This window comes from Aphelocoma coerulescens, chromosome 1 (assembly GCF_041296385.1).
Source record: "Aphelocoma coerulescens isolate FSJ_1873_10779 chromosome 1, UR_Acoe_1.0, whole genome shotgun sequence".
In the NCBI taxonomy this organism is placed as follows: Eukaryota; Metazoa; Chordata; class Aves; order Passeriformes; family Corvidae; genus Aphelocoma; species Aphelocoma coerulescens.
This window is the reverse complement of record NC_091013.1, coordinates 51,233,856-51,305,944: the sequence shown is the minus strand read 5'-3', so window position 1 is coordinate 51,305,944 and position 72,089 is coordinate 51,233,856. Positions and strand designations below refer to the sequence as shown.

Sequence of the window (72,089 nt, the reverse complement as noted above, 5' to 3'; positions counted from 1 at the left end):
ACATATCACACTCTGTATACTTCTGCTTGTTATCCATTTAAGATGTACAAAAGCCTATTGAAAGGATGTTTTCATTAAGTGTAGAAAATATCGTCCTTCTGCAACATCACTGTAGGTTGCAATACAATCAGGATTTGGATTTGTTTTTGTTATCGCTTTGCACCGCCACTGGTTGGAGGGAAGATTTTATGAAACTGTCAGCATCCAAAACTGTCAGGGGAGCCAGACTGAGGATCTAACAATGCAGATATATTCAAACAGGATGCTTCAGAGGCAGAATAGCTGGCTTGTGCAACATATTGACAAGACACAGCTGCTAGGCCAGTCTTGATGGCCCAGGAAAAACTGTGGGTTTGTGGGGGAAATGTGAAAGTGGCAAGTGGTTAGCACTGAAGCCCATGTAGCACTTGTTCAGACTAGGGGCAGACCCAAGCTAAGAAGCCCTGATGAAAAGTAGACCTGTTTATTTGGGATAACTGTATTAATGCAGTTACACTCTTTCACTAAACCAGTACCACTACATCAGAGATCATTGGGACATTAATTTACCAGCAAGTGCATAAAGCTATCCTGGGTCCATTTAGGTGGTATACACCTACCAGAGTGGCTTTTTAATAACTCCTTAAGGCATAGTCCACTGATTATTTCTGCATGTGTGAGATGATAAGCCTATTCATAGCACATTGGTTTGTCTGGGATAGATCTCCTGTAGATCTCCTTGTCTTTAATACTTGTCTGTTACAACAGCAACATAAAGTCACACAGCAGTGTGCTTGTTTTGCAGATGGGATTTTGAACTAGCTTACAGCACATGCATTTGAGCTGCTTGTTTGTCAAGTTGTGTCTCGCCATGAGGTTTATCAAATATCCTTCCTTTACTGCCTGACCTTAGGCAAATCACCAGATCCTCCATTGATGAGTTTACCTCACTGTTCTTGACACCTGAGATTTGGTGAAGAGCTCTTCAGAACAGAAAGCACTTACTGGTATTAACTGGCATGTATACACCAACGAGAAATGTGTATAATGACCTAGCTATGCCTAGATTCCATAATCTTTATGCATCCTAATTAGCTTCTAAACTGTAATGGTCCATTGTTTGCAGTACTTCAAAAGACTGATAGAATATCTTAATTGATGTTGGAAATAGGCATTTTAAGAAAGCTAAATATTTTTGTGAAAGGCAATGAAGTTCATATCCCAGGCCACTCGCTACAAGCCTGCAAATGCAGTAATGTTTACACAGTAATGTGTAGGTGCAACAGAGGTGTTACTCAGGGTTTAAAATACCATATGTCTCTAAAGCATAGGCACAGTGTGGGTTTTGTATCCCTTTGCACATGAGATTTGGAGGTCATGTGCTATATTTTATTCTATAGAGTGACTTTCCTTACTTTTTCCCTTCTCACACATAATATTCTATGCATTTTTTTTCTAAACATAGGGTGTTGGACTACAGACATAACTGTAAAAATCTGTCAGTTCAGTTCAAGTCAGATAATGCCCTTAGCTACTTTTATTTTCCAGTATGTCACAAATGACCATTCATTTCTTGACAGAGGTGTCTGAATCGGAATACGCCCAGCTTCCTGCTGGTAGCAATTAAAATTATCCACCACCCATGGGTAGATTTGAATTAAAGTATCAGCAGAAAAATAAATCTTGTAGCCAGCCAGGTCATGCATCAATAGCAAGGTATAAGCAAAGGTGGCACTAGAAGGTGAACTGCATGCTACAAAAGAGTGAATGAGGAAAAAGGAAAAGAATTCTAACCTCACTGCCATGTGAATAATGGAGAAATATTGCCACTGACATAAGAACAAGCTAGTGCAGCGCAGGGAGAAAAGTGGCACAGATGGTAACGATGGCTGTAACATCTGGGAAAAGAGATGGAAGGGCCAAATAAAGCACTGGGGATGCCAGCAAGGTAATTCCTAATTCTGAGAACAGCAAGGATCCTCCAAGTAGTGGTGAAGACATCAATTTGCAGCTGACACATATTTCAAGACAGGACGTATCTAGAGGTCCTGTGCTGCCCTTAGCTGATTAATGAGTGAACATAATGGCAAATGGTTATAAATGGTCACGAAAATATCTTTTTTAATATTCTCTTACAAATCAGTGTTTAGACATGATAGAAACAGAAGATGAGCAATTCATATCAGTCCAGCTCTTGAAGTTTCCAAATGGTTTTTGGTCCCTCAACTGGTCATGTAGCACTTTCTCTCTGCCTGCAGAGAATGGGGCTGGCGAGGCTTCACCTCATACTGGATTACACTAAAGACAGATCATGGAGTTATATCATAGAATCATAAAATGGTTTGGGTTGGAAGGGACCTTAAAGACCACTTAGTTCCAACCCCTCTGTTGTGGACTGGGACACGTTTTACTGGAGCAGGTTGCTCAGAACTCCATCCAACAAGTAATTTTACTTGCCTATTGCTGAAATCCCTAAACAAGCACAGGTATTACAGCATGATCTTATCCTATGGAAGAGCAGGAGGACTGTGCTCTGCCAATGAAAGTTGCTCCTATTTCTTCCCCTCCAAAGCTGAGCGTATTTTTCTTCGTCTATTTAGATGGTTCAGGGTCAAATTAAAAAAGGAAAATATCTGTTCAAATTATTTTTATCAAAGTAATCCTGCTGGAAACTATAGGACTTTCATAGCTATTTACGGAAAAAAAAAAAAAGGTGAAGGAAATGTTATTAAAAGTTGGCATGAACTTCTAATCATGCACATTATTTTATTGCCTTGTATATTCTTCCCCAGTAAAATTTATGCCTCTAAGTAAACATGTATGTCCCGCAGAGACCATAACAAAACAATTCTCTTTCAAGACTAGTGGTTCTTCTAATTTTAAGGGGAACAAAACAAATGCAAAAAAAAGTCTAAGCAATACCTGGGCCCTGGGCCGAACTTAAGATATCTGAATGCATATTAAATGCATATTAAAAAATCCTCAGACATATCTCTACGTGTCCTAGCTCCTCATGCCTACTTTACTATGCCCACTGGCATCTGCATTTGGATGATGTAATCCAAATGCCCATAGTCCTTCAACAGTCAGGGGGAAGGGAGAGATGGCACTAGAATGTCATTGATTTATCTCCTTCTTACATTTGCTGTAAGGTGAACAGCAGACAGCATGCCTTGGCTGGGTACCTGGGATTTCTATGGGTAAAATTAAGTTCAGTAAATCTTGATTTTGATGTCTGATAGTACTGATGCGAAGTTTTCTACTACATTCACAGAAGCACAGTAAATGAAGAAAAGTATAGTTTTTAATGATTATTAGTACTTTTAAAATAAGAAATTCTTAATGATATTATTATTCTTTATTATATTATATTATTATATATGTTTTTCTGCTTGCTGATATACTCTTCCAGAAAGCTTCTGAAGTGCTTGAAGTTCAACATCATGGTTTTTTGACCCCTTTTACATATTTGGAAAACTCATCTATAATGGTAGAACAACATGGAAACTATAGGAGTAAAAATATTTATGCACTCATCTCTAAAAGATTTGGTTGGTTTCAATTTTAGCTGGTCTCATATTTCATCATCCAGTTTCCTTACCTGGACTTTCACATGGCTGGAAAAGAAATGACATAATGGTTTCAAAAGGAACTACCATGAAAAATTATAGATGCAATATTACTATTTTATGGTTATTTATTAGTGCCACTTTGAGTTGTAAGCATAAAAAATGCTTAGTCTCTCTGTAATCTATCTTCCAAGTTATGCTCAAGAACACAGTGATCAAAAAGATGTGCACAGCATGGCAATTACAGTTGCGATTTTCCAAGAAAAACTTCAAGGCAGTTTGGATAACCACTATGACTGAACTAAAATCTGGAAAAATGAGGAAAACCCCTGCCCCCCAATGCTAGAGGAAATATGGCATTCCTACAACTCACTCCCTTGCTGCCAGTTTGTACTTGTGCCAGAGAACCACAGGTAATGGGACAAAGACTAAAGAGATAGCTCTGGAAAAGTTTGATTATCCAGTCCATGGGGTGTGCACCCAATCCCGCATAGGTTAGTGACTGACAGACCAATGAGATCTGGTTTGCCATGACTCTGTGCCTCATGAGACCCAAATGAGGCTGAGAATTTGAGGCCTGGGCTCACTCCTGCCCAGCTCATCATAACCACCACACATAGACAGAGGTATCTCACAGGTCTGGGTGTCAGGAACCTGTGTTTCAGGACTATAGGAACCTATGGTCTCTCTCTCTGTACAGAATGCAGAGGCCCTATTTTACCAGAAAACCAGGCTACAAAGGTCTAAGCATCAGGCATGCCCCATTATTTAAATTTACTGAGCTAAGCAATCCTTGGCAACGCTAATATATGAAGGATAACAAAGCTAAAGGCAACCCAAAGCTGGGCATACTTTGAACCTCTCCACTAGCCTCTAGAGTCACCAATAGTTATGGTTTTTAAGACTCCAGTGGCACAACATGATGCTAATGCTGACATCCTATACCCAGGCTGGCATCAGAAGAACAAAAAATATCTCACTGTAATGCTTTGCTTTCCCCTTCATAGTTCCAGTCTTTAATGCAGCAACGAGAAAGAGAGAATTTAGCACTTTTCTTGTGGAGGAGACAATTGACTTTTTCTATCAGGATCTGAAACAAAGTTTTATCCAGATTGTGTACCAATTCAGGAAATACCTAGCCATGAGTGAATGCTAAAAGAAGTCTCATTATGTGTTCATGGATAAATCTATTGTACTAACAATATGACCCAAATATACCTTTGCAAAATTAACTCCAACAAGCAATAAGCTCTATAGTGAAACTGTAGTTAAAAGGTAATACAGATCTGATACAGAAAACACAGTGTAACAAAGCTAGCCCTTCAACACAGATTTATAGTATGTGTGTCCTGCTGTTTGCTGTGTGAAATAAAAATTGCAAATGAGGTCCAAAATTCATTTACTCATATCCATCAGTAGACAGTACTGCTAAGCAATTGCATTCACAAGGAGGAAGGAGATTTCTGCTAATTTTGGTGTCTTGAGATGTATGTTCCTTGTCAGGCAAAGCAGTCAACATCATGATCTGCAGAGAAGTAATGGGCATGTTACTGTTTCTATAAATGGAGCACTGCAGACAGCAGAGCTCATCTTGTTCCACCTGCGGGAAGTGGTGTTGTGAGTTAACAGGAGACAGATTATGAGCCAAACTGTAATCAGCTACATTAGCTCAACCCTACTGATTTCAAGGAGGCTTAGCAGCTGTAAATGAGGACAGACTTGCCCCTACCTAAGAGTTCCTCATGTCAGATAGGACAAGAATAAAAAGTCCTTGGAAGTTTCTATCTTTCCTCTTAGTAGATTTTTTAAAGTGTATGGGTACAAGACTGTTATTAAAAGCAGGAGAGTGGCTACTCTTCTGACATAATATTGTCACAATACTTACTAAACAAGGAAGTGGAGATGACTGCCTCTACTTTGGAGTTAAACGGCAAGGTCTTGAAAGTTTGGATTGAAAGTCTGAATTCTGGGGCAAGGAAAACTGGACAAAATTCTGTCATTGGCCATTCAGTTCATGAGAACATTAAAAAAAAAATCCCATAAAAAACCCAAATATATTTCTTGCTTCTCCCAAGGAAACCACTTCAGTGCTTTGCAAAGATAAAACTTCTGCCTCCAAGTGGGATGTAGAAGTTGAATGTCAAAGGGTAAATTCCATGAGAGATGACAAGTGCTAATGGGCTTGAATTTGCACAATCAGCAGCATTCAGCCTCCCTAGGGGAGGTAACATGGGGAGTCAAGGAAGGAGGGAGAGAAAATGAGTTCAGACTGTCACTGCAGGAGGAAATATTGGTAAAAATATGCTCAGAATTTAGAGTTTGCCAATGAAATTAGCTGAAATGCCTTAAAATATTTATTTGGTAGGTTTGTTAATGAAGAATGGAACAGTCTCTTCAAGTCCTTGTTTTGCAAAAAGAGGAGCTGGGTGTGGCGGGTTATAACACAGGGAGGGTTACTGTCTACCCATTTTTTCTTTTGTAGTTTCACAAAAAAACAGGCCTTAAGGAATGTCAGAAAAAAAATTGAAAAAGTAGGAAAAAAGAGCAGGATGTGATTTTTTTATAGGGTTAAGCAACTACTTGAAAATGCAGCAGCGCACAGCTGGCTGTTATATCTCCTATGCTATATGAATTACACAAGAAGACAATCTGCTAACAGCTTGTCTCATGTGAATTGAGGTTTAAGAACTATCCCTGAATATCTTTTGAACTAGAGGTACCTCTACATGATAGAAATACCTTCAAGAAGAGGTGGTAATGAATTTCAAGTATGGTTATGAAGCACTGCACAGTATAGCACACTGAAAGAAGGAAACTGTTTCAGCTCCCTGAGGAGAGCATTTGTGGGTCTCCTTTAGAAACTTGTCCGGGTCTGTGGTAGCCTCTTAATCCCCTGATTCTGTGATGTTCCCCCTGTTCCCTCCCTAGCCTTGGCCCTCCCTCGGTTTCTCCCTATTGGTTCCTGTACCGCAACCCTGCCCAGGGACCACCCTGGAGTCCCTGACAAAACCCCTCCGCACCCAGACCACACTGTCTCTCTACCGCTGAACATCCCGGGGACAAGATGTGATTAAAACCATCTCAAACCCTCGTGAGAGACCCTTCTCTGCCTTCTTTACCACCCACTGCGTTGTAACGCTGCTGGCTGCCAGAGCCAGATCGAGGGGCTGTCCGAAATGGACTCCGGGATGTGACTGCTCGCATGGCCCTAGGAAACCCTCGCTGAGCTCTCAGGGAGCTGCAGCCTGCTAGGCAGAGTCTAGTGGTTACAACACAGGTCCCCTCAAATCAGTCTAAAATATCAGATTGGCACACACTTGTATGTATATGGCTGCATATACTTAAGCATGTGCACACACACCTCCCGATGCACAAAGGGTATCTACAACAAAAGCAGATGATAAAAATAAATAATCTTACCAGAACAACTAGTTCCTTAGGCTGCTTTTACCTCTGTTCTTCTGAAGTCTGGGACCACAACACAGGAAGTTGCTTTAAATATCAATATAATTTCCCTACCATGCTATTTTTCCCCCAGAAAAGTGCCTTCAGGTCAGGGGAAGAAAATGTGATACGGATCCCAGGTGTAGGATAAAAAGTAGTATCTATGTCAGCTGTATGGATACCCAACCAAAGTTCAGAGGGAGGAAAGACCAGTCTTATTAAAGGAGAAAGGACTGTGAATGTGTTACAAAAGAAATTCAGCCACACACAGTGCTGCAGTGTTCTGCAGAAACCTGGCTTTTAGAGGGACAGATACTATCTTCCAGCAGAGTTTTAGAGTGTTTTCCCTACTTCCAGAGGTTTTTAAAAAATGCAGCAGCTAACAATCTGGTTACCACCAGGCAAGACCCAGACACCTCTCACATGGCAGGTCTAGCTGAGGTCAGTGCTGTGAGCCTTCCCATAGCTCATTACACTGCAGTGGAAGCTGGAAGCCTCTGCTTCCCCTGAGATTTTTCAGTGAGGTAACCGGTGTACATTCATTACCTTTTTGTCAATATGCACCTTTGGACTGGTGTAGATGTAATCTTGCTCTCAGCTTGGTTCAGACAACTGGTGTCCTCTGTGCTTCAAAGGCAGCCTGGATCTGATTTTTCCCAGACCTATAACCAGAATTCCTTTCAGAAGGTATCCACCTGTCCCCCACTGGGACAACACTGTAGGATCAGACTCCGACACAAGTGACAACTGACAAGAAAGCACTGCCAATAGAGAAAGACAGGAATCATAAGCCCTGCACAATATTAATTTCCTGGCCTATTCTGTGAGGGGAAAATGGGCCAAAATGGAAAGATGAGAATTCTTTGTTCTCAAAAACACTAGGCACAAGGAATCAAGAGGAGGCTCTCATTTTTATTATTTGGAGGTAGGGAGAGACAAATATTCCATAGTGTGGAAATTACTGCCTGCTATAGAAAAATTTAAGGGTATATCTGTGTTATTAGCTTGCCACAAAATTGAGGGGATTGAGTTATGGTTACAAAAACATCAGCTTGACATTGTCTTGACAGAGGAATTTCTACCAGGGCTGTTGCCTGGTGCCTCTTTGAAACCCATTCTTTTATGACTGAGCAGAAGGATGCAGATAATATGGGCAGGAAACACTGAAAAAGAGATCATCTTCAATACAGAATGATTTTAAATTACCATTTTTATTATCCTCTAAATCTAGGAGAAAATATGCTTCAGTTGTAAAAGGATCAAGGGTAAACATAACTTCTAGACAAAATATTGTGTTGATGATATGCACATGGGGAGGGGGACCTTGGGTTTTGCAGAATATCTTTTAAAGATATCAAGAGAAATATTTAATAAAATAAATCTGGGTATTGCTAAAAAGAAATAAAGAAGGAAAACATACTGGTGTTCATTTTATTGTAATTACAAGAGGAGCAGCTGAAGAAAATAAGAGAAGAGAGCTGATATAGGGAATATATCTGTAAAGGATCTTACATTGGCCAGTCATGAAGACGTCTAACTACCTGTGTGGTGCCCTAGAAGCATTAAAAAAACATGAAAGTGTATTTTATAGTGGAAATTTTCACAGAATATATGTGTGAGTGTAGCAGTCTGACAGCTCTGCCAGGTACATTCCTCCTCCATTTATTCATGGAGGATAGGGAGCACAGGACTGTTGTGATTAACAGGTATAAATGTCCAGACAGATGGAAGGGCAGGTGAGAGCAGTGAATCTGTCCAGCTACAAGTCAGGCAGAGCAAGCAGGAACTAAACACTCAATGTGGCATAGTAAGCTCATAAAATCAACATCAGTATTGAAGAATTAATACCTCTGTAACACACAACAAGAATGACTAGAAACTATTTTTATGATGATAACACAATAAAATGTGCCTTTCCTGCATTTCAGAAGATATGGATTTTATTAAACAGCACTTTTCTTGAGACATATGGGTGCAGAGCCACCCTGAGAAGTCAAAAACACTTGCATATATGCCAGAATAAGAGATTCAGTAATTGAGTTTTCAGTTTAATCATTGAAATCATACCTAGAAAACTACTTAAGAAAGATGGCCTCAGTCTTTCTTGCTGGAGTATACCAACCATCATATATCAAGACTTGGAAAATGACATTTTTATATTAATAGGGAGAAATACTTCTCTCTTAAATCAATGACTAAACTCACATTATTTGTAAGTCCCACCCATAAGCAAATGAGGAATGGATTTTTTTTGGACTCTTTCTGCACAAAAAGCAACAGTTATTCTTGCATAGGCTTACATTTTAATTCACCACTGTTGGTCAGAATAATTTTCATCGACAGGAGTGAGGATTTCTATAATAATGCAAATGTCACATAAAGTCACACAGGCATTCAATATGATAGTACAGGGAGTTGTATCCTTTTTTCCTTAATTTTTTTGGGATACTCCTCTGGTTTCCTGGCATGGATGCTCATGTGTGAAGGCTCCAGCGCAGCTCTCGAGTTAAATGAAGTCATCTGGAATATAAAGCAAGTCCAAAAAGCTGCTGATGTTTCCCTCTGCAGTGGTAAACAAAACATGGCATGAGTTATTTGTAAGGAAAGGTAACACTGCTAATAATGCTTCAGAGACAGGATGGGTGAGGGCAGCACAGTCACTAAATCATGATAGGATTAGAACCCTCTGATCCACCTATACAGTAATTAAGAAGAATTCTTAGGAAGTTCTTATTGACAAAAATAAATGAAACACCCATCTACCTAAAAAAATGAACTTAAATGGCATTTGTTTGACTTGCCAGTACCTCTTCTTTCAGTTTTAAAGCAATGGATGGTTTGATGCTGTGCAGAGGCTACTAAGGGGCAGGAAAAATAGTCAGTCAGCACAAACTGTGGAAGATCCTTTAATCTAGTGGACAATGGGCCCTATAGGTCTATTTACTGCCAGGAGAAACCTGGACTGGCACCAGCTTTCCATTCTGTCAGGAAGGGAAAGTGCACTGCAGAAAATGAAAGAGTTTCATTAACTGTTCCCCTCCCTTTCCCCCTGAGGAAAAGCCCCCAAACTAGTCATTTTAAATGAGGAGGTTATTGGGAATTCAAATATTAACATGACATGTGCTGTGTTTATCCTTGCTGAATGTGACAATCCTTGAACAGAGACACGTGTCTGCAACAATGTGGTGAAGAAAGGTCTGAAAAATATTCATCTATTTCAAAGAGTTTGCTTCTGCACAGAAGACCATCACTCCACCATGTGCCTCTACTAATAGCAGAAGGCAACACTGCTGAAAAAAGCCCCACATCCACTCCCTGTCACCCCAGAACTGCTTGTGAAGAGGCATTTTCCAAAATCAGCACTATTGAGTTTTCTGTACATAAAATGTCTGCAAGATTTGTGTGTGTGTGTTAGATGTGGTACATACACTAGGTTTCCTCAGACCTTCTTAAGAAACAGAAATAAAGTCTGAGGAACTGAAAACATAGGCTCTGAAGCTGGATTTTGAAGCAGCAGGGAAGAACATCTGAGTTTAATGAGGGTTTGCTTGACATCAGCAGGAGTGTTGGAAAGCCAGAGTATACAGGATTAGACCTCAAAATTAATGATGCAATGAAAAGGAAAAATGCATAATTTTAGGGAGATCATTTTGGTGATTGATTTTATAATTATTCATGGCACCTAATGTGAATTATCTGGATATTTTTCTTGATGGCATTTATTAATGCATTAAATTTTAAACTGTGCTCTAGAAGACAGTACACTACAGGCAGGAAACAGAGAGGTCAAAATCTCTCAGAAGAAGATGAGAAATGAGGATGCTTCATGCAATTAAATGGTACATACAGAATACAGCTACTGCTATGTCACTGTTTTAAGCCTACTCCCTTATTACAGGGCTGCTGCAACAATTTAGGATTGAATTGTTATATCAGTTTTTTTTTTTTTGTGGTACAATCAATCAATCAATGAGTGAAACATTAAAAAAAATCCTTTCTAAGTGCAGGTTCCAAAAGAAAATTAGTTAAAGTCAGCTTAAAATCCCCTTGTGCTGTATTCATGGCTGCTTTGCTTATAGAGTGCTTCAGGGATCCCAAATTTGTGAAAGCACTCCTCCAGTGTGCCAGTAGTTCAGCTGGGCTTCCTTCCTATACTCAGTACAGATTCCATTGCTTCTGAACCTGTAGGACTTAAATTCTAATTTTATCATGGTCACAGCAGGTACTTGCACCCAAACCAAAACCATGGTAGTTTTCCCACATGAAGCTATGCTTACTACTCACTACACCCTAAGAGATCAAAAATATTCATGGAGTGAATGGACTTGCTGATTCTGAAGTCAGAGGGTTTTTCCTGAAAAGAATTTAATGAAGGCTGTCAATTTTTTATTGTAGAGACCTTATCCTGTCTTTGCTGTAAGGGAACTACAGCAACTTTAAGACCTAAAGCAATCAGAGTTTCCTTACATCACCAATAGCAGGAAACATGGTCTATCAGTTTAGTGGGGTAACAAAAAAAATCTTCTGCACTCTCGTGGATATCCAGCTCCCACTTTATCCCCCAGTAGCATTTTATCTTCAAGCAGTAGATTAGGAAACCCTGAATACAAAGGGCAGTACCTTTGATGTTAAGGGATTTTCATTTCCATATTGCTTTGTGGAACAATATGAAAACACCTACATCAGGTGAATGCACTCCATGATTTGTCTGCTGTCCCATAGAAAAAGGAGGCTAATAATACAAATCCCACTTAGAAGTCTAGGCATTTCCACAGACTAGAGCTTTGCGAAATGTAATGCAATCTCATTAATCTTTATGATTTTATGGAACTTCCAAAAATGCAATGTTTTCAGTAGTAAAATGCATGATTTTCTTCAACATATCCCTGATGTTAAACACAGCACTGTTTGTTTCATGACAGCAGCATTGGCAGGACAGCGTTTGCAGGAGCAGTCTGATTTGGCTCAGCCTGATGTTCAGAAAAGCCTATTCCTGCTGCAGCCAGGCACTTGATAACTTTCTTTTCAATATCTGACTGGCTGAGTTCAGAAGAATTAACTTGCTCTTGCTCTTCCCTTTGTGAAAGGGTATGAGGAGTAAAGCCCTGAAAACCTCTAAAAGATTTTAAGCTCCCTGGAAAAAAAACCCAGAGAAAAACTGGTATTTCTTCTTTACAGTAGCAGATAGCTAATCTCTTCTACTAAATAACAATAAATAGTGTGTAGTTTGGGTAGACATTTGGACTGTAATTTGGGAAGAGTCTGGGAGATCTACACAGCTTCAGAGTAATAAGCCAACAGTCCAAATTCAAGCTAAAGCACATTTTGCCACATGACCCAGCTGCTTTACATCCACCAATCTTCCTATAAAGATTGAGTAGCAGCATATAATTTTTCCATTGGCTCAGTGCTTCAGCTGTGTATGATACCAGCACTGCTGTGTGAGCTGGTACTAAACATGCTTCCCTTTGAAAGCCCCGTGGGTTTCAGTGCGAGGGAGGAGGGAACTATTGCTACTTACAAACCCACGGTTTACCCAGCTGCTCTTTCCTTATTCTCCAGTCTGATCCAGCACACAAGGCAGCCAATGCTATCCAGGGCCAGATCTTGCTGTTTTTTCTAGGGTTTACAGGCAAGTACATAGGGGAGCGCACTGCCTCTCCCTAGCAGCTGTCAAAGTGTTCCTGGTGCAGCTGCACACACCCAGCTCTTTGGGAGGCTGGAGGAGGCCTGACAATGTTCTCAGAGTGGTATGGTTGGAGAGCTGTGCACTCTGTCTGTGTGTATGCCAGCAGAGATGTGTCACAGCAAGGCAAAGATGGGAGCACCCTATTTGCTCTGGCTAGGGATTCACTGGCTGTGGCAAGGACACCTGAGCAGGGACTGAGGTAGCAAGTCTGTCTCAGGCTCAGGTGTCTGCTCTCACCTGACCATTCACACCTTTCCTGCTGCAGAGAAAGCTGCGCTCACACGCAGGGGACAGAGTAAATGCCTTCCAAAATACTCTTCCAGTCATCAGTGCCTAGGGAGAATATCCTACAAAGTCCTCAGGCTTTCGACTCTGTGTTTAGTTACAACCTGTCTGTCACTTCAAGAGGCCCTGGACTGGCAGCATCCAGCCAGGGTAATGGCTGCCCAGTGGTCCAAGCGAGATCATCAGCACTAAACGTACATGATTTCAAGTCTCCTGAGCTACATTTCTTCAAGTGTGTGTCATTACTCTTCCTTCTGCCCACACTAAAAAGGAAGAGTGGTTTAAAGACTCTCACTTCAGCTGTTTATTAGCTGAGTTAACACAAACATTTCATTTTGAGTGCTTGAGCAAAGTTTATGGTTTCTCTTCCAGGGTGGCTGACCTGAAACCTCTCTAACAATACTCTCGAGGAAGTGCATAGAAATGTTGTTAATAAAATCAATTTCAGATAGCTATTAACTATTACAATCTGTATGGCAATAGAAACCAAGATACAAACCTCATTATAACACTTTCTAGGCCACTGTGTGTGTAATGCAATACAGTACAGCTGGCTTAGAGTTGAAATCTCTTTTGACAGTGGTATTACAATAGCAAATAGTGCACAAGGAGGTATTAACCTTTTCACTGCTCACAGCCTCTGCTGACCTAAAAATCAGAGATCAAATTCAGATCTGTTTTACTGTATCACAAGGTAGAGCACTGTTACCTTGTTTGTAGCACAAATGATTGAGTTCACAGTTGTTCTGCATTCGATGGATGCTCTTGCTGGTAAGAGAGATGCTAAAATCATGATTCCTCAGAATATAAACTTATATTCCAGTTAATAAGACGACAAGAAAAACTTTAAAACTTTCCAGTCCCTCTTTTCTCACATTAGTTAATGGCAGACAAGTCTAAACCTGTGGCTAGGATGGTCTAATAAACGTTTAAAGTGTTGGTCATGTGCATTAAGCATAAATCCATCCAATGTTTCAAGTAGGTAATGACACTAAATTTTTCAATGCTAAGAAGCCATCAGGATGTTACAACTCCTTTTTTTTTTTTTTGTTAGGTTTTATAAGGCATTCTCTAAAGAAGTGCTTTCTTCCTACAAGAAAACTCTACAACTTGTCCTTAGCTTGTTTCTTTTTATATATTTCATGCATCCTGGATTAAGCAAAACAGCAGTCTGCATGCCAAATCTGAAGTCATCTGCAACCCCAATATGCTGTGATTAAAAATTATAGATCTGATATCCTAATCTAGATTTTAATAGATAGTGTGATGAGAGGTCTTACAGTGTTATCAGCTTTGAATTAATTTTCATTATCTTTCTCTCTTTTAATTAATTGTTTTTCTCTCCTTCCTTTCTTGCACTGAGAGCCCAGTAAGACCTCATGAGCACTAAGGAAGTAGGGAGAGGGGAGAATAAATGGAACATAGGGTTGTAGAAGCAACAATTTTCTCAAATAAAGGCTGTTAGGGAGGAAGGAATACGTCTTTTAAATTAATTAGACACATTAGGAGAAAGATTAAAAGGACTGGAGAGTGAGTGCCCTTTTGTGATCAGCCTAAACTTTATGAATCTTCCAATTTATACCTAGCATTTTTCAATCCCTTCAGAATGAAACACATTTTCACATTTTAAACAGACTTTCAGAATGTGGGGCAGAGATTATGTTTTCAAAATTTGGTGGTCATTGCTTCAGAAAAATTGGTGAAAGGAGTAAAAGGAAAACATAGCACTTGTCTCATATATGTCTTATAAACAGAAGTTAGTGGAGATTGATCTGTGGATCGTGACAATCTCTTTCTGACTGAAATATGTTGAGCACTCAAATTATGAGCCAAATTTCATAAAACAAACCCAGCTGAGCTTTAGCTGGTACAAGGTCCCCTACTTATCCAGAATCAGTGATGAGCCTTAGGCCACACTGACCAAGAAAGACACTTTCCAGATGTCTAGGAGCATTTTATCTCTGGTCCAATACTTTTGCCTTGATCCAGATTCAAGCCTTAGTGCTACAGAAGAGAGCAAAGCCCCCAGATTGAGTAGTGATGGTGATTGGAGCTACTTTTTTATCTCTCCTGACAAATGGTTAAGATTTGAAGTATGAGTTAATTATTTTCATTGTCTTCAGTTATCTACAGTATTAGAGTCTGTTTTGAATCTGAAAAAGAGGGGGTGGAGAGGGTACTCTGCAATCTCATGTTCTCGTCTCCCAGTCAGATGTCCCTTCATCACAACTGTATTAATAACTATTTAAAATTTCAGTTCACTCATTTCAGTTTTTCTATTCTTTTCATATTGAAAAACTTATTTGTGCAATTAGAAAGGCTCATGTTTTGTACAAAGAAACCAGAAATCTAATACTTCAAGTGCTACACAGATGTTGAGGAATTCTGATGAAATAAGAAGACATTCAGCTGGGTCACTGTAAAGACAAGTAAGAAGAACAACACTCAATGCATAACTCTTTGGTGAGAGTTGAAGCACTGGCCCAACTCCTCTTTGCTGCAGTGGAGCGGAGATTTCAGAGCCAGTATCAATCGGGATTCAAGCAGTAGCAAAAACGATTGAGTCACTGAGCTAGAGAAGAGCATAATAACATATGCCTAATAGGAAACCAGAAATAACAGTTTGACCCTGGCCTAATTGATATCAAGTGTACATTTCTCTCTGTCTTTTCCAAGTTTAAAGCAGTATAAGCCAAAATGGCACTTCTGACAAAAATTATTTGATCCAAACACAAATTCTATGAGCTCTGGATGATTCAAAGCCAGAACTGCATTCTGTGACTTTGAATGGGAGGTTTACACTTGGAATTGCTAGGTCATTTGGTAGGAGATCTGGCTACTTAGTCAGAAGAAGCCTAGGCTCTCACTGCCTTGTACTCAGGCTGCCACCTTTATACAGGTGTCTCGGAGATGGGAAACTATTTGTCAGGGTCTCTAAGGATATTTCAAATGCTTCAAGTTCATATATTCTATTGAATATATGAACTTGAATATATTGCCATATATATCTGAAAATAATAACTCCCTTCTCCCTTATAAAACCTGAGCAATTAGCTTACTCTGGCCTAGGATTTGGGGCAGCTATCTCTGAAATCCAGTAGCACCCAGTGTGTGTAAGCAGAAGGAGATGTAAAATCCATCCATGTGATTTTGTGGTAATTTGTTTTCATAGAATCATAGAATTGCTATGGTTGGAAAAGACCTTTAAAATCACCAAGTTCAACTGTGATACCTGCTCCACCACCAAGTTCAACATGAAAGCATGCCCTCAAGTACCACATCCACATGTTTTTTGATCACTTCCAAGGATGTGACTCCACTATTTCTCTGAGTAGTATCTGTTTCTATGTGTATTGCTGGCACAGAGCAGAAATGGCCTTTCTCAAGGCCTTTGCTACCCAGACAAATCTCTCCCAAACAGCAAAATTGATTAATTTAGCACTGTTCAGCTAAGTTACTGCAGTATGTAATGAAAAATTGTAGATGGAAATATTGGTCAAAAAAGGTTTATTTCAGTCTCCTTGATAGAAGAAAGGTGGCCTGATGCAGGCCTTGGTTAGTGCACTATCTTTTGGTGATAAACCTTCATAACAGTGTAAATAGATTTATGGTGATGACTGAAACAGAGAGGGATTTCTCTCTTCCTTAGCCAAGCCAGAAATAGGTCTAGTAAAAATTCCAAGAAAGCATTCAAAACTAGCAGAAAATAGAGAGCTGAATTAGAATGCAATGGAAAGGTCTTTTCCAGTCACATGAAAGGAACAAGCAGTCTCGGGACTGTGATGTTATTCACCTAAATAAAATATGATTTATTCTAATTTACAAAGTTGACTTTAAAGATAAAATGAAACATGGGATGGAAAATAACTGTGTATTTTCTTGTTCTACAGCAGCTGAAATACTGAGATGGATCTGTATTATAAGACCAAGATAAGGATGCCATGAATAACAGATTCAGTTTTCATTTGACTCATAACTAATTTTTTCTAGTTAAAAAGTTATCTGATTTTGTCAACTATTTCCCCAATAAGAAGAGAAATAAATAAACATTTATAAACCATGGCACTGCATTTCAGATGTTGAAATCCAGTGAACAGCCCTAGAGAGTTGGAGTTGTTCAGCGTGGGGAAGAGAAGGTTTTGTGGAAACCTTATTGCAGCCTTTCACCATAAAAGACAGAAAGAGACTTTTTACTAAAGCCAGTAGTTACAGTCTTAAACTGAAGGGGGTAGGTTTAGATTGGACATATGAATGTTTTTGTCATTGTAAGAGTGGTGAGAGAGAAGTTTTGGATGCCCCAACCCTGGAAGTGTTCAAGGCCAGGTTGGATGGAACACTGAGCAACCTGATCTAGTGGAAAGTGTCCCTGCCCATGGCAACAGGACTCGGCTAGGCAATATTTAAAGATCCCTTCCAACCAAAACCATATGATTCTATTTTTCCATGTTTTGAGATATCACCAAAGACGTTTCAGTGGCACTCAAAAGGCCATACTTACCAAAAGAAGGTTTGATGTATGGGTATTTATGTATATAATATGTATACGCTATATATAAAAACTAGCATGGATACGTAAAAGCATAAATACCAAACTGAATATGTTCTCAAAATAGTACAAAACACTTCAGTAAGCACTTGGGGACTCCAGAAATCCCTTTCCTAAGTGCAGCACAAAGACTGGCTGAACAGACCAATGCTGGATGAACCCCTACCCATTGCTCACATCCTGCCCAATGGATAAAATCCAGTATCATGAATGTTTTAACCGAGTTTAAGTAAGTCACATGTTGGCTGATTGGTCAAAGCTTATCTGACTACTTGAAATTGCTAAAACTGGGGAATGAAATCCCATGGCAGGTTTTCTTGTGAGATTTCCAGTACTTCCAAAAATTGAGGCTGAAAATAATGGGCAACTGATTTGCCAGTGGTCTTTATTCTTGTAATTTGCTGTTATGATTTAATGTCTCTACTTCCAGTGCCAAAAATTTTGCAATGTTCAGGAAACAGAAGATAAGACCAACTTTTGTGGGTTTGTGATGTGCATTTGTGCCTCAGCAGAAGCTCGATTTGCTGTTTCTACTTGGGGAGCTCGGTGGGAAGTTGTACAGGATGCAAGCACCAAGACACTGAAAACAGAGCTATGTCTTCTCATACCAAGCTGAGTAATGGAGATAGATGGTCACAGCAGAGGGAAAGAGCAGTGGGAATATCTCTGGATAGAATAATTTCATTAGTGTGTGAGTTGCTTGGGTCAGGCTTTGCAAAGCAGAGTCCATTGATATCTATCAAAACAAGTAAGTGAGTACACACTCCAATAAAGCTGAAAGGCTTTAGGCTTCAAGGGACACTGAATGCTGACTTCTGAGTAACAAAGAGAAATGTTTGTGAGAAAGCCCTACAGTAGAGTACAAGACAGAATAAATGGTCAAAATAAACTGGTTTCCCTCTGTGGGGGAGAGGATTTAACTTCAGATGCAGAGTGTTATCCCAGGACTAGCCCTGGCTGTGTGAAACCACAAGCACTTCTAAATTACAAGTTGTCCTAGTCATGGCTTGTCCCTGCCCTTGCATTTTCCTTGTCCACACCCAAGAGCCAGGGAGACAATAAGTGAAAACAGAATATCTCCACTGTCAGCCCGGCAGGACAACGGTAAGAAATAAGGGGATTCTTGCACTTTTTTTGTACAGGCACAAAAACAATAGAGTGTTTAATCTTTTAAATACTTTATTAGGTGAGCTGAGTTTCTTTTAACAAAGGAAGCCCCCTCCCCCCCTTCCTAAAAGTTCTGCAGTAAAAACAGAAGGAAAGCACCACTGTGCACTCTCTTATAGTGCATAGGCAGTATGAGGGACTGTCTACAGTGCTTTGATGTCTCCTTTATACAAACAATCATGTTAATAAAGAATGTGTCCCCTTTTAACTACCCTGAAGCTGATTTCTCATCTGGGAGGTTATAAATTATTTTTAGAGGTTAATTGTTATGCAAATCTGCTCATCATGGGGTTCTAGCACCCAGAGAAATGAGAAAACATTCCCTTCCTCAGTGACATAGGATCATAGAGGACACCTTTTCATTTCTAAAACCATTTGGAAAGGATTATGTGCCATATGTTTTCTCAAATGTATCACACACTAGATGCAAGAAATCTATATTAACATGGAGTTAAGGTTGCACAATTACAACGTAATTGTATATTAATGTGCCTGGGTTTTCTATCCACATATTTCATAGTATGCATTTCAAAAAATGGTGCCCAATCCTGTAAATTCTGCTCAGAAGAGCAGCTATATAATAGGCAAGTATTCCCCCTGACCTCTGCACTAACCCTTGCAGAACCAATTCACAAAAAATACATACATTTTAAGTGTATGTTTGAAAAGAACAATCGGCATAGCAAACTCTCTAGGTCCAATAATGAAGATTACTAAATTTTGCAGTGAGGTGGTTTTTTTTTTTAACCTAAGAAAAACCAGAAAAAAATACATGAATTTCGTATTAATTTCTCATTTTTTTATACTGTATGATTCAGCTTACATTGCTACCTTCACTTAGCAGGTGACCTAGTGGTAAAAAGCTCTTTGGTGTTAATTTGTGTGAATGGACTGTATACTACTGGTGTGGATGGAGAAAGAGTTCCCACAAAGCAGGCTAAAGGGTAGGCAGAAACTTCTAGAAGGGTAGGCTGAGAGGTAGAATGTGAAAGTCTCACAAAACTGGAGCTCCAGAGACTGATTGTCCTGTTGAATCCACAACTGATGAACTTAGGACACCAAGAGCCTCCACAGCTGCCCAGGGCCAGCAGCACCCACTGGCATCAGCAATGGGCTGTATAGCTCATTCCCATTTCTATTCACAATAACAAATTGTGCACTGGAACAGGCTGCCCAGAGAGGCTGTGATGTCCCACCCCTGGCAGTGTTCACGGCCATTGTGTGAGGGGTTTTGAGCAACCTGGTCTAGTGAAGGGTGTACTTGGCTATGTCAGAGGGTTGGAAATAGATTACATGGTCCCTTCCAACCCTAACCATTCTATGACTCTATGATTCTATGAATCTGAACAGTAAAAGATGCTATACTAAATAATTCCTGAAATCTGTAGTGCCCAACCTTGGTCTCCTATCAGGACATTCTGCTGCACTACCCTTTGAGAAAAAAAGTTGTCATGAGATAGATACATAAGCCTGACAGTTGTCTTGGCAGTTCTTCAGAGAGGTTTCCCGGGGTGCAGGATGCAGGTGCAGGTGCAGGATCCTGGGGATCCTGAGCAGCCAGGATCATGAGATCTTGGTACAGTACCATGAAACTGAAAATTACAGAATCCTTGCAATGGGGAAAACTAAGAGTGTATAAGGCCTGTAATTTTTGCTTGGACTTGTATGAGGAAAGTCTCTTTTAACATCAGATAGGGAACAAGATGAAGAGTAGGACAAGAATGAGGAAAACCACATTACAGCAATTATCAACACTGCTTTATGCTGCTTGTTCCTTCTAGCATTTATAATAGACCAATAGTTCCTTTTAAGAGTAGGAATTCTCTGGCAGTAGAATTTCTGAATTTTGATCAATAATTAGCTAAATTGGAAGTTAATACTCTGTCAAGTTTGAAGAGAGGCCTGAGAATGGTATTTCTTTAAATATAAGGAAGTGTAGCTAGGTACAGATCAAAATAATTTGGACATATATAGAAACAGGAGGTAATTTTGAGGTAGATGTGTGCTACTAATTTACATAGTCATGATTTATTGAAGTACCTCAGAAATGTCAAGAATAAATTTAACCAAATACACCACACCATTTAAAGTGGTGAAAGGTTACTTTTTTTTTTCAGCGTCAGATAATGATAGCTTTTTTCCCCAAAAATTTTCATCAGCAAAAAAGGTGAAATCACTAACCATAAGTTTTAAGTAACAATGACTATAACTTTTGGCAAAAATATACTGCATGCAAATATTAATAGTGGTGCTATATTTCTTTCCAAAAGTATCTGCAAGATGCTTTAAGTACTCAATTCATTCCCCCACCATCCTTTTCCAAAATCCAGTGTCTTGTAGGGAATAAATATCTTTGTAGTGCCAGTGCTCTGGGAAATCCCTGCAATTTAAAGACTTCTCTTAGCAGACCAAAAGTCCTGCTTCCTGGACACTTTGAAGCCTTCTTCTTTGAATACCACCCCTGCCAGTCAGAGCAAGTGTTGGAGCTGGGCAACAAATTCCTCTTAAAAGAATGGACACTATAATACTTGGTAGGGTCCAAACCAAGTTTGGTAGTTTCCCAAAAAAGATGGTACCTAAAAAACCCCAAGTAGCAGTTCTTCCAAATATGGTCCATAATAAACACCTTTTAAATCTATATTTTAAACCTGTAATATATGTAACAGTGGATTCTGACAGCTACCTCTTTTTGAACTTGAAAAAAATGAGTCCTTCAGTATTATGTATTAAGCTGAATGATTTTAATTTAAAAGAAATTTATGTATTATTTTATTAAGCACACAAATTGGTGTTTAAATAGTGTTTGGGAACAGTAGAAAGCAGAGAAAACAAATAGCCTCTGGTTTTCCAAATTCCTTTGAGAAGGATTAGGCATCTGCTGAATAATGTTACATTTTGAGCCACTGAAGTAAAGATAGTGTTTTAATATGATGGGCTCATCCTGAGAACAACGTGAATTTGAATGAGAACTATCACAGAATGGGTCATCTGGTCCAACATGCCTGCTCAAGCAGGGTTGTTCTAGAGCACAGGATTGCATCCAGACATTAATTAATTAATAAATTACAAGTGAGGCAGTACTCTGGAGGTTTTTACAGGTGAAGAGCCCTTAGAAACACAGTCTTAGCCTATAAAGATAAGTAAGTCCTTGACCTTAACATCTGGATCTTGTTTCACAAATTCCTCAGGAGGAAAGTATCAACAAAAGGAATAACAACTGTGTAGCAGAAGTGGTCGACAGGAGGAGTTTGAATGGGCTAGTTTCAGTGTATTTGTATAAAATCTCGTGAAACAAAATCATAAAATGGATGAATGCTCTCAAGAGATATAAATCTGAGAGGTAGGAGTTGGACAATGTCCTCTGTAAAAATGAATGCAGTACATTTACCTTTAAGAACAGAGTTCTTTGGTATCTTGAACCCAGGTGAAAATCTGGACTCCCTATGAGGTGGCCAGAGTTCCATTCAGCCATGGGATAAACCCCTACACATCCCTACACCCAGGGACTCCAGACCATGCAGAAAGCTGTTTCTGCTAAAGCTGCAGCTGGCTAAAGTTATCAGGGCAGGGAATTAATTCTTTTTTGTTCATTCTGCTAATAATTTGAACACTCCATACTTCTCCTGTCTATGAAACACTGACTTTGCACTACAGTGGATGAGGGTTTTTCAGTAAACAAGTCAGGAAATTCTCTCAAAATTCTCATATTAGTGATAACTTGGTTTCTCACATGCATAAGGATGTTATGCTGTGACACAGCTTGAGTCAGCAATTGTGTTGAAACTCTGTTGAAACTCTGAACTCTTACATGACAAAAAGAAAAATGGCTACTTGTGCAGTGTTTTCCACATCATCTCTTTAATTTTGAATTGCACACAGCCACCTCGATGTCCTTCCCTGTTTAAAATTGCCTGAGTTAATCTTTGGTCTTATTGTAAACCTCTTTCATTTCCACCAGAGTTTTTGCTATTTTATAAGAGATAGGAGCAATTTTAAACTCAGGAAGATTTTTGGGCGAGAGCATTCCAGTCATTGCCTGGGTCCTTTCCTATCTGGGCATTGCAGAGATATTGGAATTGCAATGGGAGCATTTTGACATCATTGGTATTTTTCATTAAGCCAAGAACGTCTTCAGCAACTGACTGATCTTTTAACTTTCAATAGATTGAGGTAAATAATTAAAAAATTGAGTTCAGAGTTTGGAGACATATCTCCAATAGGAGATTCAGTTGATGTAGGAACATTAAATATGGATTTCCTGAATTTGTGCATATTGAGCATCAATTTGAACACTGTGTGGTGCAATCTTAGATGAAATGCAATGTGTACAACTCTTAAATAAGAGGAAGAAACATTACTAAATATCTAGCAAAAAATTGCAAAAATATATTAAAAAATATTTGGATGGGTTGCATCCATCAGAAATCAGTTTTCCTAGAAACAAAACCTTTTTGTCAGGTGATTTCTTTGTTGGAACAACTTCTATGACTTCTTCCTCTAAATTCCATTATTCAATCAGTAAACTTGACAAGTAAAAATATTTTCCTTCGTTGCCAATTTAGCACTTTTCTCTAGCATTCTGCATGCCAAATAGATTGTAGATTTTCCTTGTAAAACTACTTTCAATTTTACAAGTTAAGGGGGAAAGAATGAAGGAAACACAGCTTGTTTTAATAAAAACATTGACTCATGGCTTTTCAGAACCAAGTTGAAAGGGAAATTTTCTCTGATTTTTCTTTTGCTCCTATTATTTTAAAAATACGTTTTCTCATTGAAACGCAAATGGTATCTTTGTGCATGTCACAGAAGACATGCTTTTCTTTTGTAGAACATCCCAACTGTGTAATTCATTCCTGTCAGAGCTCTACTGGCAAGAGAAAGGTGAATATTGGTTAAAAGAAGAGGGCTTAGATCCAGCAGAGCACTTAAGCAAGTGCTTAACTTGTCAGTACTGCTAATTGCATGTTTAAAGTTAAGTACATGTTTAAGTGCTACCTTGGTTTGGTGCCTACCTCCATAGCTTTTGATCAGGAATGATTATTGCTAACTGGTAGTGTCCTGATTTCACAAAATTCATAATTTTCATGTGGAGCCCATTTGCCAAACACCGCTGTTGCAAAGCCCATCCACATGCTCAGCAGAGAAACCAGAAGAGGAATGACCCTCACAGTCATTCTTCAGCTCCAATTGTAACAGCAAACAGAGGATATGGGGTAAGACTTTTCTCTGGATTTAAGCCTTTACATCTGCCTAGCTGTCCTGGACTCCCCTCATGGGCAATGGAGAGAATTAGGCACATACAGAAACCACCTCAGAGTACTGCAGAGAAGCATCAAATGGATGCCTGCTTCTCTTCATTGACTGTGGAGCGAGCTGAGAGGATTGAAAGTGAGCATCTTGGTTGCAGATGGAGTACGAGGGCAGCTGAGATGAATCCTTTACTACTCAGTGTCTGAACCAGTCTTCTGGGGCTTTACATATGCAATATACTAAAGAAGAAAAACTCACAAGGTTAAATTCATATTTTATCAAACATTTAAAAAAACTGTTAGGTGTGGTTCTAGCAACTCTAGAAATGGCATTTCCATTTGTTTTCCCTGGCAGTGGTAAAGAATCTTAATTCACACAAAATTCATGTTACCACTAATCTGCCGACTATCACAGTTATTCTCAGAGTGCATCTAAATACTTCTCTGTAAAAAGTAAGAGCCATGGTCCCATCTGGTACACATTAGCAATCCATGGTCAGCTTCCCCATGGCAAGTCCTCAGAACAATAATCACAATTTTCCCAACCATAGCTATGCACCTGAGGGTTGTTAGATCAGCACTTTCGACATGGAATAGCTGTGTGAGATTAGCAAGAGGCTGCTCTGGGTTCTGATCCTGATCCTCTGCCAAGGACTTGGAAAAAAATGAAAAAGGGCAGAAAACAGTGAAGAGGGGAAGCATTTTTAATTCTTAAGATTGTTTTCCTACCTCATCAACAGGTACACATTTGTTTTGCAACATTTCCAGTGGAAAAGAATGCAGGTCCTGTCTCTCCTTCCCCATTTTTATTGATTTACCAGTTTAAACATGTGTTGCATTGTAAACCACTTTGCATATTTAGTAAAACTTGCATTAACAACACAAATAAACTTCGGGGAAAGACGAACAGTTCTTTTGTTCATTCAAAAATTCTTATTTTCTCTGGGTTTTTTTATTGTGAGAGATTACAAAAGGCCATTGAGCATAAAGTTGACAAAGTGGTTACAATTGTAAGGCAGAGTGCCATTAAGAAAATGCAAGCAAGCTAAGAAAGAGTTTTTTGGAGACTGCAAAGGAATCTGGTGTGGAGGTTGCTTGAGCAATGGGACATGTAGGCCATAATGGGGGAAGTGTAGTGTGGCAATATGCACACAACAAAGGTTACCTACCTGGAACCTTGCTGTTTTGCACTGTTATTTGGAGAATTTAATTGTATTTCCCATCATCATTATGCTAGTTATAATCACCAAAAAGGCTGAAAAAGAACTTAAAAGCTCACCCTCAGACCCTGAAAGCCTCAGCCCTTGTCCAGCTGAGCTTCCACCAAATGCCCTGGCACTCACCCCTGCCCAGGCTGCGCTGCTGCATCCCTGACAGCCCTGCTGTGACCTGTCTCCTTCCTTCTACATGTCCTTCTTTTTCCATTCCCTTTCTTCTTTCTCTCTTTTCTCCTCCTTTCTCCCATTTCTTTCTAACCCCTATTTTGGGGCCTGATTGAGAGAGTTTCTTTGGAGGCACTTCTGAAAGGCAGAGGAATCCAGGAAAGCTGGGCATTCCTCTTGGAGGAAATTCAAAGGCACAGGAGCAGGCTGTCTCCATGTGCCTAAGGAGGAGCTGGCAGGGCAGAAGACCTTATAAAGTGTGTGCCAGAGAAGGCAGCTGAAGTAGGAAACTTCTACTGTGTAATATTATACAATCTTAATGGATAATTAAAGGGGTTTTTTTCTTCAGTGATATCCTTGCCTCAAATAAGATAGGAATGTGTAAAGTTGTGTCAACATTTATATTTAAGGATATTTTGTTCCACATAAGAGTAGAATCATTCAATGGTTTGTGTTGGAAACAACCTTAAGATCACCTAGTTCCACTGCTCTGCCTCACAATGGGCAGGGACACCCTTCACCAGACCAGGTTGCTCAAAGCTCCATTCAACCTGGCCTGGAATCCTTTCCAGGGATGGGGCAGGATATACTGGAACAGTCTCAATAAAGCTTTTTTAAATTATTATCTCAAACTCTGTTAGAATGAAGTTTCTGCTTTAAATGATGAGGGCCAAAGGTTATGGCCATGCTAGCACTGATGTGCAAAATCATCAGGATGAGAAACTTCCCCATAATGGTGGGGCAATTTTTTAAGCTGTGTCCAGTAGTAAGTACTGCAGATAAGTACAAGCCACCTTTAGCAGCAAAGCTGTTTGCTTTTGCAGCTGTGTGGTAAGAAAGCAAACTAAGGTGAAATTTGTCCAAGCTACTTGGTGTACTGGAGTAGAACGGAAGTGGAAATGCACAATGGTATGAGAAGCACAGTGGGTGATATTGTTAGAGGTTGTGGGGAGCTGTGAGATACTAATCTTGGCAAGAATATTGATGTTGAGAAACGCTCTTTTAATAGTTTGATGTTCAGTACTGCTGAATAGCAAAGTTGATCAGTCCTACTGTTCATAGCAGTGATAATTCTCTCTGTATGGAAACAGGATCATAGGGAAGTCCTGGATTAAGTTCTTTAAAACAATGTATAGGACAGAAGAACTGACTAAGACCTGTGCCACTTTGCAATTTAAATGCCATTATTAAAAATTAAAAAAAAAAAAAGAGAGAGAGAGAGGAGAGGAAACAGAAGCATTACCAGATTTCTGCTTAATTTTTACACTAAAATTGCTCAAGAGTATGAAAGGGATTGTTTGAAGAGATTTTCTCAAGAAATACAGAAAAACACCAAGAAAGCTGAAAGAAATCATAAGATGTCATGGTAGATTGACAGAGAAAATGTAGAGTGAAAAGCAAAAAACAATAGTTTGCAATTGTGTGTTTGGCCAAAACAGGCTCAGAATTGGGACTGAAGAATTAATTTCTTGTTTGATTCCTCTTGTAGCCAAGGAAACAGTGCTGTGTATATATCCGTTATAGATTTATAGTTTCATCAAGGAAATCTTAACCCCATAATCAATCTCTTTCTTTTGTGGAAACAAGTTTTACAAGACCTCAAGTTTTGGCCAGCAGCCCAGACCTTAAAGTTCTTATGCCATGAGGCTTGTAGTGTAAAGCCCCCTGCTTGTTTCCAGGCAAGCAATGACTTGTTTCCTATGACTCACAGCCCTGCTGGCTGAAGCAGAAGGTCTGAAGATCTGAAGCTGCAAGGGTTAAGATTTGCCCAGCTGTGCCTTCAGGGAGTCAGGCAGAACCTATTAGCAAAAACTAGGATTACATAGGCTTGTTCAGCAGTTAGCTGACTTCAAATGCTTCCTCTTCAGTTGGGCATTCCCATGACAGCTCAGGGATCCCAACACCTGTGACAAGCATGGGGTAACATGGGAATGCATCATCATGCAATTCTCCTTTCAGGCATTGTTACAGCATGATAATGAAATCCCCTGGTTATGTTGACAACTCCCAGTACATGGAGAAAACTAGGAAGAGCTGTTAGTTCTTTGTGATCTTGCCCTGAGTGGTATTCCCAAGGTAAAGGCTCCCTGCAATCTCCCTTTTATTTCCCAGCAGAAGGCATCTGACAGCAATCTTTCATTGTGTCAGCTCAAACAGAGCTTTTAATTTAAGGGACCCTTTTTGTTAACATGTAAATGTAAAAAGAACCAATGCAAGGGTTTATTTTCATATAAATATGGGATCTGTACATAGTGAGAGAGGGAGAAGTAGAAGAAAAGAATAAAGGAAAGAAAGCAGGTCCGAACCTGTCATTAGGGACCTGACTCCAGTCCCTACAAAACTTCAGGACAGGTATAATTGTCCTCACTTTATTCATATGAGAAAGTACCCTCAGTATCCTCACTTTCCTTTGCCTGCTCTCAGAGACTTCTACCTTCAGTCAGTCATCTTTTCTGTAAATTTCTTCAAACTGTAATTGGGTCACCTTTCAGATGCCGGGGAATCCCTTTGTCAGAGGAGCTGATGGGGACAGAGCCTCTATTATTACTAAATTAGCAAAAGACTTGATTGATTTGACTCTGTGGTAGAAATCCTGTTTTACTGGCAACTAGTTTTAAGAAAACTTCCATCAAAAATGCGTGCTTGTTCACTTGATGGTTGACTATTGTCTGTCAAATATAATACTTTAAATTTATCAACATCATGATCTCTCTGTGTGTGTTTCTTTGGGAATTTAGACCTTAGCCTGCACACTTGCTACTCTTCACCTTAGAGATCCCCAATGTGTGGGCACCGTCTGTACTAATTTCCCCAGGTCAGCTTCATTTCTTCTCTCTCTATTTGTGTACATGTTGCCCTTAGTCACATGCAGAAGCCCTACATGTAGCAGGGGGTGCACACTTCTGCTTAGAGAGGACCAGAAATCAGCCAAGACCAAGACTGGTGAGGTACTCCCTAGGGATGCCATGCTGGTCCTATTAAAGTTTGTGGGATTTTTTTCACATCTGTCCTTTGGAAGATCATTTGTACAGGTCTGTTTGGTCCTTAAGGTGAGGCACTAAAATGAAAAAACAGATGTCAAATAGCACAAAAATAGCATGTAAATATTCTGGGAAGTGTTTTATTAGTATGTAATTAATCACAGGTTGTGCTCCATGGGTAAGCTTTTGCCCTCAAGGCAATAAATCCACAAAGTGCAAACTCGGCTTCTGCTTGCCAGCTTTAAGAACTGATAAGCATATATATTTTCCTGCTCCCTAATCCTCCCTTGCAGTTTTAATTTAAGTGACCACCACAAAAACTTCTACAGTAGATTTAATGAAGAAATGTACAAAGCTTGTATGACAGAAAACTGCGAAGTTGATTAAGAAGATATGATCCTACCAGTTGCAGGTCCCATAATCTCCTAAATTAGTTTTGATGAATTGACTAGTGTGGAAATCAAATTTCTTGTCACTGCAACAACTTAGATACAGATTCTGTGCATCACCCTATTTTCCTTGTCTTAGCATACTAAAAACCAATGTTACTCGAATATTTTAGGTAGATATGCTATATCTTCATACTGACACAATTCTTGGAACAGCAAGAATAAAGCTTTGAGGTGACTCAGAATGGAAAACATCTCCTTTTTCTGATACAGACAATAAATGCTTCTCATTTTCAAGCAGAACAAATGACCTATGGTGTGAAAAAAACCTGCAGTTAATTTACTGTCATGCATTCTTTCTGCTCAGGTGTCAAACATTTTTATCATGTACGGATACAGTCCTGCTTTCTGCTCTAAGTGAAAAATTTTCTTTGCAAAACATTTTGTTTACATTGGTGGCCCACAGAATGGCTGATTGAGATAAAACTCAAAAGTCAGAGCTGGTGCTGGTTGGTTTTGGGAACCAATCATTTCCCTTTAGAAAGGTTATTTTTTTGAATATTCAAAACTATGTAGGAAATCTTAGGAATAGGTGGTTCTCTGAGCACTGGCTTATATCATCATCTAAGAAAACAGCATGGAAAGATGCTTGGGAATGTGAACCCTTTAGTAGAAGAGCTTTGCACAGGAAGATGCTGATAAGATAGCAAGGATGTAGACACCTGTAAGCGTTGGTAACCTGACCACACTGAGAAAAGAAGAGAGAATGGGTTTGGGATTAAGTGTCAGCTGAAGTGGGCTTGGAAGTGGGTGCAAAGAAATTACCTCCTGATGTGTGTGGATTGTTTTTGGAGACACTGCATTGAGCTTTTAAGAAAGTTGTGCATGCCAGATCTGGTTACATTGCCAACATTATGATTGAATGATGTTACACAGCACACCTGCTTGGGGCATGTCCATCTGAGGTAGAAGACAGAGCCAGAGCAAAGCTGGACATTGAACATGTTGTAGTTGCTGCATCTTCAAATTGTTCCTTTCTGACTAAGGAATGTGGTAGTTTTGGGTAGAAGGGCTCAATGAACCCAGGCTTTCAAATGAAAGTGTGTGCTCTGTGTACATTCCCCAGTCCAGCTGTTAACTGGATCATAATAACCTCCCCACCATTTTCTGTCTGGCACAAATGACATGGTCTTCAATGTCACAAAAGGATGCCTGAGTTATAGGAATGTTTTACAGGTCTGAAGAGTCTTTCTTTTAATATCTTGTCCAAGAGAAAGCATGTCTTTTTCAGGGATTAGTCTGTCCCTAATCTTGAGGGAGCACCACCTGGTGCAATTCTTGGGTTCTGTGGAGTCAGCTGGACATGAGGAATAACTATGAACTGGGCTCAAGGCTGGCAGATGCCTTCCTACTGACTGCTTTGTAAACTATTACTCACAACAAACATGTTTCAGCAAAGACAACCATGAAAAGTGTATCTACTATCAGTTCTCTCCCCATTCATCTTGCTGGCATGTAAAGATCAAGGGCTTATTCTTTAAATGAAGGTTCCCATTGCTGACACAATTATCTGTGTTTGTAACAACTGATAGGAAGACATTTGGCTAGTTGGAAGTGATGAGAGAATAATTTTTCCGTCAACCAATTTTATCCTTTCTGTCCCATGTTGAGCCTGCATTACAAATGAAAAAAAACTTGTGTTCTGATTCTTATTTTTTTCCCTTTTCTCCCTTTAAACTAACCTGTTCAGTACTTTTCCCTGGAAAACCAGTGTAATTTCCCAACAGTCTTCTGGCATGCTCCCTTTTTCTTCCTTTTGTGTCATGCTTAGAGTCTATTTAAAAAATGGAGGATCTTACAGAAACTGAACACTTCTGACATTTGTGACAAGATGAATTTACATTTCTGTGGCAGTGTTGGTACCCATCGCTCCAACATTCTGCTTATCTCACTCACACAATAGCAAGGGGATTTTTTAACTTATATATTAGAACCTGCTTCTGTTGGTAAATTGTATATGCACCAATGCTCACAATTCAAATAAGCAGGTGACAGAAACAACAGTAAACTCTCAGTCTTTGACAGCTTGTTTCTTCACCATCACCACTGGTTTCCCAAAGGAGCAAACACAAACCATTTTTGCTGCAGCTCTACTCAAGGGTTAAATTAACATGTGCTTCCAGATACAGAACTCTCCCTGAGGGGGAAGTATGTACAAAAATGAAACAACACAAATATCCACTATTGTAAAATTCTCAAAGGCAGATGTGTACAAAAACTCTCCTTGTTCTGTACTAACATTAGACAGCCCTGGAATCTCTCCAAGCACAACATTTAGATGAATAGAACAATTTAAAATAGGATTTTAAAACAATTAAATAAAAGACATACTTTGGAGATGTACCACTTGCTTTGCACTTCATACCCCCTTGCCTGCTTCTGTTAGAATAATAAATACACATCCCAGATGACAGGCTGCTGAAGATATTGTCCAGTAGGGACATCTAGCTTCTTCCCAGAGCCTGTAAAAAATTGTTTCAGTAACTTTGAAGTTACTGAAAGACATTTGAGGATGTCTTTTTGCCTGTATCATAAATAAGTGGTTGCAGGGGTCTAAGTAATAGTATGTCCTTTGTCGAACACTGGTTCTTTTAAACTAGCTGATATCATTATTTTTTATCTGAACCTCAGGTGAAAAGCAATCTTTCAGGGAGTGAATCTACAAAAACACACCAAAATCTCTCAAGTTTAGTTTAGAATTTTTCCTGCTCTGGAAATGACCACAGTAAAGAATCTGATAAAAAATGTAATACGTGTTCAAATAGAGACTTAGTAGTTTAAGTTTTGGGAGCTTGGTCATCTTAGCTGTCAGTTTGAACAAAGGTAGAAGTGCAACAAGGGGCAGACTGAGCTTTACCCACCTGCACCCGCATTTACAATCAGAGTCGCTTGAGAGGCAGAGGTCAGCCACAAATCCATTCAGGATATTCAAGCCTTACCTCTTCCTCAGACACAGGCAGCTTGCCCCGGCTTTTTAAAACAGCTACTCCAGCACCATCAAGTTCAGGACCATGCACACAGATTGGCTTGGTTTGCCTGACTGTGCCATGGAAAAATTCTGCAATCAGTACAACCTGCTATTTGTCACTGCTACACAGGGTGTTGGTACTAGGAACATGGTTTTCCTTCTGTAAGTCCTCCTAGGGTCAGGTATCTTCAGGGAGTCCAGGTAGCCAGGCCAATGGGGAAGTTCAGATATTTTCATGCCTGGATGAGGAAAACCAGAGCAAAAAATAATTAAATATCTCTATAACCAAGCATTTTCTTCTTTCTTTACTTCTGTGAACTCAAGATTCCTAGTTGATGATTCCTTTATTTTTTGTGCCCTCATCATGATCTCTTGCTGAATCCCCAAGCTCTTCTTTAGACAGTAAAGATAATCAATTCTCACACTCAGTACTTGAAACTTAAACAAGTATTCAGCAAACTGAAATTCAAATCCACAGCTTTCAATGAATTGTCTTGCAAACCCAACTTGTCTTTCCCATTTCTGATCCAAGGAAGGTCCCATACTTCTTGGAGGCCATCCCCAGGAGACAGCATAATCAGGTAACTCTTCAAAAGAGGGTTTGTTCCTGTACCCACTCAAGTCGGCTGAAAAATTTCTATCAACTCTAAAGATGCAAAACCTCCACTGCCTAGAGCTTGGTTGTGTTTTGTGTCACTTACGTAGTCACTGCTTGTGACCAGACAGCACAACCCCTTGGTGTGAGGGAAGGATGGCCCCAGCAGCAAGTGGCAGAGCAGGCAGAGCAGGGTGCCTGTGCGTCTGCTCATCTCACAGGTTTCACAGGCAGCCTGCAGAAAGTAACCATCTTCCTGAAGGATAGCTTGTCCGGGAAGATCCAGCTGTGTCCGAATGACAGTGTCACACTAACAGGCACTACATGAACAGGAATGGCGTGCAGCCACCCATTTGCTCCAGCCACAGCCTCTGGCCAGATCCAGCACTGTGCTTCCAGGTTTCTTCTGCTTGGGCAGCTCACATATGCTGCACCTAAATAGAGCACAGGTGTGAAAATGGACGTGAAAGCTGAATGAAGATGAAGCTAGTAGCCTCACATTCATCAGTAGGTGAGCATGTGGGTTCAGATTGCACTATTTTCTCCACTGGTAGTATTAAAGGAAATGGCACTCCATTCAGTCAGTGGTTTGCATATCCCAGGAGTCCCATACTAATCTCCATGTTGTGGCCTGCATGCAAAAATGTGGTTCTATGGAGTGGAAGAAGTTAAAAAGTCAATGTATTTTATGGCCCTACAAGGTGCCAATAGATGAATTCTGTCCTTTGCAGACTCAATCAGTGAGGCCGCACACGGGGGAAACTGGATTTTCTCGCTGAGAGTAGGACTGCCCTTATTATCATATTTATCATTAGCAGCATGAGCACACATGGCGCAGCAGCACTTCATCCATATTCATGCTTTATGTGTTGGTGCCCTGCAAGCATGAAGCTCAAAGCCGCTGTCCCACTGTCTACAAGTCACACAGATGTACTGGTGCAAGTCACCCTAGTCAGCAGATGCCCTCTGGAGGTACCAGATGTTCAGACAAAAGGGAGGATGGGATCTGGGAGATAAGTCACGTAAGGTGCAGCATGAAGAGGATTTGCAGAAAATGGTTCAAAATGGTTGGTGCAAGCAGATATGAATAAATATTATTACTTCATTCCTAGACACTGTTTTTTTTCCTTTCCCTTCACGGCATTTTAGAAAGAAGCCACTATAGTGATCCAAATTTTCCTAAAGAAAAGAGCTCCCGCAGCTTGAGAGTCCTCCCTTCCCTCCCTTCTCTGCCTTCCAGGCCTTTCTTGCTCTGGGCATTTGGAATGGCTGACTATGTTTTCTCTCTCCCTGAGCAAGGCACTGCACCAAGGACAAGGTGATCAGGGAGGGTATCTCCCTGCTGCCAACCTGCACCCATTATATTCACTGAAAAATAAATGGCAAGGAAATGAACTAACCTGGTGTTATCGGTCATGCAGCATCACTGCTGTTTTCAGAGATTGCACCTTTCTGAACTCATCTGGGGACTCTTCAGCTGCAAAGCCAATGACCTCATCTGTCACCTCACAAATGCCTCCCTCCTGTGAGCCTTGTGGACGATGTACATCTTTGTTTAACAGGACACCCGGCTTTGAAGAACGAGAAAAAGATTACTGAGAGTGATGTGAACTCAGAGCAGGCATAAGTCACCTTTCCAGGAGACCTCAGCTCTGATTAAAGCACAGTTGAAAAATGTGCCTCTCCCAAGAATTCCCCTTGTAGCATTCCCTGTTGGATTTTCCAGATTATATCAGTGCATGACAGACTAGGAAAGAAGTATGACTTCAATTTTGAGTGTAAAAGCAATTCTTAAAAAGAATAATTTTTTGAGTCTTAATGGTAAGATCATAAAGCTTTGCTGCTTAGTGAAAAGAAGCACCAATTCTTTTAATGATATTAAAATTTTCTACAGCCTGTGTGATACAAGACATCACAGCAAGTCCCAACTGTCTCAAAATCCCATTGTTGATGAATGTAGATCAGGGACAACTAAAATGAGACTAGGCAATGGAAAAGGATGAAGATTTATAATAACTTTTTTTTTTTAAATCTAGACTTTAAGGTGAAGCATTGCTTATTTAAAAAAAAAATAATAAAATTAAAAGCAACTCTCTTTATGTTCCTATGCATGTAGCACAGTGAGAGTGAATTCTGTTTTGAGAATATGATGCTTTTCAGATGTCACTAATTTGAGCAGGAGGTCAGCAAAAAAATGGATTTACAAGACAGAGATCAGGCCATGATCTGATCTGTTTTGCAGAAGAATATAAAACCTCAACATTCAAAGAAGAGAAAAATACATTTTGGAACTTTGTTGACAAAGGGTCAGAGCAGTTTCTTGAAACACGTCTGGCAGTACTCTCTGAAAGCTTCTGTGTCGCTAATAAGAATGTCACACTTGAAGGAGCATTGTACTATTTTGTAACCTACCATATGAAATCTGCTGCCCAGCCACAGGTTAAATGCACACAATGAAATTCTCTTTCCTCCCACTGCCAGTTCTGTCACTTACTACACTAAAGTCCGCAAAAATACAATATGACTCAGAATATGTAGGCTGTGGCTAGGCAGAGAAAGTTCATTCAAAATTGATTTTCTTTCAGGCATCCCTGATATTCCCTGTTTCAATTGCTCACCTACTGTACAGTTGAGTGAGCACTTAAGGAAGTTGCAAAGCGATGCAGCCTGTCTGGGACATGAAGGAATGTGGAGCAGGATAATCACAACATCATCAACCCAATTCTCCAAGGTAGCTGGCCAATAATACTGTTCTAATTGAATAACTTATCCACAGCTATTTCCCCTGGGAGAGCCTACGGCTTCGGCTCTCTGTGTAGGCAGATGGTGCAGCATACACAATGAAACCTGTAATTTTCTCTCACTACTGAGCATGTTAACAGTGAGCTGTTTTCCCAGTACTGCTAGCCCATTAATATTTTATTTTAACTGGTTTTCTTCAAGTTATTATGCACCATGCAGCAGAGAATGGAGAAATCAGTGATACATTTCATATTTATTTTACAGCCAGCTCACCAAGCTACCCCCTGCTCATTAAGGCTACTGCTTTGCTAATCAACAATTGTATATGTCATCATCAGGTATATGCTGAAATGAAAGTGTCATAATTAAAAACAAAGGTGCATGAGTCACTGGAGCCCTGAATTACTAACTAGCAGCAAAGCGTAACAAATAGGCTGCAAGTGAATTCCAAACCTGCAGGGCTGTTTTCTAAAACATGCATTAATGAGCATGTGCCGAGCATATTTCTGACTCCGAGAATGCTGTCCTGATCTTGCTCTCTGAACTACAAGTCTTAGCGATGTACTGCCATCCCTTTGTCCCCAAATGTTGGAACAGCACATAATCCTCAGCAGCAAAGTGGTTGAAAGGCAAATGCAGCCTGGGAGGGCAAGGCAGGAGAGACAGCCCATCAACAGCGTAACAACATGACAGATGACAGACCCAGAGGCAAATCCAGGCCTGCCAGCAGATCTGCCTGTAGAGCCTGCCAATGAGCCAGATGCATCTACTGAAAAGATATCATCCCTAGCTTAGCATCTGGGTCTTGCTGTGGCCAGCCATACTTCATAGGCTCCATGTCCTTACTGCTGACCCCAACTGCTGGGAGAGGCTGGAACAATGAGGGAGAGCTCAACTGTATCAACAACATTGCATTTATATTTTGCTAGTATATACACTGTGACTATAAATAATGCCGATCTGTGTAGAGTGTAATTATCAGTTTGCATTTATTTTAGCTCTTCTGGCATCATATATACTGTTTCCCCTCTCCCACTGTCTCTGAAAAAAGACAGCTCAGGGATTCATTCTTTGTTATCCATTCCCACTCAGAAATACACACTTAGCTACTTCACTGTCTCTTAGAAATAGAAGCACACTGTAAATCTATGTGTGATTAAACCTTGGCATTGAGATCCAGCAGTTGTCTCTGGAAAAGCACAGTTCTTTCTAATTCACAAGTATTTCAGAGCTTGGCTTGTGATATTAAACATCAAATAAATCTTTGTCAAGTGACTCAGGTGACAATTAAGTGAAAACTGATTATATGCCATCACAGAAAAGGTAATTGCAACCATTGTTAGGCACTACTCAGGTCAGGATACATGCATAGCATTTCAAAAATGGTATTCATTCGTTCACCCTGGCATCCTAGTCTGACTACAAAAGTTTATTAATAAAATCATCATTTTTCCTTTTATAGAAGTTAGGGACATTCTTTTTGGATGATCCTACCCCCCTTGGAGTTCATCACCGCTTCCCTGCATACTAGTAATTGGCTCAGTCAGTCAAGCAAAATGTAAATGTAGATGCTCAAAAGCATCCTGTTGAGGACAGGATGGGAAAGGTTCTGTTCTCTTATTTTCACATCTATAATAGTTACTAAGAGATACTTTAAGCACATGTTTATAAATGTATTCTTCAGAAAATGTGCAGTGTCGGAAATTATTGATCTGTAATGGAAATTTCCTTAGTCTTGTTTAAGTGCATTTATAGAAACCAAACCATCTTGTCCCTTTTGGTTCAAGGTAGGATTAATCTCACTTACCGCAGGCATCTAAGTCACACTAGGATCCCTTTTAAATCAATGGAGAAATACTGGCACCTTCAGAAGGCTATTCATCTCATCCTAATGTAGGCATCAGAACAATTCATCTGAAATGAATCCTTCTGCGATAGCACCTATGTCTTTCCATTAATTATAAAGGAAGCCCATGGAGACTAGCTTTGAATAGGTTCCTCTTTTACAGTCGTGTGAGATCAGGTGAGATGTATCCCACTCTTCATGTTTCATTGGCAAAAGAGGAATGTGTAGACAGAAATACAGGAAGTTAAAAGAGCACAGCCTTTGATTTTAGATTCATATATATTCCCATAATTAAGAAAGGATTACCAAATAAGCTGAATCACAAAGCTACTTTTCTGTGTTTAATGCCACAAAGCTGGAAATAGCACAATTCCCCATATACAGCCTTTGAGCCATTTGCAGTGGGAATATCTAGTTCTCTTAGTGAATCACGCAAAGCTGGAAGATCTCTTGACACTGATTCCTTCTTCTTTCCATTCGTTTTTTCAAACAGATAAAAAGGTCCCAGATGTATAAAGACAGCCTGCACTGGAGACCTGCTCTATTCTGATGTTAGCAATTCTTGTAGTTATGGGAATATTATATGGCAAAATTATGGAATATTGAAAAGGACACTGGATACGTTACGAGCCTTGCAATCACAGATGTTTTGAGAGAGGCACTTATGTGATCAGCTCTGATGAAGATTCAGTCCTGTAACTAAAACTGCTTGATTACCCTGTGGACAGTATAAGAATTTTTTCCCAGTAAAAGGTCATTATTTTTTTCTATATTTTGATGGACAAACATGGTATAAACCAATTGGTTCAAAATATTAACTAGCCTGAAAAACCCCAAAATGTTCTGTTTTAAAAATTTCCCATATTAACTCCTTTAAAAACTCAAATTTCTTTAAAACATTTATTTAAGCTATACAAAGAAATAACATCTGTTTTGAAGAAATGCATTATTCAGTACTGGAGTTGTTTTTCCTCTTTCTTTTAGCTATCTGAGTACTCTCTATGACAAATTACTTTACAGGTTAACATAAAATAAATTCAGAACTGCCAGGAAATTGAAAAATTGGTTATTCACATGGCAGTACTGTGGGGTTAGTACTTCATCTATTGTTCTGCTTTTGCTGCATAATAAAGACAGTTTTGAAAACTGATGTTTCTCCCTAGGAGAGGTAGAATATGGCAATTCAAGTTTTTCCACAGCATCCTGTTTTTTTCTGGTGTCACCAGTCCAACGGAAATGGAGTCACCAGCACACCTCTATACTCACAGATTTCTCTGAAAAGAAACGAGCATGTTATCTAATTATTGCTGAATTCTCATGTATTGGAGAAAATTTATCTTTTTGAGTATACATAGATATTTTAAATCTATTAATGTGTCCTGAAGAGCAAAGGAAGGAAAATAAGTCATCCTGTGCTTTAAAATGTGGAAGGGATGTGGAACTGTTTTTTAATGAGAAACAGTACCACCAAAAACTACAGCTGCTTCCATGGGTCAGTCTCATTTTCTTTAATGCAGAACCAGATGCAAATGGTAGGAATTTTACAGGTAATTTTTTTTAAGCTGACATTCAGTATCAATGGCATTAAGTCTGGTTCCTTGCATGGCTGTTTTCATCAGTGCATTAGGTTAAGAGAAAAGTGTTTGCATTGAAGCAAAACTTGCAGGGGCTTAGCTTACTGCAGATTCCAAAGTGAGGGAAAGTACCTTGACATCCCTTCCCTTTGTTTCATCTCATCTGAAAGGCAGGAATCACTGTGCAAGGAACAGCTTTTCCAAGAGCACAGGAAGACATGTAGGGCCAGATCCCTTCCCCAGGGAGATTAATGGGAAGCTTTTTATTGACTTCAGCTGAGACTGAGGACAGCAATAAAGATACCTGACTCTCAGTTCTCTCCTCTAGTCAGATCAACTAAAACATATTTTTAAAATCTTTCCTTAAAGGCCTTGAATTGTTCTGCTACTGCTGATCACTGGAGACAAAATCTGGCTGGTATCTCCATCCATTTGTAGACAAGTATGACCAAAGTCAAAATGGTGAAACCATTATTTCCTGTAGAAATTCAGTGGAGTTGTCTGCAAATGAATAATAATTTACAGCTGTAAAGTTCCACAAAATCATTATAATTTCCTGCAAATTCTATAGGATTTTTTCAGATGACCAGCAAGAGAGAAGATGACATCCAAAACATTCCTACAGTTGCATCAGCACTACTGGAGCAGTTCTCACACTGATATAGTGTGAAGTAGTGGAGAGGGTACCCTGAGTTATGTGGGATCCACCCAGATGTAAAATCAGAAAAAGGTGATAATAATCAAGGAATGGCCCCATGCCAAAGTCCTCCTCTATATGAAATAATAAAAAAAGAAAACACGGGAAGAAGAACAAATCTATCTTTCACCTGTTTTTATCTACTCTGTCCAATATTTCCTCCCAGATTTACAATGTAAGTATGTAGTAAATACTACACGTTCTGTCTTTACCTGCCCTCATGATTCTTTGGCCACAATATTCAACATAGTGTAATATGACAGAATGCAATCTTCATGACAGAATGCAATCAGATCAGCTAAGATTTAATATCCTTCTAATTTTTATCTAAAGATTTTTGATAGAAGAGAAAGAGCATAAACTGCTCATGGGAAAACATAACTATTTGGGATAGAACATTTATATCTCTTTATGTAAAGGAATATATGTAAATTTATAAACAACTTGGGAATAAATGGAAGAAAATACTGACTGGAAATGAAGCAAATGAGTTATAAACTCTAGGCACAGGAAAAATAAATCATATAAATGAATACTGCAATAAACCCTGTTTTATAAGCAGTTGTGACCTGTTTGAGGAGGAAATGCTAAAGTCTGCCAAAAGCACATCATATCCATCTGTCCAGTTTGGAGTATTAGTTGTGTTTCTATTTGGACAGTTCTCAGCCCTATCCTGTTAATAGTTACACATACTAATATACTTGTTCCTAAACTTCTTCCAAAATCTTCAACTCAGCAGAGTGGAATGATATGTAAGATGGCAGGTAGCTAAGATGATGTATAGGGCCTAACATGTGCCTAGGCACATGCAGGATTAAACTGAAAAACTGTAATATATAGTCATCACTATGGTGTTAGCCTCAATTTTTGGAGGCATGGTTTAAGTTCCTATCTTAATCTGGATTTCCAGGACCATAAAAGCATCATTAGGATGAAGATTTCCATGTTTTTATTCAGCGCTGCAGTTCTGCAAACTTCTACATGACTGGTGCTTGTATTTCTCTTTCATCCTATGTACAGAAATGCCTAAGTTTTCAGAGAAATCTGCACAGAATCAGATTTTGCTTCCAACACCTAATGAAGTAATCTTTGGATAAAATAAGTACTCTTTGAAGAAGACTTGGAACTTCTCCATGGCAAGCTGATTTCTCCAAAGTCTTAGCTATGTATTACTCTCTAATCTTTACCGTCACTATCCTACTATATTTTAAGTTCTTCTCTGCACAGTCTGAAGCATGGTAAGAAGGACGTTTACACAGTGAGATGAACCAAACTCAGATCCAGAATCTGGATATTTTGAATTAGACCAGGACTATACCATTTAAAGAAAATACAAGTGATGTTCCCACAGGAAATAACTTTAAAATCCTGTGTAGTTATGGGGTTTGTAGTATGCCTTTCTGCTCAGCATTTTTCTAGGGGCCAGCCTTAGTGTCTCATGTCCTCACATCTGATGGATGCATTCTGAAGGTTTTAGTTCTCCCATCTGATGTCTGTAGTTCTCCCCATGTTCCCGGTGTAAAGGTAGGTATTTGACCCTTCCAGGTACCAATATTGTAGGCAGTGTAGTCTGTGGGACTGTAATACTGAAGTCCTTTATTTTGGGTCTCTGGTGCATTTGTGTCTCATCTCCCTGTATATATCAGAAAAAATATTATTTCACCACCTCAGAGAGAGTTGTAAAGACGAATCAGCTGTTCAGGTAAGACTATGCTGAAGCTATACAAATACTAAAGCAAAGATAATACATGTTATTGGGTCATTTAGAGCCTTGCCCAGAGGCTGTTCTGGGGAATAAGCAGTACTTCCCTGCAGTGGCCAACTTGCCTGTTAAAAACCAAAAGGCTTTTTCAGCCTCAGAAATCACAGCCATAGTCTTCTAATACTAAATTACTGACCCTTAAGCAAGGATCTTAGTAATTCTCCAGAATGTTTCTACCCATCAAAAACAACATACAACTGCTTTATAGGATTGCACTAAAACATGCACTTTACTTATCAGACTTGTGATTTTCTTGGCAAGTACTGCATATGTAGAAACTCAGATGCTCCTCCACCTCTGCTGTGTGTTCACCCTTTCTCACCAGTTTTCTAGCATGATGTAACTACAAGCATGTTAAACAGCTTTTTTGAAAATCCTTATCAGGCACTATTTGTTTCTCCTCTCTGGCTACTTTGAAAGCTTGAGATACAGCTCTAGTTCCTAAGCCTTCTCTAAGCCTTCTCTGTCAATCTAACATAAGGGGTGAAGGAATATTCAGAGATTTGATGTTTTATTTGCAAACCAGGCAAAACTTCACAGCTTTATTTTGATTTTCCAAATGTAATTGGAAAACATACTTTGTCTGACTATATCTAACAAGTACATTTAGTGCAGAAGGCATTTATTAGAGGTGAAAAAATAAGTTACAGTACTGCCCTCTTTTTTTCCTACCTCCTTTTGACTTTAGACAGCTATTGAGATACCATTGTGTTATCTTCTCTTCCAAAAGTACAGCAGCCCCCCCCTGCCCTCCTCAGAATGGCAGTGTATGAATCATGTATTTCTTTCTGAATGCCTGTTTTATATTTCAGGGAAATTTTTTAAATTGAATATACATACCAGGGGTTTAAACAATCTGACTGAAAGGAGGCCGTACCATTCTGTTAAGCCCAGTTCCATTTTTCAGATTTCTAGGCTTTTGGGACTGCACTGGAAATAGATGTCTATAATGGAAAACAATGTACATAGTGAAGATGCTTGCCTAGGTAGTGTCACATCCACATAGCATCACATCACCTTTCAGCACACCTCTGGATGAAATTTAGTTTGATAGTCTGGCCCAGATCATCTCAGTGCTTAGCTCTGGACTCTGCAGGGCTCATTGATCCATGAATACAGTCAAGAGAATTCATACCAAAGCACATAACTGTCCCACATTTCTGCTTTTTCAATCAGCACAGATGGAAGTCCAGATCTCTCTGTATAAGCTGTATAAATGAGCTCCCCTAGCCGCCAATCTACTAATAAAGCATAACAGTAAGAATGTTGTAGTAAAAGAACATGTTAAAGAAGAAAATTTATAAACCCTCTGGTTTTTTTCCTTATGCATGGAAAAAAGATTAAAATTGCTTTAGTGATTTACCTTTAAAAAAGCAAATGCCCTAGCATACAAAAATGTAAAAGTCCCTTTTTACTAAAGAATCAGCATGTCTTCCTCCCTTCCTGCCAAGCAACAGGCGCAGACATACCTCCTTCGTGACTTGATAAACCAAATAATAGAAATTGTCTTTTCATCTTTTCTTTGCCATCTATAAGGCTCCATGTGTTGCCATTACTTGTCTAATTTACCATAAACACTCAAAGGAAACAGTCACCATCGTTGCCTGAATTTTCACAACAAACTAATGACTTAGCATATTTTAGTGGCAAGAGAGTGAGACTTCTGCAAAGACACTGCTACGCTGAAGTGGCTGGGCACTCATACTCTGAAAGCTAGGAATCTGAGCTGGTTATTTCCCAAAAACTTTATCATGAGACTGAATATTTAACAAGTGTTCATCCCTTTTGGTCACTCCTACTATGACACATCACAAGGCAACAATTTCTTGTATTTCAGGGATCAATTTTGGATACTCTTTTTTTGTTCTGTAGTTTTCCTCCTGACTGTTACTTTGCTCATCCTCTGTGCAAACATAAGGGAAACCAGTGATGCATGGAAGAAAACAGGGTGAGCATCGTCAGATAACAACTACATTACAAAAAGACTGGTTTTGTTGCTCTTGCTTTTTTTCCAGAAAAATTAAAAATCATGCTTGAGAGAGGCTTGTCATTAAGGATCTTTTAATGCTGCCTTGCCAGTACACCACCTCCAGGAGGCTTAAGAGAATTGAATATCTTGAGCTGTGATGAATCATCTTGGTTTTTTTAATGCAATCCTAATATTCAGCTCAGTGAAGCAGGATTTTTCCTGACCCCCAAGTAAGTTGACCTCTTCCCTGTATCACAGATCAAGGGGCTGTTAAAATGATGCAGAGTAAAGTAACAGGGGGAAGATGTATCAAAAATGTAGTTACTGAAAGGTGAAATGAGCTCCTCTTTATCGTCAAACTATTTTTTTAACTCTATGAGACTGAATTTGGCTGTGGGGGGAAAAAAAAAAAAAAGAGTGGCCAGAGTCCTAACTCCAGAGATATTCTGGGTGAGGATAGGTGCATTACAGCCAGTAAGACGCTCAGCAGCTGTGATAACAACAAGCACAGGATACAGACTTCTAGATAGGCTTCTGAATCCTTAAACAGTAAGTGTGACAGCCCTACACTTCAGTCACATGTAGGACACCACAGGGGAGAACATTTAGGCTCCTTAACCTTAATAGCAACCAGTCAAAGATGTTTTTTCCGATCTTGAATATTTTACCTGGTATATTTACACCTTTTTAGTTTTGTTTCTTTTTTTCTCCTCCATCCTTTTTAAACACATCCTTACTGTTATATTCAGGTAATTGCAGGACATTTACAAGTTTCTGATAGGACATATAATGAGAGATACAAGGAGCTTTTTGCTCATACACAAAAACAACATAAGCTCCTTTTTCACAGACTTCAGCATCTAGAAAGATAGAATCATAGAATCAGAGAATGGCTTAGGTTGGAAGGGACCTCAAAGATCATCCAATTCCAACCTCCATGCCTTGGGCAGGGACACCTTTCATGAGATCAGGTTATTCAGGGCATAAGAAAACAGAAGATAAGGCATAAAAAAAACTGAATGGAGATACATCTATTACATGGACAGACATCCCCTGTCTTGAGTTGGGACATGACTGGGGAGAGCCATGGTGGGTCTGGAAGACATTCAGATGTATTACATAGCTCAAGTAACAGGAAGGATGAACAAATATGCAGGTATGCCTTCAGAGACCAGGGTAAAAAGGAAGATGTGATGGGGTAGGAGGGAGGAAAAAAAGGTTTACTGGCCTCATCCTGAAAGTTTTAATTGCAGGTTTTTTCCACCCCCCATGGAGTAGCTGGTACTACAAGAAAAAAAATTATTTTAAAAGCACACTGAAAGCTCTCTGCTGCCTTTTGCAGAAGATTAACGCAGTTTTAAATTGCAGCTTTATTGTCTGTTGGCAAAATGACTGCCATGAAGGGATTTAAAACTGCAAATTCTTTAGCCTAGTCAGACATACTTTTGAAAAATGAAGTCCTCTTCTGCTCAGGGGATTAGTTTAACTTTTTATGACATTCATTTTTGTAATTCTTTACTACTTCTTCATCTTGTGTTTGCTTTATGAGGTTATTATTTTTATACATAGTTTACCTGGTAGAGTCACAGAAAGGCTGAGAGAGACAGGTGTTTGAAATTCTAGGTGCAATAAAGGGACATAACATTTATTAGAAAAGAAGAAATGTGGTATAAATGGGAGTTGCCTTTTGTTATTTCAATACCCAGCTCAGTTCCCACTGCAGTAGTTGGCAATGATATTTGAAATAGGGCTGCCTTAGGTCCTTAGGTTAGGAAATACTGACAGTAAAAGTACAGCTGAGATATAATGGACCAAAGAAAAGACACTGCAGTTCTGGATACCAAGATTCCAGCTCTGCCTGTCCTGGGGTGGGTCTGGATGTGTCTCTTGAAGGCACCGACCTTCAGTTCAATCAGGCTTAGAAGCCACTTGCTCAACAGAGGCCTAGGCAGCTTTTGTGGTATTCAAATTTCATTACACAAGGTATTCCTTCCTCAGTTCACAGAATTCCAATTAAACTAACTGCCATTTAAGATCTGACTCACAGATCAACCAGAGAACACATGTTCTAGAAAGCCATCCCATACTGATTGAAAAATCCTCACAGTTGGGAAATTTACCCCTAACCCTTGGTAATGTGTTCCCTCACTTGCCCTGCACCATTAACTAATTTTATCTCTCGTCTAGTTTGAAGTGATATGAGCTAAATGTTCCATTGCTGTATTACAGGCAGTTATACTAAGAGACCTGGTTGATCAACATTTCCATTGGTAACATATGGACTGATCAAATCAAAACTTAAGTCTCCTTCAATAAGTTAAATTGACTAAGGCCCTTGAGTCTTTCACTGTAAGATATGTTTTCTAGTCTGTTTTTGATTTCTAAACAGTTTTTCTAAGGAGTTTGCAAATGAATTGGTCAAACAACAGTGATAAAAGAACCAAAGAGATATTAACTAGAGCATCCCAACATCTTTAAAACAGGTGATTGTCAAAGATATCTGGGGGGCAGGGGGAAATCTTCATGATTTCAGGAGTTCAACCAAGAATTTAAATGGAACGTACAATAAGCTTTGAAATGTGTGTTTGACTTGTCTTCTTCCTCATTTCCTCATTTTGTTGATTTTCTCATATCCATCTGTGTTTGGGAATATGTATGTATGAGTTCTGAAATATACTTGTAAAATAAATATGGATCATTTTCAGATTTTAGGAATCTCATGGACTAAATTCTTATTTAAGTACCTTTCCCCACTTTTATTCTTTCAGGTCACTTGGCAGTCCAACCCTAAATATTCAAGGTAGTCTTCATCTCTGTCTCCCAACTGACAGCTACATACTGTCCTTGTACCATCTGATAATTGTGGTCTACCTTCTGTTTTCTTACATATAACTTATTACAATCACATCTATTGAAAATAGAATGTTTTTCTTGCAGCTAGTTTGCCAGTAAGTTAAGACAGCTCAATCTCACCTGTCCAACTCTTTCATTATTAGCTTCTCTCTAATCTTCAGATCAGCCACAGGTGTAATTAGTAGGGGGTAATGTTTATTTCAGAAGAGTTAAAATGTTGCACTGACAAAAAGCACTTTAAAGCCTGAGAACAGATCCACTCAGGATCCTGTGTATGCCACTGGCTTAGTGATGACTTCTCACTCACATGTTTAAATGATAATTACCTAGCATTTACTCAATTTAACATCCATTGTGCTGATTTTCTCTTGTTTTCATTTTTAATTATAAGGTTGTATACCATCAAATCAAATGCCTCAGAGAAGCCAATGTAAATATAATTACTTCTAGCAGACACAGTTCTGGCATCATAAAAAAGTATGTATCGGGTTAGTTTGACAATAATTCATATCGTCAATCCATATGAATCAACATTAATTGCTGTCGTTAGCGTTGTTTTGTCGGCACCTTATGATCCAAGAGCTGGGACGATCACGAAGATCGCGATTTAGTACTTAAAAGCAAGCAAGGCATCAGTCTCAGAGGCCGTGATTCAGTAACAAGTCCCCATAGTGGAGAAAGTCACGAGTTTCAGAGTTATATGGCAATTCATAACTTTTTGGTCCAATAAGCAATTAACACAACACTTTGTTTTGACTTTATAACCTATCACCTTTAGTACTTTTTACTGCATTTTGTCTGTTTCACAACCAATGACTTATTAGCTCACGCACACACATATACTTCTATTACAACATCTGAATTCTTAACTTAAACTATAAAATCACATTACTATACTTAAAACCCTTCACCATATCTTATTTACAACTATAGAAACACAGGTTTATGATTCTTATGCTTAAAGTATGTATAGTTTTGCCACTACATCAATCCAAGTTTTCCAGGGCTGTAGATCAAATTTACTAATGCTTATAGAAGTTTCTGCTACTCTGTTTGCCACAAATTGCATTACTTTAACTTAAATCTTGATTTGCTTGGCTCAATATCATTCCATTTCTTTTGACTGTGACTGAAGTCCTAAAGACAAGGCTGAGGTCCTTCCTTCCTTCCTTCCTTCCTTCCTTCCTTCCTTCCTTCCTTCCTTCCTTCCTTCCTTCCTTCCTTCCTTCCTTCCTTCCTTCCTTCCTTCCTTCCTTCCTTCCTTCCTTCCTTCCTCCCTCCCTCCCTCCCTCCCTCCCTCTCCCTCACACACACTCTTTTCTGTGCTTTTGTGGTTTTAGAATAGCTTAAAGGAACAGAAAGGAGATGAGAAACTATTATCTAATGTCTTTTGCAGCTATCTGACCTGTACAATAAGGATACCGACAATGCAAGTTTTTCTCAAGGCATTTGAAGTCCGTAGGCACTCTAGAAATGCAATGGATTATTGCTAAGCATTGTTGTTACTGTTCCTAATGTCAGCCTTTCAGACTAAGCACTGCACTTTAAGGCAATGTCAGAGAATAACCACAAACTAGAGAACAAAGGGAAGGGAGATTAAGAGCTCAGACATGTAGAACCTGCTTCTCTCAGCAACTGTGCCTCAGCCCCTGGACCAGTAGTCAGGTTGGATGCAAAAGGCAAGTTTTCAGGTCTTGAGGGCTTCAACTCATGGTCTGCTCTTTGGAGCACTGTCTCCCTAGGGCAGAAAAAAATTTGAAGGTAAACAATTAGATGGCTGCACTGCACAGGGCTGTGTGCTCTGATTAGGAGATTCTGCCTGACACAGAGGGATGTCACTGCCTGCAGTGGTATCTGCTGCTGTCACTATCGGTGTGTGGCAGGTGAAACTATGGAGGATGAAGCTTGGCTGAGCTGCCTAAAGAGGTGAAGGGAGGTGGCAAGGGAAAGGGGAAAAGAGGAAGATACAGCTGACAACTGTAACTAACCCTTCAGTGCCTAAACGAGGAGAAGAGGGGTGGGATGGCTGTATGCAAGTCGGTGTGTCACAGCACAGATACTGCAGCTGAATCAGTCCTAAGACAAAAATAGCTACTTATACTCTCTGCCACCACAGCCATTGCATAGAAATGTGACAGTCTGACAATGCAACCAGGCCTTTGCCTCCTCTTCCTAGCCAAAGGAGCACCCCACAGACACCAGAGTTACAAGGCTTCTTAAGGAAATCACCATCCTGTTCCATAACCCCACGGTCACCCTGCCACCTCCATTGCTCTCTAAGAGGGGAGCAGGAGCAGATATACTACAGGGGTAGCCAGACCTAGACAAAGGGAAGCACAGCTGCTTTAGGAAGCTTTTTTATGGATTCACTTACAGCACACCTATCACAAAGCAATACATATTGGTAGCCACCTGACTGCTCGTAGGCACTGAAGGTGCTTTGTGTGGGAGAGAGGTAAAAATATATTTCAGATACTGTCAACATACCAGTAAGCTAGGAAAGAGCTTAGAAAAGCCATAAGGTATGTTGGAGAATGGCTATGTCCCTTGGGAACTCTCTGCATTAAGTTTGTCATACCTGTGGCTTCTCTTGGAAAATTGTTTCTCCTTCCTTTTTATGTTGTCTTTGGGACTGGCCAGGCAGCCCCTATGGAACAGTTCAGCCAGCTGTGCATTGGAGAGCTGATACTGTGAGGAACTAGAAATACCCAGAAAAGGTGTATAGGAATGACCATTCACTTCCCATAAATGCAATGGAGTGTTTTATTCCCATTTATTCTATTGAAGTCTCAAAATTTGAAGATAAAAACTATAAAACAAAATACAATCACTAGGAAGGTATAATCTATTATTTTATATTAATATTCCCATAATATTCTATTATGTCAATCTTTGGTCAAGGAAGGGAGTAATGGATGAATACTTCATACTTTATTTTCCACTGAATTATTTTTCCCAGATTACATCACACAATAAACAACTACTCTAGGAATGCAGCTATGCCTGGATTTCCACAGGAGGAATCTCAAAAACAAACAAACAAAATTAAAACATTCTTTTCACCCACAAGTAAATTGAAGACATTTTGTTAAAATCCTAGTTGGCTTATAACAAAAAGGAATTCTTACCACTTTTGGACAAAGACAATCAATTGTTTCATGATGGCCAGGATGAGTTCTGAAGATTCATAAACAGATGTCCCCAGTGCTGAGAAAGGGCAACAAGCCCATTCTTCAGGCTTGGATGTCTTGTAGAAACGTAATCCACTGGCGGGGTCTATTCTATGACTAAGCCCTATTTCTGCTTTTCTGAGAGCCTGAAAGTGTGGTTACTTAATAGTTGTGTCAGGCTGCTTTGTTTGTAACTCCTTATAAGCTGAGGTTCAACGGTGCAGGCATTACCAAGATACAGAACCATGTAAGGGAAAAAAAACCGTAAGAGGTAATCAAGCAGCCCAATGATGAACACTTCTCTAGGGAGTCAGGGGAGAAAAAAATTAATGTATTTCTGTTTGTCCATCATGGACAATCAAATATCACCCTGGGACTAGACAAAAAGCTTAACTGTTTATAACTACCTCTTGTGAAAAAATTAAGTAGCATGTATGCTCAGCCTGCAACACTAAGAATAGCAAAGTACCTGCACCACCTGTGGACCTTCCGATGTTTTCATACTCAGGTTTTGATTTTTGTCTACCAGGTCATGTCATTTTCTGTGTTGTATTTAACTCAAAGGATCCCCATATTATTCCAAGTGTTCAAATCTGCTGTTAAAAATACTTGTGTCTTGTAAGGTATTTTGACTCTTCAAAATGCTGCACAAACATTAATTAATCCTCTTTTCAATAAGTTAGTTCTGTCCTAAGGGGCTAGAAAATTACTATACATATGGAAGAAGACATTAAAAATATTCTACTCCTTTATTCCTTCTTTACTATTGTATTGTAAGCACGAAAGATGCTTTGATAATGTACTGTGAGGCACCAAAACAATAATAACAGTGCCTAAAATAACACCATAACAAAATTCTTGCAACTGCTCTGCTGTTTCTTAATGATCTTAGCTAGAGTAAGAGGTAAGAGGGGTAAGATGGAATAGCACAAAAAAACCTGTCATTCTTTAGTAAAAGTACAAATCCTTACTATCTGAACTAAAACTTTAGGAACTATGTTTGCATAGAGAATTTCCTAAAACACCATGTGTGAATCTTTAGCTTTTCTGTTTGTGGGCAGAAGGTTGCTAACTGTTAGCTGTACCTCTTTCTCACCAGTTACAAACAGGATATTAAAAGAAAAAATTGAGGTACTTCAATTTTAATTGGAGAAATAGGGAGGCTTAAAAAATGCTCAGCTGGTTTACTTTTTATCTAAAATATTATTTGAAAGCAATGTAGCAAATGACCAAAATAAATAAAAGAAAATCCTGGTAGTATTTATGAAACTCAAGTTCTTTCTTTGATTCCAGTGAGTTTTAATTTAAAGCCCAAATATTACTAAAAGCTGAACCAATACACCATCTTACTTTTCAGTGTCTGGTCCCTAGCAACTGTTTGTTAAACCCAGGAAGCAAGGAGACATTCTAACCTTTATAGGCTGTGGCTGGACATTCAAAGCCTTGTATTGTTGATTTTGCCAGGTTCTTACAGCCAAAAAATCAGTCTGAAAAAGAAAGATGGAAAGAACTGAGCATCCTTCTCTCCCTCTACGTACATGAAAATTTTACCCTGTGTAGCTTGTTGACATGAACAGTTTATTAGCCTTTAGAGAAGGTGAGGATATGGAAACATCCAGCAGAGAAGCAACGGATCTAAAAACACCTTTGCTTATTAAAACTTTTTCATGTATCAGTGATAGATCTATTCCCTCTAACTTCATCTCCTCCAAAATGTTTTGATTACTCATATCTGGAAATTTCTGCCACCTCAGTTTTACAGAATGTCAAATCAGTACTTAGATTTCCTGAGCAGAAATTTACGGCTGGACAATCTAGGTAAGCACTAGAAACTCTTTAAAGTTTTTAAGTAACCTAATCACCTTTGTGCAAAAAAATAATTGGTAAAAAATGATTTGTTAATGGTCCTGTTGGAGCAGAGATTGGTAACTCATTAACAAGGCAAAGCCACTGAAAATATGTCTATTTTAAAAGGGATCAAGTTTACCTTAAAGGGTTTTTAAACATAAAGTGTTTCCACTATTTGTTAATATAAAAAAATTAACTTATCCTTTTAGTTCTACTTTATTACTTCCATTTTCTTTAAGCTGCTATATTTCAAGGATCATGATTCAAAACAGAGCTTAAATTCCATATTTTAGGCATTTAGAAGTCGAACATTTATGTCTAGAACTTGTCATTGCAGGCTCCCTTTATATTAAAACCAAGAAAAACAGGAAACTGTAGGTAGTGATTCATTTAATCCTGAAATAGGCCAGATAAATCATCCTCTGGAATTACCTATTTCTCTGCTAGGAAGTTGGGGTGACTAGTTTGGACTTTGACACTGAGTTAACAGACTTCTAAAATTAAGTCCAATGGGTCTTACCCCTGGGGGCACATCTTCAAAGTAGGTCAGCTTGAGAAGTGCTGTTAAACTGAATGGTCGACCAAGAAAGACTGAAGTCAATGTGCTACTCATAAAGTCCATGTTAACAACAAGTGAGGCTTTTGGTACTCATTAAATGGATACAAAATACTCATAGGTATTGCCACTGCATTTTTGAAAGGTCTAAGTGTTTATGGTTCAGGGTACAACTCAAAACTTCACAAACCTTACCACAGCAAAACATCTCAATAAACGGCATTTAAAAAGCACCATATTTGGATTAGTGTATCTGTGTCACTCAGCAAACCATGGGTCTCTCCATCCTAGAGGTGACAGGAAAGTGAGCATGCATTATATGTATCAGCTTTCTGCTGTACTGACTGTAAGACCTTTTTTCTTCTTTTGGAAGAAATGTTTCTACCTCTCAATATACTTTCCTTGTCTCTGTGTGGGAGTTTGTAAGGAAAGGAAAATCTCTTCAGAAACCTGGCCAGAAATTAAGGGAGCAGCATCTGTTAAACACTACAACTTCAGTGAAGCTTTAATGATGTGGGAGTTACAGACCAGACTGCAGCCTGAGGTGGCCATCCTGAGCTTCCTTAGTTGAACATTAAGCAGAATTAAAATGAACAGAGGTAATTTTAGGTATCATAACTACAATTTTCTTGGACTATGGTTAACACTGAACAAACTTGTGTCCCATTTTCAAAGCATTCCTCAGGGGCCACAATGGGGTTTTTTTGATGAACCACAGTGAGATTTGGATGTACTCCTCCAACTCCTGGAGCCAAGAATTTAGCCAGTGTTCCAGTCAAACTGAGGAAGCAGCAGCTGTGCCTTGCATCCTCCTCCTGCACTCGTTTGTACTCGTCTTCCCATTGTCCACACCACCTCCGTTGCTGTGCACTACTGAACTTACAGCTATTGTACTGATACTCCCCCATCCTAGTCCTCCCTGCAGATGCTGGTCTGTTAAAAAACTCAGAGTTTGAAGACTGTGAATATCCTGTATCTACTGTCAGAAGTTTACAGTAATGCATGGCATCCTTGTCAACATGTGCTTCCACTGCACAAGGTAGTAAGGGAAGCAGAATCTGAATGCTGGGAATGTTAAGCAAGAGCAAGGAGGCGTGTGTTAGTGTTTTTTTGGTTTTTAATTATACTTGAGTCATGAAAGGACTTGGACTCTTCCAGTAGCTTGATTTTACTCTCTGCCTATCTGAGATTGCAGGAGAGAATTATGATTTCTGCTGTTTCCTCTTTCTCTGAACTTCCCATTTTACTGGTTTTCTGACAAACAAATAAATGAGAAAAAAAAAGGGAAATAGGAATCCTGAAATGTGATCAGTTGCAACTTGCTAATTAGAATGCATAAGCCTTTGCAAGGAAATCCAAATCCTCCACTGACATAATATACTGAAATGCTCAAAAATCAAGGAAATAAGCTTCCCACTGTACCAGCACATGAGGTAGAGAGCAGAACTAATAACTACCAGCTGCTCTTGGTGAAACAATGCCTAAGCATGCCAGTTGAAGACCAGCTTTGATCCATAACACTACCCATCTTGCATTTCTGCTGCCTCTTTTCAGAAATGGTCATGTTATCAGAAGCACATGGGCAGCCCCTTGGAACAAACCAATGGCAGATCCACTCCAGGAAGAGTGGAGGAAGACTTGCTATCTGGAAAGGGCATGAGGTATTAATTCAACACAAGAACAGCTGGTTTTAGATGAAGGCCACCCAGGTTTATGTTAGTAATTGGTTTATTGACTGAATCACACTAGCAAAAGGCTGTTTGTGAACATAAATAAAGCAACGGTCCTTTGCGCTTTGAAGTTTCTACAAGGTTCTTGAGGTTTGTACTAAAGATTTATTGATCCTGATCTCCAGCAAGACCTCAGTGAGCCCTTCCTCTGATCCTGCTTGTTCTCCTCCACTTTTCTTTCATGGAGTGAAGGACTCATGGGATAATGTACTCAGGATACTAAAGGGCCAAATGACAGTCTCTGTGAATGGCTTCCTTTGAGTTACTCTGCAGATGTGCAAATAACTGGGAACAAATAGTGCAAAGGCCATTCTACCCTTTACATACTTCTGCTTTTCATTGGCTATCTCTGAACAGGTTGCATCTTTGACCAGTAGAAGGAAATGCTTAAAATAGAAATGCTCATATCAACAAATACATTCCCAGTTTGAGACAAAAATGCTTACCTTTTCCCTGCATGCCTTTGGGTTTCACTCTGATTGTTTGTGCATTTGACACTTCAATATAAAAATAGATGCTTAGTAATTTAAAATTGGCCTCTGTCACTCATAGTTTTGACGTTTATGCTTCCCAGTCCATACTGTATACATTATTCTGAAGACAAACACTAACAAAGATCAAAGCATTTGACTGCCAGAAATTATTCCACAGCACTGACCATAAGATGCTGAATTTAAACTTTAATTACTTCAGTTTGTCTCTTCTTGTGGCACACATTTGTTCTAACACAGCTTCCTCTGGTTAAGCATTTTCCTTGCATCACACAAGAGCATGTAAACTTATCTCATAGCAGCAGGCAAGTTTAGTTTAGAACCACCAAGTTGTCTCTGTAGTCAATTAAAGCCTTTTGTTCCTCCAGAAGGTAAGTCAAACCAGGAACCAACTGTCTGAAGAAGCAGACAGTTTTTCCAAAGTACTCATGTGGGATCTCTGGGGCTCCCATGCATGAGTTGTGTCCTCCAGACCTCCTATGAGCAGCAGGTTAGAGGGACAAGGCAGGCTGAGAGCCTAGCTCAGCTGGGAGGCCCAGGTAGTAGCCTGACCACTTACTTTCTTTATACCAATATTAGCCTTTCTTAGACTTAAAGGGCTGAAAATGCAGTAAAGAACCACAAAGTGTTATAACTAATATAATTCTTATATATCATAAAGGCATAAAAGAATAAATGTACTCAAAATCCCCGACAGCATGCATCACTGCTTCGCTGTACTTCGCAGCTGGATGTCTTGAGAAATACACACCAAGAATGTAACACAGAATATATGTCCTGCCAAATGTTAACTTCTACTCTTCTGACATTTTAGGTTATGCTCTTCTCCATCCCAGTTGAAAATACAACTAAATGCTTCACTTTTAACAAATTCAATCCTAGGATAAAAAGGAAGACTTTATATACTAAATGAAAGGCATCTGCATTGTTCTAATAGTGGGATCGTTTAATTCATATCAGATGGATTTGCTTAAAATGTTGTAATAAAAATAGCTCACATAAACACTCTTGTGAGGTATTATTATTCACTTGGGTGATCTGTAATAGAATGACTAAGAGTATAGTTTTGTATCACTTATCTTTAATGATTTAAAATCTGTCTTGGATACAGAGACATAAATATTCTCTCTGTTCAGACACTGAAGACAGACCAGTGCCTTCAAATGATGTTACATCTCATCCCAGAATAGCAGAGTAGGACAGCTGGACTGCCCTCGGTGTGACTGTCCCTCCCCGCTAATCACAAAGAGTCTGGATGACAGGCTGAGAGGTGAACAATTAATATTTTGGTAGCGTAAGCCAGGTGATATGAACCCCATTCTATGATGCAGGAGGAAACAGGACTGGATTGTCTCATGTTGGGAAACGTGGAAAATTAGTTGCATCACTTATCAGCTATAAGCTCAGCCTTCCTTATAGAGTATTACCTTTGTTGGTACATACATAATTACTTCAAAAGAGAGAGAGACACAGACAGACAGACAAGAAATACTTACTTTCCCTTGATCAAGTTAACTCAGGTAGCAATGGAGTATCACTGATACACCTGAGTCTCCATTCAGAACTTTAATGTTGTCTGTAACAAACTCCTGACAGCACCTCTAATAGGAAAACAATGCTTTGTAACCCTCTGCTGCCTTATTTTATATCAGATGGCCTGCCTATATCTTCCATAACTTTCCCCATAGAAGGCTGAATTGCTGTGCTCCAGGTTATTAAAAGGCAAGACACAAATTTCCTCCAGTTATTCTGACACATTGAAAAGAGAAACCAACAGTGTAATATGAAGAATCTCACTCTTTCACATAAACAATCTTTCATATTACATATATTCATTCTATAATAAAGCATATATCTCTGCCTTACATACATATTTTTACAGAAAACCTGCCAATGTAATACAAGGTTTTTCTGTGTAACTGTCACATTTGTGTAAACTGTATTACAGACCGTTCACTGCCTTCATTTCACTTATTCTTATCTTCCACTAAAACCTGTGTAAGTTTACCTTGGAGGCTCTTCAGGACTTCAGGTTTTATGATTTTTATTGTGTTATTGGTTTTGGTTTTTATAGGGCTCAAAGCAAACTGCTGTTGGGCACTGTCAGGATACAGAGTGATAGCACAATATAGTAAATACACATAATAGGCATATCATCATTCCAGAATATCTGTCCAGTCAAACAGGGAAAAACACACAGCTTGTCTGCGTGATGTAGCTACATAGACACATTTTTTCTAATATAGAGGGAGAGACACAAAAGACCAGCATTTCAATAGTGGTGTATGCCCCCATTCATATGCTCTTATGTTTAATCCAGTATGGAAATAATTTTAGTGTTTGCTACCAGCTTTCTACAACCTGGAGAAAATCACTTCAGGTGAATGCAGTCCATTTTACTACCTACATTCTTACAGGAAATTCTTGCAAATAAATACTGTGTTACTGGGCAATACTAAAAATGCAGTGACAGGAGCCTTTTTAAAGAATGTTATGCTCTTGGTAGCGACAGCACACCGGGGTTTGGAATAAAGCAGTTGCAGCTGGATGACAGCTTGGGAAAAGGTGTTTTTGCAGAGTGTCACATAATGCAGTTGGCATAATTCTTGCCAATGATAGTGAATATAAGTACAGCAGCAGTGCTTCTTCCAGCTGGATCACAAGTCCCTTGATCAGCAGCTCAAAAGTGATATGTGCTCTAAAGTATTTTTCATGTCAAATGAGACAGGAGTATTCAAAGATAGCCAGAATATATAACGACTCTGTTTGAAAAGATTTACACAATGTATCTTAAGTCATTTCAACCAGTACTTGTCAGTACAGTAACTTGTTAACATTAAATTGAGTCTAAGCTTTTGGAGAAAAGTAGCTAAGCTTCCTACAGACTGTGTATTTACATATTGTTTAAAAGGAAAAGTAAAGCATCTTGGAGAAACGCATCTTCTGTTCAGTCTCCAACTGACAGCACAATGTCTATCTACTACAATCAAAATTACTCTGATGGTCGGAGTTCTCAAAATCTTCTGAAGACCCCACAACATTCCTATTACAATATAGAATAAATTGAGTAAGAATGAGCCAGGCACCTCTGAGCAACACAGCTCGTCTGGACTCAGAAGACTGTAGTTGGCTGGTAAATACCACCTTCCCCATTGCCTTCACCACACGGAGCCTGTCCTCCTCAGGTGGGCTCACAAGATTTGGTCCCATGCAAGTGGCCAGGTTGGTGGAGGTCATCCTGCTGAGGCCACGTTTCTGCTCATGTTTAGCAGGAGGGGCACCAAGGGCCTGAGCAGAAGTGTGCTGATCCAGAGCTCCTTCTCCTCCTGGGAGCTGCAAAAAGAGGACAAACAGCCTGAGTGCCCACTCTTCCCCAGCCTGCAGGCAAAGGTGGGACTTTCTTCTTATTGCACCAAACAAACTCAACCTCTTTGTTATCACTGTGGCCAAGACAGCCTTCTACTACCATATTTCTCATAAACCCTTCTTTATTCACAAATAGCAAGTCTAAGAGTGCACCTTTCCTAGCTCACTAAGTTTTTTTGTAAAGAAATTGTCTTCAGGAAACTTAAATTTCCTGGCCTTACTTAGAGGGATTTGCAGCCACTGGGAGCTGGCAGGAGGGAGTTTACCCCTCATGTGCTGACACAAAGAAGCCCGGAGGTCAATGCTGAAACCCCTCTGGAAGGCGGCACTCAGTGCCCAACACACAATGAAAATGGGGTAGAGCTCCTCACCCAAAAGGGGCTGCATCCTTCTGTCGCTGTTCAGCAGGCACACAGGCCAAGAGAAAGAAGTAAAGAGAGGGGACTCTCTGTATGTGTTCCATGCAGGTTTATTCCCGTGAAACAACAGGGATGAAGAGGCCAATTGGTGGGAGGGTCCAGGGATCTTATACTGGGTACAGAATAGGTGGGGAAAGTGATCTCAGCCAATGGGACAGAGACAAGCAGGTGGGATTGACAGGAAGGGAACCAATGGGAACAACACATAGGATGGACTCAGGGAAGGATCCAATGGGGCGTTGAGGAACAAAGAACTTTTTAGAACTAATACATATTAAAGAAGGAAAATGAATATACATAACTTCATATATAAAAGAAGAAGACAAAGTATTAACCAATCAGGGGAAAACATGCAAAAGACAAAACAAGGGAATCATGGGTTCTCACTATGACTGCAAAGTTACATGCTAAACTTGGGTTGCTGACCACCACAGCTGGTTGTGTTCTTCTCAGGACAAAGAGTAGCTGCCATCACCTGAACTGATACACTTACTCCTCTCTACAGTGACAGTATGGTATTCCCAGCTGACATGTGGGAAATTGAAGCCTCCCATAAGGACAAGGACTACCAGTCCAGAAATTTCTCTTAATTGCCTATAGAATAACTCATCAGTACTATTGTTCTGGCTGGATAATTAAGAGCAGACATCCACAATGACATCTTTGTTTTCTGTCCCCCAGTTCTTACCCACAGGCTCTCAACCACAACAACATTACCGACTGTAAAGCCAAACTTCTCCCATATATATAGTGCAAATTTTCCAGCTTGCCTGCTTTGCCTGTCCCTCCTGAACAGCCTGTTCTGCCCTCCTGAACAGTGAGGTGCTCTTACCATTCTGCACCAGTGACACTAAATATTCTCTACATAAATTACAGATTCACAAGGGACAATGTTCACCTAAAGCATAATGTAAATATTGTTTTGGCAAGTCAGTGCAAAGAATTGTTCAAAAAATTGTGGGTTTAGTCTGGTGACACACAAAATTTGCAAATACTCAGGGTTTTGATAATAATCTCATCAAGAATTTAAATTTTTTCCCTGGACATTCCAAAAGCACTCCAGTCACAACTGAGCAGAAACAACCATAAACCCACTCATAAAGTTCTGCAAGCAAAGCATTATTCTTTCCCTTTGCACATGACAGCTGAATTCTGGAAATACAGTCAGGGAACACCATCAATCAGCCTCAACATGTGATAGAGTAATACAGGCTTGTCTTCAAGTGGTAGCCAGCGATGATGAGACCCCCCCAAAAAACACTTAATGCCCAGGCTGGGAGTCAGCTCCTCTGACTTTAGGTAGTTATATTACAGATATTTGTATTAAATATTTGCTAAGGTCCTATCACAGTTAATAGAGTGAAAAGTTATCCATGCTATCTTAAAGTAGGCACCTTAAGGACACTTTTAGACTCTGTGGAGTAGGGCTGCAGTTTTGTTTCCTACACACGGGCACCTTATTGCCATTTAAGATGCCATAATGAAGGTGGCACCTAGAGCCTAGCAGATATGACACAGGATCTATGGACAGTCTTGCTCATATGAGGGGGCACCTGGAAAGCAGAGGAAATACCTACAGAAACTCAAGTCATACACAAATGATCCCAAGGAGTAGTTGCTGCATCAAGCTCTTGATATACACTCACTATAAAGGCTGGGTGGACACTGCTGCAACCAGGGACGCACAAGCTACACTGAGCCAAATCCCACCCCAGTTTTAGTGCCCTCTTCTGTCAAGGGGGTTTGTATCCTGTATCACCATAGCTGAGACCTGGTGAGAGCATTCTCATCCATTTTCTGTAAAAAAATGTGCTATTAAGAGCAAATATTGGAGAAAAAAGACAAGCTGTTTTGTTTTTTTTTTTTCTTCTATTTCTTGTTGAAACTATTTCCATTTGGCAAGGTTCAGGAAATACACAGTCAAGTGACTATTTAAACAAGTTTTTTGACATTTTAAGAAAGGACATGTCTTGTGCCTGTAAATTGCTAATAAACACTTGCTATTTAAGAAATTATATTAGTATGTGACTTTTCTAAATAATGTAAGATACCGGCTGAAGTGAAGAGACATTTTAAAATTAGGTGTCAAAGAGTAGATGCTCCACAGCTCCACCTCTTATTCCTGCTTTCCTTCTAATACCAGAGTGAGTTTCACAGATAGTGACTGGCAAATTGTCATGCTGAAGCAACAGGCTGTGCCAATGCAAAATGACTGCCTGCAGCCAGTTCCAGTGCAGTACAAGCTTAGCACTGAATTGACTGAAAAAGCACCAAGCAAATGATAGGTCTCTGCTAGTTTACAAGAGGTCTTCCAGCAAGGCAGAATCCCAGAATAAATTGGGTTGGAAAAGACCTTTGAGAGCATCAAGTCCAACCCATGACCTAACACCATCTTTTCAACCAGCCGTGGCACTAAGTGCCACAATCACTAATGGTTAATAAACAATCAGTCTTTTCTTAAACACCTGGACCAGCTGGTGTGCAAACAGAAACAATGTACCCCTGTCACCGTCAGTCTTTGTTGTCATCTGTCTTGCTTTCCCATAAGGAGTTTCTTCTCAGAGTGTTGCCTGCCCCTCTTACTTCATTCATTTTGGCCCTTCACTCTCTCAAATAGCTTTTGGATTGATAATCCACCCTTTGTGTGGCAAACACGCAGATGGCAGCTCACCCTGACACTGTCTTACTTTTCTGCCCTGTTCCTTAGGTCTTGATTAAAGAAGATGTTAACATAAGCAATCAAGAATATTCTTAATTTAAGTCTAAATCCCACAGAAGTCAGATGCATGAGAGATTTGGCTACAGTCCCTGAACTGGATTAAAATTTGGGATCTCGTTATGTTCTTTAGTGTATTCTTTTCCTCTCTTTAGCTCCATTTATAGGCTCTGACTGGAGGAACAGCTCAGTAATTTTCTTTCATAAAGACTGCAAATGCAGAATTCATATTTTCCCCATGTTTTTTGAGTGGAAGGTTAATTTTTCAGGTCTTGCTGAAAGCAAAATTGCTTCTGTGTAAGTTTCCCCCAATGCAGACTTCAGCTCACTCCCTAGGGTAATAGAAAATTTAAATTCTGTAGAAATCAAAAGTACAGGATGAAAAATAATGATGATAAGCCAATTGTATCCCTGATGGGAAATAAATTTTAAAAATATGGAATACAGACCATTTGGCTAATTGACTTAGATTAAGTGATATTACTCACTACTTCATTGGAAATACATGTTACAGAAGAACAGTAAATATTGCAAATGCCGAAGTAAAATTTTCTTGTATCCCTAAGACAGTCTTCTAGCACTTTTATCAGAGGTTGTTGTACTATATCATTAGGCTTGTTACCACTTTAAAAATATGCCAAAACCTTTGAAAGAGAATTTTAACAGGCCAAGTTGGCATCATCATCTCCCCACGCTTTCTGAACTTGGACTCATATTCTAAACCACTAAGCTTCTACAGCAGTGGGAAAGCCAACCTGAGCTTCTATGTACACTTTCTCTGCAAAAAATGGAGCCTTTCTTCCTAAGGAGTTCAGGTAGAACTAAATACTGACATCTTGTCAGCCTGGACTGTGGAATGTCTTGGGTTTTTTTAACTTTAATAGCATACAACTGCAGTAAGCTTATGTGCTTAGTTAAGCATCTGTTTAAAATGTATTCTACTTCTCTAAAATTTGTATGTCATCTCCTGAGGATATTAAAAAAGCACAGCAGTGGATACCAGCTACTTTTAAAATTGTCATTTATGTGACTTCATAAAGTTCCCTTTCTTTTCAGAATACCTAAAATTCTGTCTGGTCAGCACAAATCTAGTCCCAGGAGTCTCTTGAAATCTGAGTTTAAACTGTTTTTTTCAAGAAGGAATGAGAGAAAAAACCCTAGAAATCAGAGGGGGTGGGGAAAGTTTTTCAAACAGCTATTTATAAATTTCTATTTCATGGCAATATGTTGAAGCTGCCAAGTAAAGGAGAGTTGACATTGCAGAAGGTGCATAATCATGTGAGGAGTGCTTGTGCTTTGGAATAGGAGACTAAAATATATCTGAGTATGCTTTGCTTCTAAAAATACCTGGATCTATTACCAAATCTTCTGGGGGAAGAAAAAACAAATCCTGTTAGAGATTTATTTATAACAGTCAGATTTCAAGAAGAGGACCTCAAAATACAATGTAAGCTTCACTTGTGACAGTATTTTAGCTTCTCAAAATCATGTATATTAGAATGAGGCCAGAGGAGCTTTCAGTACTTTAGTCATGAAGTTAATTTTGCAGCTATTGAATTACTGTGAAGTATTATGGGATATGGCACACTGCATTATAATGTATTTGAGGTATGATATATTGGTAAGAGTCTGAATAAATGTCCACTTAGACATTTCATTTTCAGACTATACCTCTACCAAAACACTTGGAGTTTGAGAGATGGAGAAGTTACAGTATAAAAGCAAAGGTCTCAGAAGTGTAACAACCACATTTCCCTGTTTGTTACCTTAAATAGCAACTATCTTTTCTAAAGGTCCCACACACGTAAATGTTGAAGTGGAATCAGCTTTGAGATGTTCCAGTACATCTTGACACATGCTAATGGATCTCAAGTAATTTTCAAGATCTGGACACTTCCCTGAAACAGAAGTCTTTCTGCAAATCTTTATGAGAATCTGGATTTGAATTTAAATGTGTTCTGTTACTACTCTGCCTATAAACTCAGGGTTCTGACACAAATGATAGAAATTAAGCCACTGTAGTGAGAAACTATTCTTGCAATTATAATACTTAGTATATAAATTTTTCTTTTTTTTCCCCAAACATTATCTTTCAGGGTATCCCACCTAAACTCTACAGAATGGTAAGAAGTCCAAGCAGTATCTGGAGAGATTTCACTTGCTTGAGAAAAAGTTACTTTATTCAGTCAAGACTGGTATCAAATACTGTGTCCATTGAGATATAATAATATCATTGCAGCTTCTGCCTCCCCAGATCTACCAGTTAGGCCCAGTGCTGCCTCCCTGTTGTTCTCAGGTGAAAGTCTCCAGTCCTACTGTAAGTACTGGAGCAAAAACCTCCCACACTTACAAGAAAGTAGCAGACATTACTCTGATTTAAAAAAGGAGGGGGAATGTGGAGTCCCCAGGGATTAAAAAGGGTTTAATTGTCCATCTTGTGTCAGAGTCAGGGTAGATAGGTAAGGGTCATGGAAGAGAAAAGGCAAAGGAATAATACTCTGTCAATTCAATATTACTACTGCTTTCTGTTCTAATACTGGTTTGGAAACATAATAGGATGAGCATAGTGAATGCACTTTAGGCTTATGTTATCTCTGCATTTATGAAAGAGATATATATGTGAAAACTTTGGGAGTTAGAAGCTTCTGATGAATACAAAGAGACACACTGTAAGGTAGCTAGCAGGACAGAACAACATCTGATCATAGCCTTGATAGAAGTCCAGACAGCTTTTTCAAGAGCCTTCAGCTAGAAAGGCAACTCTAATCAAAACTGATGTCTCAGCAGAAATAATATATTTACAGATGAGAATAGCCATGCTGAAAGGAAATGCAGTTTTAAAAACAGTGAAATGAACACAAGAGAATTTTTTTGAGATCCATCGATGCCAATGTAGGATATTTCAGCAGTCAGAAAATAAAATGCATTCACATTCTCAAATATACAGCATACAGCCTATACAAAACCACTAATGATTAATAAACTCACTTTACATTCAGGGATCCTGGCAACTAGCAGTGTGCTGCAAGATTCCTTGCAGACATGGTCATCTAGGTGCCACACAGAGCAACTCTGAGGCAGCCTAAAGGGCTGAATCAGTTTGCAACCCCAGGAACAAGATGACAAACATAATCACACTGAGTGCTCTTGGCTTCACCTTACCCTGTCCTACGTCTTCTGCCATCCTGCACTGAGCACCACTCAGACAGCATCTTGGCTAAGATTAAAAAAGTCAGTAAGGACCAGCCGATGGGAGAGGGGTCATTGTGACATAGGAGTGATTCAGTCCTTTAAAAGGATTTAAAGGAGTTACTAGTTTGCCGGGGCTATGTAGTGTAGTATTTCATAGCTGGCATTAGAGACCATAATGTGTTCAGATGCCTTTTTGTAGGCCAAATGCAGGTCACATCACCAGGCTGACATCATTAACTATTTCTGCCTTTCAGCAATTGCAAACTAACTCTAGGACCTAGCATAGGAAAATTGGCCTCCAAATCTTACATCTTACTCAGTATTTTGTCTTTCCAGATGACAGGAGATATTATAGCGCCAATATCCATTTTCATTAGTTTTTCCATCTTCACTATAAACCAGAGATTTTGCAAAGCAGAAGATATTACATACACACATATTGTTAAAAAGTCAGAGAACATTTGCAAAAGAAGAAAAGAATCTGTATTTAGCAGAACATACATTGAGTCAATATGAAATTTTACTGTTTAAGCACTGGCTCCAAAAGCAGCATGGTAGCAGCTATCAATCTGTCTGCCTTTCACGTAAACAAAGCATTATAAGTTGATCTACCCAGGATTCCCATCCTGACTTTTCTTTCTGGTTTTGTTTGGAGAGTATTAGTTTTGAGCAGTGACTGTGCATTCCCTGAAATAGATCTCCAGAACTGACTAAATTTTTTATATGTACAAATGTACCTGAATTAAGACACACCCAGTTTGTAGCCAGGTCACTGTATAGGTATGACCATCATCCTACAATAGCAATTTCAGTAAGATTCAAAGCAAATGTTTGCATATGTTAAAAGAAAGATGCGAAGTGTCCAGGGTCATATTATTCTATGCCGGTGAAGGAATTTTTAAGATGCACCTGGGGCATTGAAAATAATGACAAAGTGAGACAAAGTTCTCCCAGGATAGTGGATTTGAAAAAGAGCTTGTCCTCTATACCCCAGTGCTGAGAGCTGGACCCTGGAAGTGATGACGATGAGCTCCTCTTGTCTGTCCTTTTGGGAAATGTTGTTCAATGAATGAATTACTGGACTGCACAGGTCACCAGATCAAAATAGCATGAAGGGTCAGAGAGGCAACTTTCATTAGTGGCAGCTCACAGTTTATCTTGCAGAGGCCAGACCACTGAAGTTAGTTTAGGCTCCACTGCAGAAGGTGAAACAATGAACAGGCTTTCTTTCATAACCTCTTGCAGCTATCCTTTTTAATTCAATCTCTGGGAGTAAATGCAATGACAGCTGCAGGAAAAGTAGAATCAGTGAGGTGGAAAGGGTACATTTCTTGAAGTTGTCATAATTAAATTATAGCCATTACAAGAGTAAACAGAAAAACTGTAAATCATTCTAACATACAGATCCAAACACAAAATGTAAGCTTTCTTCCTAATTCATTATCTTCCCCACATTCACATTGCTAGGTATAATTACTCCAAAGGAATTATTAATTAGAAATTATTTTGCATTAGGCAGTTGGAAGACATGAAGCTCCCATCTGAAATAAAAATCTGTAATGACAACTACAACTATGGTTATGGTTTTATAGTAATGTAATATGATTAACTATTACCAAATATATACAAGTATGACTAAACAAACTAATTAACAATGGTGTTTATCATGTCCTTTATTCTGTTAATACTCTACAATTTGTTCCTTCCACAGAAATTTTATTTATGGAAGGAGTACTTTTTTCTTATACTAATAAGAATTTTTGTTGTGACAACATGCTTACATTTTTAAGCACCTTTACAGGGTTTTAGACCTGATTGAGAAGTTCAGCCTGGGAGGGGTTGGAATTAATGCATGAGAACAGCCTGAAAAATGTCCCCAAAATAAAGCAGAATACATACAGAAAAAATCATATGGAATATAGAAACACAGAATCATTTAACTTAAAAAAGAATTCCAAGATCATAGAGTCCAATCTTTGAGCAAAGACCACCATGTCAACTAAACCATAGCAGTAAGGGCCATGTCCAGTCAATAATATGTGACAATGAAAATCCATATATGGTTTAAAAATAACATTTATCTTTCCAAATTAAATGGTGGAAATTGCTATGGACACCTGTTCCAGTTTGGCCAAATTTAGAAATATATCCTCTGAGAGAAGGCAGGTCACAAACCACCCCTCCCCCAACAGGTTCAGGAAAAAATGAATTTTCCTCGAAGGAAAGTGAAAGAGATAGAAACTATTTATTTAACAAACACATGGGAAAAGGATAATGATGCTAAATAATAAAACCTCTCCCTCTGCTGAGAGAAACCTGGGAAAATTTCAGAGTCCTTCCATAGATCTCTCTCCCCCTCCTTGGAGCTGGGACGGGGTGGTGGGCCCACCTCCAGGGCCAAGGCCTAGGTGGAAATTCCTCCCAATATATTCTGATGTTGAAACAGTCCAGCAGAGAGAAAAAAGGAAAAAAACAAAGTCCCAAGAAAACAAAAGTTCAGCTCTCCATCTCTCTCTGGAGAAAGAAAAAGGAGCTGCAAAACCAGCCGAAAGCAAGCAGGGTGCTTTCCCCACTCTCGCTCTGCTGCCGCAGCTGAACACAGAGCCATCTCTGTTTCTGTGTCCTTGAAAACATGAAAACAAACTGCTTAGAAAGTTCCCTCCGTTTTGTCTCTCCCACTCTCAGGCTCAGTTTAAAGGCACAGAAAGGCACAGTATTATTTTTGGGGCATGGGGCAGCGATAGGGGATACACATCATAAAGTCACCCCAAGACAGCACCGCTGATGGGAAGTGGCCATAATATCTCTTTCTGATCTCTTTTCTTCCTTCCAGTACTATGATCCTACATTTTTCTCCCTAGCAGCAGAGGACAAATCCTTTTCAGACAAGGGCACAGTTGTATAAAAAGACTCCTAATGAAGCCCTCATACTCTGGTGTCATGAGTGTCCTTGGTTGCATTAATGTGACCTTGAAGAAAACTTGGATCTGAATGGTGCAGCCTTGGGGAAGAAAAACTTTGGATCCTCATTTGAATTTTATCACTTGGTCCTATATCTATTTAAAACTATGTTATTGCAAAATGCTCTAGAATAGCTCAAGAGGATAATCCTTGTTTAACAGAAGCATCGTGTGATAACTTAATCAAGCCTTTTTCATTTGCAATATAGGCTGTCTGCATCAATCTACATTACTAATGATCCCAAAGAGACCAGAAGAGCATGTTTTATGAGGAGGAAGAAATAGCTAAGGGAAATACCAAGTCTGATTGACCAGGAACACAAACCACGAAGGGGAATATGAATTATGCAGTAATCATGCTAACCCCAGACACTATAGAGATACTTCTTGCCCAGTAATTTAATGTCACTTATCTTAGTGTACACCATGCTTAAGACTTCCAGGTAGCATGTATACAGAGTGCTTTTACAAGACCTTCCTCTGAGTCCTTGAGAAAATTGGAGCAGGAGGACAGCCTTTCAGGAAGAGTCTGCCTCACCTGCCCTACTTTCAATACCAGAAGCACCTTTTTCTGGTAGGATAGGGCTGGGCTGTAGTGCAGTTTGAATCCTCATTTTTCAAAAAATATGTGGGACCAGGTGGTAGTGGCAGAATCTTCTCCTTTGTCTGTAACTATGCCATAATATGTACAGTCCTGGCCATTGGTAAGTGTGGCAGAGGGCCTGGGAAGCAGGAGAAACCACACTCTTCTCTCAGCAGTAGGGTGTGTACTGAATTCAGATGTTCCTCAAGAAGGGTATCAGAAATTCAAATGTACCCCCATGGGGAGGATGGCCAAGTGCATTCTTGATTTACAGACTCTGTAGCTGTATTTATTTTAAAAGGCCTATAAAAACTGTAAATCAGCACATTCCTGGTGCTTTATCAACCATCAAAGAAGTCAAATTTGAAAGTAAAACAAATGCCAAATGAAACCAGGCTTCTCCGGAGCATAGCAATTTGTAAGTATCTGAGGGACAGATGGATGGATACACAAGGTAACTCCACTTGGACTCTTCAGAGCATAAGGTAGACAGCAAATAGCACAAAATCAAACTCCCTCCTTAATTTCCTAGTTTTCTGTACCCTGAAAATACTACTTTCTTAAACTTGCTATTTGCAGTAGCATTTGTAGCTGAGAGAGCTACAGTTTTTACAGATTTGAATAGGTAAGTTACATTTTAGATAGAAAAAGTAGCATTAAACCAATACTCAGTCCAAAGGAGGTTCACCTTTTCTACAGTAAAACTGAAATTGTTTTCTCTGTGTCTACAGAGCCAGAGAGTTATTACAACAAGTTATTTTTTCCTTAAGCAAAAAATAAATATCCATTCGTATCTATGTGACAGAGAGTGTAATATTCAAACACATCTTTAACATATATTAATAACTAAAAAATATGAAAGAATGGTATAACACTTTAATTATTTTTCATTAAAGCTCTCAGGGGCAGGAATCCCCCCAAATACATTATTAGCTCAAAGGTATTGGTCACCACTGTACAATCTTGATCAACAGCAGTGATCTACATGTTCAAGCCTCATTCAGTTACAAGTTCAAGAAATGGTTGGCAGTGAACATATTTATGTGAAAAACAGGGTTCTGTGTATTTTGGGTCCAAAGCATGAAAGTAACCTCCTGTGGCAGCAAACAGCTTTGTGTCAAACTATAGGTTAACAATTCACTTTTAACTTAGCAATCTCCCACGTAGCCAGGTTTCCCAAGCAGATAGAAAGCTGTGCTTAGCTGTTCTAAAGGACATTTGTTTTTTTCAGAACCAAAAGGGTACAGACCATGACCATGACATTTTCAGTAATGCAAAAGGAAAAGTCTGCTTTGGCTGAAGACCCTAAGAAAAGTCACTGGAAAGATAGAGTGCAATAGAGAAAAAATGTGGAATTTGCACGAATCACCTGTCCAATGTGCTGGAACTTCAACCCATAACTTCTTAAGTTGTGTCAGCTGGGTAGTTCTCATTGTAGAAAGCAGGAAAAATTTGGAGCCAGTTATTTGATATTTCTACTGCAAACTAAATGAAACTTCTGTGATCTTGTCAGCTATTTGAGATTTTACAAGATTTTTATATTATATTTATTAGTGTTTAACTTGGACTGAACTGAGTGTGATTCAAGATAACTGAACAATGCTAGAAAATGCTATTGCTATAGGTATGTCAATCATTAAAATTAGAGTTCTGGGACATGCTGGCAAAGGCATATTTTAAGATTTCCCCCAAAAACAGAATCTGTTACTACTTATTGACGCTCAGGTTTGGAGGCTGGTAGTAATAGAAACTTGTGCTGGTGATCACTATTTCTCTTCTGTACTTGCTTCCCCTTCAGAATTATTGATATGGCAGAACCCCAACGTGGGAATGTAGTCAAACATCAGGAGGGGGCTTGTGATACTGCAAGGCATCTTCTTGGTTATCAAAGGGAACCCAATCCTGAACAATCATAAGCATTATGTAGTATAATCTCTTCTTAGAATGAATGAGTTTCTTTTTTAAATCAATTATATTAAACTCCCAATACTCTTTTAGAAATTCAGTTTCAGAAGATCTTTTCTGATGTTTCAAACATCTGTTTAATTCCAATCTGAATTTATTCAAGGCTACTTTATATCCATTTCCTCTTGCACCAGCACTGTACTTCATCTGAAACAGTTCTCGAACCTCCCTGATGTATTTAAAAGAGCAATTACATCCCTTCTCAAATCAGTCATATTTCGCTAGAATAAACAGAGTTTTTAAAGTATTTCTTGATAAGAATGCTTTCCATTTCCACAGTCGTGCCAGTAATTATAAAATCATAGAGTGGTTTGGGTCAGAAGGGACCTCAAAGATCATCTAGTTTCAACCCCTCTGCCACAGGTCGGGACACTTTCATTAGACCAGGTTGCTCAGAAACCCATCCAGCCTGGCCTTGAACACTTCCAGCGATGGGGCATCCACAACTTCTCTGGGGAACTTGTGCCAGTGCCTCACCACCCTCACAGTGAAGAATTTCTTCCTTATGTCTAATCTAAATCTACCCTCTTTCACTTTAGAATGATTACTTTTTGTCCTGTCTTTACAAGTCAGTCCTTCTAAAAAGTCCTCCAGGTCTCTTGCAGGCCCCTTTAGGTACTGGCAGTGTACTGTACTGGAAGTACAGTTCCTTTAGGTACTGTAATTATTTTACTGGTTTAATTTCTTTTGAAGTTGGTTAATCAGAACTCCAGATGGTATTCAAGATGAAGTCTAATTAACATCTTTTAAACAGCAGAAATATTTCCATGCCTTTCTCTGGGAAGATCTCACCAGAACCGTATGCATGTTCCACAAGTGTATGTCCTTGACATACACTCTATGACAGCACTCAGACATTATACAATCAATTCCATCCCTGCCCATTTCCTAGTGATGAGCTCCCCCTGGTTTCTCTTCCAATTCCCTCAGCAGAACAAATTCCCTTAGCTATAGCCGTGCACTGGGAATGTATAGAAAATGATCCTATTTCAGATACTCCAGTCTAACTCTAATGCAATAACCTGCACCTCTTTCATGTTAGTGTTGCCTCCTACCCTTGTAATGTCAGCCTACTTCAGTGTGCCGAGACTGTGGAATGACAAAAGTAAATAAGATGAACTTTGCAGAACACCAATAATTTCCTGTCAGTACAGGTTTCTCCTTGAATCACACTTTATCCATTTTTCAGTTGTTTTGTCAATCTCCCTTTCACCTCCTTTGCTGAAGTCCCGTAGAAGCTCTGCATTCCTTCTGTCCATGAAAGTCTCTTCTTTTTTCCAAGTCAGCTCAATTTGCCACACCCACCTCCTGTGAACCTCATTTGATATAATTAGCATTATTCTGTTTGCTTAGATGTTGCTTATTCCTTCCTATTTAGCTCAGATAAGTTTGCTTTCCTTGAATACAGACTCTTTACTTACTAGTGATATGTACCCTATGAAGTTTGCTAGTACTTAAAATTTTTACTCTGTCTGGTACTTTCCTTTTTAAGCTACAAAATAACATAGGCAGTACTCAAATGGTTTGAGAACCCTGAGCTTATTCCAGAAATAAGGAAGGGTATTGAGCCTTCAAAGACTCCAGCTTCCTGGCCTGCTGCCCACATTAAATATCCTTCAGTGACACACAATAGAAGCCTTAAAAAAATTTATATTCTTCAACCTTTTCCCAGCCATCACACCTAAGGCTTTTCTCAGAAAATTCCCAAAGCACTTTACTGAACTGTAACTGAAGACTCTTCTTGAGGTAAGTCCTAACCTCTCTGGCAGTCACCCCCCCTTGCCTGGTCTGGAACTTTTTATCCCAGCTCTTGTCCACAGCTGGGCAACCTCTTGCTCTCTGTTAACCCCATCGTGCTTGTTCATGGCAGAATGTATCTGACTGCAATCACATATACTTCAAATACACAGACAGCTCTGGTCCCATCTCAGTCATGGGTTTGGCTTTTTCATATTTACATCTGGTAGATCATGGCTATAAATGAAAAAAAAGTAAAGTGAAAGAAATAATTCAGTGAAATAATAGAAGTTGGTACAATCAGACATAAATATTGAAAACCAAAGAAAAGTGATATAACATGCAGATCTGAAATAGTCCAAAGGAGATTCCTTTTGGAAGTATAAGAATGTGATTATCTGTTTGATTTAAAAAAAAAAACCAAAAAGGAATATACAGCACAGTATAACTCTATAGATTGTAAAAATGGTTACCTCAATTTCATAGCTCTGAAGATGACCATTTGATTTAAAGAGATGGAAGGGTTACAAAATTTTTCATTACTAGTGCAAGCACTGAGTATAAAATAAAACACCAAAAAAGAGTCCTTTTATGTCAAGATTAAAATTCCAATGATTTCATGTCTCATAAGGGTTTTTTAACCATTTTCCCCCCTCAGTTTCACTTATTTGTAGGGTATGGTCTAACAGAAAAAGTTTTTCTCTCTGTGGAGCACCAGTAGAGTGCCTCGAGGAATTTAGCCAGACAAAGTGAGACAGATGTGTTAAACAGATGGATGCCAAGGAAGTGGCTTGGTTTCTTAAACAATGGATGGGAAGGACTGGGGAGTAAGTAGAGCAGAGTCTTGGCTGGATTGAATTAGGGGAGGGGGTCTTTTATCTTATGGCAAAGGAAAGCAAGAAAACCCATCTATTCCATATTGATAAACGGATGCCTTAATTTTCAACTTTTCTGCCCACTCTAAGTGCGTGTTCCTCACACTGGCCCACAGCTCAAAGCTCTCTTAAGCAGTAACCTTAAGCACAGGCTGTTGCAATCTCACTCCAACCCTTATAATGCACGTCCTAAGCAGCTGAATGACGTAGCAATCATACATTGTCCCAGTGCTGCCAGAGGCTGCCCTATGGTCCCCTCGTCTGCAGCACGTCTGGAGAAAACGTGCACGTGGATGTGACTGTGTACAGTGTCACATCCACAATATGCCTGGCAGGGAATGCCTGGTAACTTTATGTTTACCATTTGTGAACTCCATGGTATTTGTATGGAACAGAAGTAATAGTGAAGTACAAAAAATCAAGTTTTAGTCCCATGAAGCATCTGTGAATGCAGTCTGCATTCAGTAGCCAAATGATTTTGGTGAGCCACATATAGGTCTCATCCAAGTCATCATTGGCCTAATCTTCTGCTTTGAAAAGCTCTATTTATTGTCTACAATAAATAAAAAAATAGTTTTTGCCCATCTCACTTCAAATTCCCTAAAAAGACATATTTATAAAAAGATGGATGCTCAGTGTTTCATTGAAAATTATCTTTTTAAAGTATGTCTGGTCCGCTGCTTAATAATTGTTCTTTCTCTAAACCAGCAGGCACTTTACAAAATCCTGGATGTT

At 39.3% G+C, this 72,089-nt stretch overlaps 1 long non-coding RNA gene across 1 annotated transcript; it reads right to left on the bottom strand.

Moving 5' to 3' along the window:
- Positions 1-31,076: 31,076 nt before the first annotated feature.
- On the bottom strand, positions 31,077-38,683 carry LOC138118641 (uncharacterized). The gene is made up of 3 exons (XR_011155239.1): positions 38,598-38,683; positions 33,704-33,874; positions 31,077-31,947 (listed from the first exon to the last, which is right to left on the bottom strand). It is a non-coding gene; the product is annotated as an uncharacterized lncRNA (long non-coding RNA).
- Positions 38,684-72,089: the final 33,406 nt, after the last annotated feature.